Here is a 72,089-nt window from a genome sequence, read left to right as displayed (position 1 = left end):
CTTCCATTTTTCGAGATATCTACCACTTGAAATTTCTGCTATAAAAGAGAACAAACAAAGATAAATACACCAAAACACAGTACATTTCACCATGAGTCAAGAGTGATGAAGCCATTTATCATTAAATAGTTTCACATCTGCTTCATATTTATCAAGAGCAAAAGAGAAATAGAGATATGTCGTTGTAATCAACGAGTTAACTGATTCAAATCCATGAAACCATTATGTCACCAAGATCAACATGAGGGAATTTTAGGTTTTATCGGATTATGAGTTAGCAGATGAAAACAAGACTTATTGCATCAACAGTTGCTCTTTGCATGCATAACAGTTAGTGGATGAGAAAACTGGTTTTCACAAGAATAAGAGTAGATGATTCCACTCCTTTTCGCAACACCAAGAGCATTGAGATCTTTCAAGAAAGCTCTAGTCCTTACAAATTCTAAAGCAATAAGATGCAGATAAATCTTAGATAGGATTGTAAATACTAAATGTAAGATTTTGCATTTATAGTAAATAAAGCACTTGTTTTTGAGTTTTTCATAAGACATAATACTATTAGAAAACCATTAAGACATTGAAAGCATGCCAAGATTTGCATTTAATTTGTTCAAAATCTTTTAGTCTAATGCCTTGGTGAAGATGTCAGCCAACTAATCAGTGGGTGGAATAGAACAATTCCACTTTTTCCTTTAAAACTATGTCCCTAATGAAATGATGACAGTTGTCGATGTGCTTGGTCTTGGAATGTTGCACTGAATTTTGTATCATCTGAATGGAACTGGTGTTTTCACAACAGATGGGTGTATTTGAGAAGTTTAGACCATAATCCAAGAGCTGATTTTAAATCCATAGAATCTAAGCACAACACCTTCCAAAGGCAACATATTCAGCCTCAACGGTAGAACAGTCCACTGATGTCTGCTTTTTACTGGACCAACTTACCAAGCTATTTCCAAGCATTTAAGCTCCTCTTGAAGTGCTTTTATGATCAATGCCACACCCACCATGACCGGAATCAGTGTATCTCACCAACTTGAACTCAAAGTCACGAGGATATCACAACCCAAGATTAGGTGTATGTTTTAAGTATCGGGAAATCCTTTTCACTACTAGAAAACAACCCTTTAATGACATGCGAACAATGACACACACTAATTTATGATACACTATTTTTGCGACTCCTAAAAACAATGTCATTTTTTCACAATTTGAAAGATAGAGGACACACATTTATGTGTGCCCTAAAATTAGAGTCCAACAAAAAAGAAATTACAAACACGGAAGGCATCAAAATTAAATGAGTGTCATGTAGAGACATCATTTTATAAATTTAATAAGGCACGCATGTCCCCCTATTTGATACAAAAAGGGAGAAACCAAACCTATAACATCTCGTTTATTAAATAAATAAAAGGATAAAGATTAATAAATGAATAGTAGCCCTAAATCCGTAATAAGTTACTAGTGTTAGTCATAAGGAGCTAAATGACATAATTTCTAGAAATTCGGGTCCTTATTGTAAATAAAGTTTTGGAAGCAAGGGTTAAAGAGTAAAATAGGGATTTAAATTGTAATGTTTAGAGAAGGAAGGGCTGAATATGTCATAAGTTAGATTTTTGGGGGCTAAGTGTAATTTACGGATTAATTTGTAAAGATTTTAGAAGTCAAGGAGTTTTTGTTAAATATTGGACTAAAATTTAAGCGATTTTGGAATGTTGAGGGATGAATAGTGATATATGGACTTAAGTTGAAACTATTTTGTAGAGGATGGGCTATTTAAGTAAATCTAGACTTAAATTGGAAGGAAAAGAGAGGGAGGGGATGAAAGTGTTAATATGGTCACAAGTTTGAGTTGGACGGATGCATATAACCCGTCCTCGTCCCATAACACTAACCCTAGTAGTATTCATCAGCCGCCAACCTTATGACCCCCACCACCGGCCACCGCCTCCTTGCCTGTTGAAGCCAGAAACCACCAAAGCCAACCCGCTGGAGAAGCTGCGGGCAGCAACGAAGGGCACCACATACACACCAGCAGTGGGCCACCACTATCATTCTCTGGTGAACGTGCGATCGTCTCTCCCGTCGTCTCCTTGCACCATCGAGATCCACTCTTGCTGTCACGTTACCGTTGAAGACGAAGGCTGCAATTGGGGCGTCGTGGCAGTAGGTAATCGGAAGAGCAGTCCGGGGGTGTTGTGTTGCTGTTTTCGGCGGGAGTCGCCCACCCTCTTCGCTTATTCTTCTTCTGTTGCATCGCCACCACCGCTTCAACGGCTGTTCCGCCGCTATCGTCCGCCGTCGCTAAAGTTGTTGTTGCCACCATTCTGAGTCGATGTTGTCGCCGTACGTCACCAGGTCGGTGGTTGTGTTCATTTTTCTGAGACAAAGATGTGTGCGTGTGTGCTTCTGCTACTAGAGTGCATGTCATATGTGTGGTTGCTTGGCCGTACTTCACAAGAAAAGCCACCGCCACCACCATGAGGTGGTGGCTATCAACTCTAACCACCGCCTGCTGCCACAAGAGCGGCTGTATGGGGGTGTGTGTGTGTGATATTGTGTGTTTATTTTAGATAAATGATTTACAATGTAATGTTTGGCTGGATTGTTCAAGGAAACAATCCGTCACCACCACCTTGAGGTTGTGATTGCCACCTTACGCCGCCATTTTGCCGCCAACTTGGTGGATGTGTGCATTTGTGTATGATTGTTATTTGGGATGCTTGGACATATTTAGTCTAAAATCATAACCACCACTACAAGGTGGTGGCCGCCGCTGTGAGCCGCCGTTGACCACCGCTACCCGAGGTGACTGTGAGTAGTGCCTGACTTAATTAACATTAATTAATCTAAAAATTTAACCATTTGTCTAATTGGCATGCGATTGGGTTGGAAACCCTAATCAGGGTTTAGAAAACCCTAATTTTGGAAATGTGAGTAGTGGAATTATCGGGACCTGCGTGTGGATCATTGGATTTGGAATTTTTAATTATGCCCGACCACATTGTATGTTTGGTCTAGTGGAGTGATGGACTTAATGGATTAAGTCCTTAATGGATTAATTAAGAACACTTAACCCTAATTGTCATTTTATGTGAAAAACACTAATTAGGTTTAGGTTCTTGTTGGGACATTTCTTCGAATAAGTTGTTGTGGGCCTTCGTGGGCCTAATGGGGAACATGTTTATGGACTAAGTAAATCATTGGGCGTTAGGATAAGGGCCAATGGAATGTCTTGGGACAAATTTGGAAAATAGGGCCAATGGGCTATAATTGGGCCTTGATGATTATGAGATATTGGACCATCGGAATGCCAAGTGTTGGACTAGAATAAATGGTTGGGACTTAAGGTAAAACCATGTGAAGGTTTGGGCCCAATTTGGAAAATTGGGCCATATGTTGGGCCTTGGATCATTGTTTGAATTTTGGGCCTTCAGAATGTATGCTTGGGCCTTGGGATTGAATCAAGCTAGGTTGGGGTAAAGTAGTCTTTTAGCCCAAGCATGGACTTATGGTTATTTATTGGAACCCAATTATTAATTGGGTGTTGTTTTAATGTTGACAGTTCGGGAATCTGTCACCCAACAACTAGAGTTTTATTCGTGGGACTTTAGCAGTGTGAGGTGGGTTACCTTCCCGGTATAAGTGGGTCGAAGGCACCAATGTCAGCCCACTAGTAGTTGTTTACAGTAGAGATGATTGTCTTTGTGATAATTGTCTGGATTGCCACTATTTGTTGAGATTTATCTGCCTGTATGCTATCTATTACGTGGTAGTGGTAGGGGGTGAAGTAGACCCCGTAATTGGTCGAAAGAGACCGAAGGGGTAGGCCAACACCTAGACAAGCTAGGTAGTATGTGATTTATGTGCTTATATCCTAGGATATTATATGGTAGTGATAGGGGTGAAATAGACCCCCTAACCGGTTGAAAGAGACCGAAGGGGTTGGCCAACACACATATATGCCAGGCAATTGTCGGTTGAAAGAGACCGAAGGAATAGGCCAACACCTTGATATGCCAGGCGGTGATCAGTTGAAAGAGACCGAAGGGGGTAGGCCAGCACCCTGATATGCTAGGCAGTACCGGCTGAAAGAGACCGAAGGGGTAGGCCAACACCTGGATATTCTAGGAAGTATGTTTATTGTATGGTATGTGGTATGATGGAGGAACTCACTAAGCTTCGTGGTTACGGTTTTCAGTTTTGGTTTCAGGTGCTTCTTCTTCAAAAGGAAAGGATCTGACATGATCGCAGCACATCACACTATGATTTCTGCATTATGAGATCATTGGGAGTTGTACTCTGATATTACTTTTCTATGACATGTTTTGGGTTATTTGAAATACTGGTTTTTGATTATGAAATGAGTTAACACTATTGATGTTTCATACTACTGGTTTTATAGTTACTTATTAACAAATGAAAATTTTGGCTCTAAATTTTGGGATGTTACAAAATCCCCCAAGGGTGCTTCTTGGAGACCTACTATGGTGGCGAATACGCTTCACGCGGCGACAATTTTGTTCAGAGAAGATGGCAATTGGGACTGGTTAATAAATCTCAATGCCTCTGATTATCCCTTCGTCACTCAAAATGGTGAATTTCTCTCTTTCTTTTTCTATTCAGTTAATGCAACATACTTCTTTTGCCAAAATTGGCTCTAAAGATTTTCGATTTTGTTTCAGATCTGCTTCATACATTCTCTTCGCTACCAAGAGATCTTAATTTTATTGATCATACAAGCATTATTGGATGGAAAGAATAAGAACTTTTTTAAATCTTAGATTTGAATTGTAAGATCCTTTCAACTTTATCAATTTAAAGGAACCTATGTTTTCTAGATTTTAAAGAGCAAAACCATTTTAGTTCATCTCTTTGCTTGGTAAATACATATTTGCATCTTTGTTTTTTTTTTTATATCTGTTAGTATTGATCATCCATTTTTGTTGCGTTTCTTGTTTGAATTGGTTATAAGTTTTCCTGTTTGAATACATATAGATGCAAGTAAGATATCCTAATCTAGATGCCATCCAGGTGTTTGTTGAAAGTCCCTAGTGAAAATTTTGGTTATTTTAGACATCCTATATTAGCTAAGTTCAATGGAAAATCTCTTTTATGGGGTAAGCTTGATGAATTTGTTGATGAAAGGTTTAGAGTTTGTTGATGTCATACCTAGACTAATTATGCTCCCTTACTCTTCGACTTTATGAGTTTATTTTTGGTTTCTTCTTTTCCTAGATCTTGACACCCAAAAGTGGATGACATTTGTAGTTTCTTTAAGGTTGTGGAAGCATTACTAGGATAGATTGTGTGAAGTTTCCCGAAACAATGAAGTTCAATGGGATTGCCATGACCACGACCACCACTAATGTTCTGCCTTCTCTGTTTTCTCCATTCACCTCTGAAGTATCCCTTATATCTGAAATTCAATTGTGATTTGTATTTGGGGAAGATTCTATAACTGTCATTTCCTGCCAAAGTTTTGCATTTTGATTCTTTTATTAAGGTTTTCTTCATGTGATTTTTGATTTAGGTTAAGAATAAAGTTACCATGCTTTACAAAATTTAAATATTTTGGTAAATAAATAGAAACAAATATTATCTCTTGGGCATTTGATAATCGGTGTTTATTGGGAAGCATAACATGTTTTTGATAAAATGCTTTGACAGATGAGCGCTTTTGAATTTCATCGTAAATATTTCCTCCTAAACAGTAAAAGGTCTTTCTAATTTATAACAAGTTCTGCAAAAAATAATTTAAGTTAATTTCTGCATAGTTTACTCCCAAGGGTTGATTTATAAAATGGAACATGTTTTCATATCCATGTTATATAAAATAAGGTAACTCAGTATTCTGTAGACTTTTAGTCTAAAGTTATATAAAATAAGGTAACTCAGTATTCTGTAGACTTTTTATGCCTTAAAGTACTGTTTCGTGCTAATGGGTTACTGTTTCACGGGCCTGTTTACTTTTTTGTGGCCCATTAGCCCAAAGTATATAAAAAAAAATTCAGATTAGGTCATTTTTCCTATTGTTTTCTTTGGTTTGGCTACTTTTTTCTCTCAATTGAGCATCAGAAGAACAACCAGGTTTGTCTATTTTTCATCAAAATTTTACCGTGTTTGTGATTAGGAGTAGATTTTGTATACGTGGTTAATTTTTTTTTTTGAAAAAAATCGAAAAAAAAATATATAAAACCGTAGGTTTCATACGAAACCTACGATGTACAAGTGCCCAAATGCACAGATTGTGCAGTGTCGACTTGTACACCTACGGTTTCGCATGAACCGTACGAATTTTTTTTTTTTCGTTTTTTTTTTAAATGGATTCAACTGCGTCAGAACTTTATTTATTTTGTAGTCGTATAATTTTTTTTTTAAAAAAAAAAAGGAAAAAAAAAAGGAAACCGTAGGTTTCCCAAAAAATACAGTTTGTTTTTTTTTTAATAAAAAAAATTTATAACGAATAAACATTTGTATCCCCTTGTATGTATTTATGTATTTTATGATTTTTTGTTGGGAAAAAAAATCGTAGGTTTCCAAAAAAAACCTATGGTTTTATAGATATTTTGTTCATTTTTCTTCAAAAAAAATATTTTTAAACGTATTTCTAAGGATTGTCCCTTTGTATGTATGTTATGATTCAATGTTTGCATGTTGTTAAAAATGATGTTATTTTCTATGTCTAAATTATAGCATACAATAGCAATGTACTATCGATTTGAAAATGTTTTTATGTTTATAATGTGTAGATACTTTGAAGTATACTATATTGATAAAATAACATAGTGTTTTGGTACTTTCAGGTTTGTTATAAAATATGTTATATTGTGTTTTGGTATACGAATAGTATAGAAAATACAAAAAAATGTAGTCAATTAATTTCATTTATTATTTTATACAAAGTAAATAGAGTATATGAAATGATTAAGTCTTATATTGTGTGCTTTCTCTAATTGTTTATCAGTTTTTTTCTTTTATAAAAATTTATTTAACCTTAATGTTTATTTAATTTTGTAGCTTCCAGACAAAACGATGATGGGTCACTTATCTGTCAAAGCTTCATGCCATAAATTGCATGAAGTTTTGGGTCGCTTGAACGGTCCCGTGCTTGATCTTTTTTCAACAACTACCTTCGGTTACTTGTTGGACCTATCAGCTCAGTCCGGAAACAGACTTCTTATTCATAGGCTGTTATTGCATATGTTGCGTCCTACTGCTGAAACGGACGCCGCTGAACATCTATATTTTTGGTTTTCTAGACGTACACTATCATTTAGGCCGGAGGAGTTTTGTCTTGTGACCGGACTTTACATGAGCCGGTGTCCTACATCAAGGATCGAATTTTCAGCCATGTACAAACACGGATATGGTGTAAATACATTTCGGTCCAGAGTCTTCCCATATCGCACGAACACTTCTTTTGTTGTAAAAGATTTAGAGCTCCTTATCTTGAATCAACGGTTCAATGACATATCGGCTCACGACGGTGTCCGTGCCATTTTGTTTTATATCCTTAATCAAGGTTTTTTGGGAAAGGAATTTAATGATAAAGTCACCAAGGAATTTTTGTGGGTGGTGGAGAATTTGGATCAATGGAATAGGTATTTGTCAATTTAATATTTATAATAAAATACTAATTTTTATACGTTTAACTAATACTTTTTTCTTATAATCTCAGTTCTCGTGGCGGAGTTATCTATGGACTAAAACATACCCTAGATTGCCGGGTATGTTTAAGAAATTTGAGGATCATATGTCCAACCATCCAACAAAAGCGATTGTATACACACTATCGGGTTTTGTTATTCCTTTGAAGATATATTTAAGTAATTAAAAAAATATATTTAATAATATATCGTTTTTTTTTTAAATTTTAGTTAGTGCTAACACTTATAAATTAACGTAAATTTATTACAAGATTTAGATATGAGAGATGTTCTCAATAATTCGGGGAAATGTTGCGATACGACGCAATTATTTATATCCTCGTATATTGCGTTGGTTTCATATTAGGAGGTGAACTTGGGCGAAAGTTTGCGATATTTTTGATGTTGATCAGGACGAGGCGCATCAACCAAAAAAAAAAGATGATTGCCTCAGATGTCGAGTACTCTACTTCACATTATTTGTCATATATTACTAGTCTGAATTGTGAATCGTCTGCCCTTCTTCTGTACGCTACAACTTTAGAAATGATGTAAGTAAATTTGTAAAAGCTGAATCTAGTATAATAAAAATTTTCAACTAGTATTAATATATGAAATAATTTATGTAGGGGGCATCTTCGTATCATACATCCTGTGGGAAACAGTCAATCTTCCAAGTCCACCGAGGGAACTCATACGGTGGGAATTAACAAAAAACCGCGCGAGAAATAATGGCAAGATTTGAATCTTTGGAGGAAGAAATCTGAGGATTGAAAAATAAATGTGGAACTCGAAACGGTGATGATTTGGAAGACTTTTTTAACGAAGCTTTTGAGGCATTACTATCAATTTAAATATATATGATGTATTATTTAATTTTTTAACGAAGCTTTTTATTAATTATTTTTTCTTTAAATGTGGGGAATGAGAATGTGGGTGGTAGTCTACAGAAATCAAATCGAGTAAATGAGGATGAAGATGTTGATAATCCACTATTGTTTGATTCTAGAAAACAAATAGAAATTGTGAAGGAGGTTATAATTTTTTGTTGTATATTAATCTTTTTATTTTATTATAGTATATTAAAAAAATTTGTAGAAGAAGAAGAAAAAGAAGGTTGTTACTAGCGATATTGTGGATGCGGAAAATCATATACCCAAGCCTCCAGTTGTGAAACAAAGTCGTCCGGTTAGGCAATTGAAACCTTCTCAATATCTTAGCTCTCCATACATTTCGGTAAGTCTGTTAAAAATCATATTTACTATAATTTTATTACTATATGGATAGTTATTGACTACGTATATAATGTAGGTTCAAAATTCCCCCCGATATCGTACATATAGGGTAATACACAACGAACCATCACCCCCCGTATTTGTCCGCGATCCCCCAAAACTTTTATTGGAGCCGTACGTCAATACGGGTTGTAACGCCCTTCTCTATACATGGGAAACAAACCAGCTGTTTTTTTGAAACATCGGTTATACAATGAAAAAATGGAAGCAAAGTTTTGGGATTTGCTTTTTTATGCAAGTGAGTTGGGATTTTTAGAAGAAGCGGTATGAAGACATTCATTTATATTTAAAATTTAAATAATTTATAAGCTACTTATGTTTAAATTAAATTTAAATGCAACATGTTGACGTATGAGGAAGGCTTTTGAATTAGCGGAGACCGAACAATGCTCGATGGACAATCATGCCATCGTCATTTTTTGGCGCATTTAAGATGTTCCAAAGGACAGGAAGTGCAATGGGAAATCCGTTTGACCTATTGGATGGATGTAAATATTGGCTAGAAGTTGACTGTGTAAGTAAAGAAATAATATATATATATATATATATATATATATATATATATATATATATATATATATATATATATATATATATATATATATATATATTATCAGTCACATTAATTGTCATACTACACTAATTAAACGATGTAACTAATTGCAACGGTTGTGTGTTAAAACAAGTTTATTTTCCAATATGCATCAACCCACATCATTAGGTACTTGGCGAGTTATGGATGGACACGTTGTCGTTGAATTTGTACGACAGCTTCCGATCATTTGACACCGTGAAGATTATTGATTTTGTGCGGTGTGAAGAGCTTATAGACCGTATTCTGCTGGAAATTGGCTATTGGAACCACATGGGTTTGCCTGTTCAGAAAGCATCCATCACTGTTACGGATGTTACGGACGTGCCCCAACAAGAAGGGATGTTTGGAGAGTGCGGTGTATTTATGCTGATGCTCATGGAGCAGCTTGTTTCAGGTCGACCGATTGGTATATCGATGGCACCTGTTGTTGCTGCTACTCAGTTTCGCTATAGGATGGCCATGATATATTATGGATCTTCTACACAGGCGATTTTTAGTTAGTCCGAGTTGTATGTTTTTAGTGACATTCAATGTGTACTGTTTCATGATGATTGGTTAGCAAAATGTCCCTTAATTATTAAACAAAAACAAACTAGCAAGAGAATAGTACATATTATATAGATTATTCATAATAAACAAGAAAATATAAAACTTATTACATATATAAACTCATAAATAATGCATAAACTTATTACTTGATTAATCAATAATTATTAAATTCAAACATCTGGAAAATCATCATTTGGAAATTTTGCTTTTTCTTGAATCACCCAGTCATAAATTTTTTGTATGTTTTTGAGATTCTTTTTCATTTTAACCTCTTCTTTGTTGGCATAGTTTATTGCATCTCGTACCCAAATCCTTGCAGTTTTTATGTCGCGTTCATTGTCTTGAACCGACCTCATTTTAGACCAAATATCGGTTTGTAAGTTATCCAACCGTTTCCTATCTTCTTCAACGCCTTTAATCTCGTTCTTGATCTCTTCTTCTTTTATTAACATTTGCAATCGCTTCTCTTGTGGCATCAACCACCATTTTTCTTGAGAGGTGGACATGATTATATGTGTATGAGGGTTATAGATTAACCACTAATATATGATTTGTAAATCTCAGACGCATACATTTATATCTCTATATATAATTAACAAAATAACTACTTTTTATAGGCTTTGACTACTATCAAATAACTTTTGACTACTATATTATGTGTTGTCATATCGTACCAAGACATTATTCTAATTTGACTACATTCTTATAGGATTTGACTACTGTCTACTAGTCATTGCCTACTACCTCATGTGTAGTCTTATCCTACAGTGAACATTCGACACATGATTGTTATTTGACTACTTTTTTATAGGTTTTGACTACTGTCTATTAGTGTTAGACTACTATTTTATTCGATTGACTATTTTTATAGGTTTTGACTACTATCTTATAGTCGTTGACTATTATCTAATGTCATATTTAATGTAAATTTGTTATCAATTTAGAAATCAAAGAAACAATAAAAAAAAAAATTGTAGTGTGAAAATGACAGAAAGATCAGAGGATATGAAAAGGATCCTAGCAAAATTTAATTGGCCATCTACGTCCAACAATAAGCCACTGTTGGAGTCAAATTCCAATAACGTTTCAACCAATCCCCCTCCCCACGTCGATCTTCCTATATTAGGGCAGAAGATGGATGAGGAAGTGAAAAAAGTGTTGTTACAAAGAGAAGCTAATGTGGATAAGGCTTTTGAAGATTATCGTTTCGAACGAAACCTTCTAGACAACTATTGGGATGATATTGACCGTAAAAGGAATTGGATTATATGTACTAGGCAAGAAATCCAATCTGCCGAGAGTTCGATCTGCTCTAGTGAAGAAATTTTTTGAAAGCTAAAGAGTGAATTAGAACTTCGTGAGTACTATTTGGAGGAAAAAAAGGAAGTCCTTGCTATGAAAAAAGAGTATCCTTACGAGTTTCCTATGTGGGAAGAAGAGGAGTAGTATTTTAATAATTTGCTTGTTTGTTGAATTAATTTAAAGGCAGAATATATGTCTATGTATGTCTTTTATTTGTAATTTTTAGGTAATATATCTGTATGTTTGCTTTTTATTAGTGGTTGGTTAGGAAAAAAATCTGTAAGAGTATTTAGTTTACCTATGTTTAGTAATCTAATTATGTTAATGTCAAATAATTGTATTTGAAAGAGTACTGTATTGTAAATTAGATACTTATGATGTGTTTAATGTCAACTAATTGTTACAAGTCAAACGAAATTAGAAAAAAAAATATTACAACTTGTAAACAACATGTGTTCTACAGTTAAACGAAATCAGAAAAAAATATATTACAACTTGTAAACAACATGTGTTCTACAGTTAAACGAAATCAGAAAAAAAATAAAATATATTACAACTTGTAAACAACATGTGTTCTACAGTTAAACGAAATCACAAAAAAAATATATTACAACTTGTAAACAACATGTGTTCTACAGTTAAACAAAATCAGAAAAAAAAAAAATATATATATATATATATATATATATATATATATATATATATATATATATATATATATATATATATATATATATTACAACTTCAAAAAAACAATATGAAAAGGATAGCACAAGAAGTTACCATAGATGGAAACATAAACCATTACAAACAATAACATATACATTACATTTTACATTTTACAACTTGTAGACAACAACACAAAAAAAATCCAACTACAAAGTAACGCTATCTTCAAGTGCAGTATTTTACTTTGAAGCTTCTTCTTCGATCGAGCTAAGTTAGAAATTATCAATGAATTATTGTCTTTTGCACCATCCACCCAACAAATAAACCCAGACTGTGGTGGCTGATAAATAAGTATCAAAAAAAATTATGTATATTGTGTAAATATTCACTAAAAGTTATAATATAAATAATTATAGGACAACCCAAAAACCTCTTTAGGACAAACGTAAAATAACCGTCCAGAGTTGTTGGTAGTTCTTGAGGCCCTTATAATACCTTGAGCCCCACAATTGCAAATTGTCATTTCTTTGGTTTATGAAAAGTAAATTTTTTTAGTGTTGACAGGTAAATATATCTTCAACTATATACTGCCATTAGACTACTATGTAATAGGTATTGACTATTGTCTACTAGAATTTGACTACTAGTTTATGTGTTGTCTTATCGTACAGTGAATTTCAGACACATGATTGTAATTTGAGTACTGTGTTATAGGTATTGACTACTGTCTACTAGCATTTGACTACTAGTTTATGTGTTGTCTTATCATATAGTGAATTTCAGACACATGATTGTAATTTGATTACTGTGTTATAGGTATTGACTACTGTTTACTAGCATTCGACTACTAGTTTATGTGTTGTCTTATCGTACAGTGAATTTCAAACACATGATTGTAATTTGACTACTATTTTATAAGTATTGACTAATGTCTACTAGCATTTGACTACTAGTTTATGTGTTGTCTTATCGTACAATGAATTTCAGACATATGATTGTAATTACCATTTATGCATTCCATTTGAAATGAAGTCCATTTATAGTGGACACCTTATTCATTGAACATATGAATAGGCAAAATGAGTGGATTCAATGAGGTATACAAAAATAAAATTTCGAACCTACCAATATTCTTTCATAATCTTGAAAGAACAAATCGTAACTCTTTCACAATCATTAAGAAAGATATGAGAGACCGGTTTCAATTTTGTTTTGTCGCATTAGGATGCGTAGTATTTCCTTCTCTATACTAAGTTATTATTTATTTCAAGTTCATATTTGCCTAATGTTGGTATCGTTTCTTACAGATTACTACCTTTCTCACATCCATGATACCAACAATATTTGTTGGTTATGTACCCCTTATTGGGGCCAACATAACGACAATGTATGTTGCTCTTGCTTTGGATGGTAATCATGAACCCCTGATCATAGCATTCACTTTGGGAAGCATAGACTGTGACGAGGCTTGGATTTAGTTCATGACAAGGTTAAAAGAATACTTAGGTGACACTATCGAAGTTGGTTTCATAAGCCATATGTTTGATTCCATAGACTACTCCATTCAGCGGGTATAACCAGATTCATAGCATGGGCATTGTTGTAAAAATATAGTCGATAAAGTTAAGGCTTCCACAGGAAGTACCATTGTGGAACAGTTGTTCTGGAAGACATGCAAAACTTATAATGTGTCTGAATTTTATGTTTGTTTGAACAAATTAGCAAATGATGTTAATAGGAATGATCTTCATTGGCTTGAAAATATTGCAATTGCAAAATGAGCTCGAGCCTTTTTTTCCTAATGTTCGTTTTAATGTTAAATATATCAACATTTTGATTGGATTGAATTGGCTAACAACAAACACGCATGATTTACCAATAACATCAATCATTGAAGTGGTCCATTAGTCGATACAAACAGTGTACGACTATCGAGCTGCATTTGGAGGTAATAAATATTTGTTATTGAACTTTTACCTTATTATACCCCTATTTGATTGTAACTCAAATAATTTCACAGAGGGAATGCATGGTCATCTTACCCCTTATGCACAACACGTGCTTGAAAGAAGAATGAACCAGTCTAATGGTTATGAGGTTACACATATTTGTAGTGACAAATTTGAAGTGAGTTTAAATTTAACCATAGAAACGGTGCAAGTTAAACGTGGTATTTGTACTTGCGTAAAATCGCAAAAATGCAGCATACCTTGTGAACATGGTATAGCATCGCTAAGAAGTCTTAAAATTGAAGAAACATAGAAATTGGTAAATTATAAGTTGACTTCTGCGGTGTATCGAAATGCATTCCAAGCTGAGGTGGTTAATCCTATTCTAATTCTTCTGCATTGGGAAATACCAGTTGAAAATATGGTCGTCTTACCACCATTTGCACGTTAGTAATATGTTAAGCTATCTTTATTATTAATGTTACGTTTATTTGTAATTCTGATTTCGTTTCAGTTTTTATGTTATCTTTATTATTAATGTTATGTTTATTTGTAACTCAAATATCCATTCAGTTTTATGTTATGTTTATTAGTAATGTTATGTTCACTTGTAATTCTAATTTCCTTTAAGTTTTATGTTATGTTTATTAGTAACATTATGTTTATTTGTAATTCTAATTTCTTTTCAAATCTGGATATTTTCTGATGAACAACTACGTACAAAGAATGTAACCAACATATAAAACATGAAAATCAGACTTAAAAACATACTTTTAGGGTAAGCTAAAAACGGCAACTTATGTTATTTAATGTCGTTTTTAACAGCACAAAGCATTCTTTGGAGGGTAAAACCAATGATGTACCGATATCGGATTTGAAATCCGAATATTTTCCGACGAACAACTATGTAAAAGCAACGAAACCAACATATAATACATGAAAATCACACTAAAAACATACTTTTATTATAAGCTAAAAATGGCATCTTATGTTATTTTATGTCGTTTTTAATAGCACGAACAAATTAATTAGGTTATGAAGGTAAACAGGCTAGTTGTAAAAGCTTTCTTCATGCTCACTATCAGAGAAACTCATTTTGAATAAGTTACAAGAGACAGTTACCAATTACTTAGTGTGCCTAAGGTTGTAGAGGTAAGGGGCTTACGACATGATTATAATTTGACTAATGTGTTACAGGCATTGACTACTGTCTACTAGCATTTGACTACTAGTTTATGTGTTGTCTTATCGTACAGTGAATTTCAGACATATGATTGTAATTTGAGTATTGTGTTATAGGTATGGACTACTGTCTACTAGCATTTGACTACTAGTTTATGTGTTGTCTTATCATACAGTGAATTTCGGACACATGATTGTAATTTGACTAATTTGTTACAATCATTGACTACTGTCTACTAGCATTTGAGTACCACTACTGTGTTATACCCGTTCACTACAGTTTACTAGCATTTTACTACTACTTTATTCCTTTTAATAGCTTTTGAAGTGAATTACAGAAAGACTTATCACTAAATTATTGTTTAAATCGTCAACATTAAAGATGAGTTTCTCATACAATGACCATGAAGAAAGCTTTACCAGCTCGCCTGTTTACCTCCACAACATTCAGCGTACAAATCCCCATAGTTACACTTTCATCAAAACCGATGTTTTGGATCGGTTTGAACTATGTTTTTTTGCTATTCAATGTGTGGTAATGTACTTTCGATTTGTTTATTTTTTGTGCTAAAAAGATTTAAATTAGTTTAAAAACTAATAATTGTGTTGTAATAACTATGAAATAGATCAACGCATTCTTAAGATGCATGCTTTCAGTCATCTTCATAGGCAGTGTTCGTATTCGAGGAGAGTATGTTAATTCAATGTTCGTAGCAGTTTCTATGGATGGAAACAACAACACTACGCCAATAGAATTTGGTATCGAAGTGGCAAATAATGTTAACTCCTACACTTGGTTCCTTATGAGGTTGAAGGATGCTATCGGAGAGGGTAGGGAAGTTGTGTTCATAACCAATATGGTGTTGGAATAGTGTCTAAGGCTGCAACTATATTAGGCAAGTATTTGACCCGGTTGTGCATGGTCCTTTTGGGTTGCCTTCACCATAGCAACTTGATAGGATGATTTATTAAGAGAGAATAAATATTATTAATATATTATGAGAATAATATAAAGAATAATAATATTGTTATTTGATTAATATAAGTCATAAATTAATTAGTATTAATTTGGTGACTTAAAGAGATTAATTAAATAAAAGGGTATAAACTGTCAATCGTTTGATAGTTAAACTTTAGACTGTAAATCCATATTGGATAGGGGTTGGACGAATTCTAGAAGCTAGGGATAGCTTAAAATCGTCCAAGGCTATCTAAGGAATGGATTTGGATTGCTTTAAGAGAAGATTATCCAACTAGGGTTTAAGTTGTAACCCTTAAGGAGTCTACAAGTATAAATAGACCCTATGGCAAAGGGAAATCGGCACTTCATCTAAAGTAGAGAACCCCTGGCCGAATTCCCTCCCCTCTCCTCTCTCCCAAATCATCCTCCTTGCTATTTGGTGTTTGTAAGCCATTAGAGGAGTGACAATTGTGACTCTAGAGCTCCAAGACAACAAGATCAAACAAGAGATTCAAAGGTATGATTCTAGATCTGATTTAGTATTGTTCATATTCCTAATTAGTCATTAGAAGTCTTGGATTCAAAGCATGTTTAATTAGAAAGCCTAGATCCAAGCATTAGGGTTTTGCATGCGCACATAGGAAAGTTCTTATGGCTAAAACCCATCAGTGGTATCAGAGCCTAGCTTGGTTTCTATTTAATTGTTGCTTGTTTGTTTGAAATTTAACTGCAAAATTCGATTTTTGTGTTTCTGAGTCATGGACTCGGCGAGTTCCATAGTGGACTCGGCGAGTTGGCTTGACTCGGCGAGTCCCTTGGTGCACTCGGCGAGTCCAAGCGTCAGGAATGGTCAGATTCGGGATTTCTTCATGATTATCTTATGGAAACTTACCTTAATCATATTAGATCAACCATAATCCGATTTTTTGATATATATGACTATAATCTTGATCTAATTACAGATATTTATCAACTAATAAAATATTTAATTTCCTTATATGATAATTAATTAATTATTTTGATTAATTTGGTAATTATCTTGCATGAAATCTTGAATAAATCAAATATAGATAATTAGGGAATTAATTGTTAATTAAAATTATTTGTTATTTGATCCTCCGTGTTTTAAATGTTTAAAACTTGTCCTCAAGTTTTGAAATTTATATTTTGTGATTAAAAGTTTTAATTTAGACAATTTAAATTTCAAACCCTAGATTTTAAAAGGTTTAAAATACAACCCTATACTAATATAATATTACAAGAATAATATATATGTATGACTAAATATGCCGATCTATAAGGTGGGTATAAGGTTGCGGCCTATAAAATGGCGCTTAATGGGTGTACACTCACACCCACCGCTTGCTTGATCAGTGGAGGGTCGTTAGCCGAACGGGTAGGATAAGGCAACCTCATTCTCTTATTAAAAGTATAATATGTAAAGTAACTGCACATTTTTAAAATTTCCCAGTCTTAGTTACTTTAGGAAAAGTGAATTGATGCAATCCCATGAAATTACACTTAGCACCCTTGCTAAGAAGTTAGTGGAGCGTGTGTGGTTTACCGGCACACTAATTGGTTCTAAGAAAAGGTGGCAAAGGGTGATTCATTGTTTATCATAGTTCGATGGAGCGTGTGTGGTTTACTGGCACATCGAATAGGTGATCGTTACAATGAAGGCACCATGTGAATTTGCATGGTAATTCACACCCGCTTTGTGATCCTCGGTATCCCAGTCACAAACAAGAGGGGCATATCGAGATTTAAACATGCCATTGAACAGTTTCAATGAATCTCATCCGAACCTAGGAATTCTCAATACATTTAGGACTTATAGTTAGTTTTTTGTGGTGGTGAATTAGTGAATCGTCATTCACTTACCTTCAATTTATTTGCATGTTGGATTACGACATCCCTTTTCTAATAAGTAAATATTGTTGTTAGATCCTAGCCCTAATTTTCTTATTGGGTGATAATTAGGGATTCATATTCTAATCTATCTTTGTCCTTTCTAATTGTAGATGTCGAACGCAAACAACGCTGCTGCTAGTTCCTTCACATTGATGAGCCTTTGCCAAAAGGTCACCTTCGATGGAACGAACTTTAGCGAATGGATAAGATACATTCGCACCATTGCTCGCTATGAGGATAAGGAGTATGTCCTCGATGAGAAGCTCGAGAAAATCAACCCTGAAATCGCTACTTCGGCGGAAATAACCGCTTTTGAAACTCATGAGCGCGATGCAACGAAGGTACATTGCATCATGATAGCCACCATGAACTCCGAATTCCAAAAGTCCTATGAGGACATGTACCCGTACGAAATGCATCAACACTTATTGGAGAGATACCACCAGAACGCGAGACAAGAGCGTTATGAGATTTTCACTAACATGATTTCCGCTAAGATGGGTCATGGAGAATCTCTTACCGTGCACCTGAAGAAGATGCAAAGGTATGTCGACCGCCTTCGCAAGTTAAATGTTGACTTCGGGGAAGACTTGGCGATCGACATGGTGCTTCACTCTTTGCCTCCGATGTACAATCAATTTAGGATGACCTACCACATGAACAAAGAGGAGGTCACTCTAAGCAAACTCCAAGGTCTATTGAGGGTCGCTGAGAGCAACTTCAAAGACAAGTCTGTTGCACCAACTCCCAATCCACCCGCTGCTCCTGTCTGGGCTATTGGTCAAGGAAAGGGAAAAAAGAGGAAGGCTTCGTCTAAGAACTATCGCAAGGTTAAAGCCCGAGATGGTGCCTCTTCTAGTGGGACCAAAGTTGATCCTGCTAAGCCCAGCCCTAAGGAGGCAGAGTGTCACCACTGCCATAAGATAGGACATTGGAAGAGAAGCTGCCCAGAGTACCTGCAAGCCATCAAGGAAGGAAAGATCAAGCTGTCTTTCGCAGGTATATACACAATTAAATCTAACGATTCTAATCATGCTATTTCTTGGGTTCTTGACACCGGTTGTGGTTATCACATTTGTTCTAATGTGCAGGGACTAAGAAGAAGTAGGGATGTGGAGCAAGGAAGGATCAATCTAATCATGGGGAACAGAAGATCATCGCCTGTGACCAAGATTGGAGTGTATTCTTTAGTGCTTAGGAATAATTTATGTTTAGATTTGAACAATTGTTGCTATTCGCCAGAAATGGCTAGAAACATCATTTCATTTCATGGTTTATATAGACAAGGTTTTAGATTTTCTTTTAATAATGAGAATGGTTCTCTTTTTGGGGGTATGCCTTAGAGACTGCCGCCCATATCCTTAACCGAGTCCCTACTAAGAAGGTTGCCAAAACACCTCACGAAATGTGGACAAGGAAAGCTCCCTCGTTGGCACATATCAAGGTTTGGGGTTGCGAGGCTTTCGTAAGACGAGATACTCATGACAAGCTCGAACCTCGAAGTGAGCGATGTATTTTCATCGGCTACCCGCAAAAATCCTTTGGATATCTCTTCTATAGACCGAAGGACAATGTTGTCTTTGTTGCGAGGAGAGGAGTTTTCCGAGAGCGAGAACTCATAGGCCAAGGAGACAGTGGGAGGCAAATCGAGCTTGAACAGATTCAAGAGTCGATAGATGAAGGAACCTCTACCGCTGGCACTCAACCCGAGGAGGAAACTCCGGTTAAACCGATTGACGAGTCCTTACCTCTTAGACGTTCCGATAGAGTTAGAGTTCAACCCCAGTTTTATGGTTTTCATATTACTACCGAAGGGGACAAGTATATTAGTGGTGGTACACTAATAAACCTTGATGAACCTAATAGCTATAAGGAAGCCATGGCAGGCCCGGAGTTTGCAAAATGGAAAGAGGCAATGGATAGCGAGATCCAATCCATGTACGATAACCAAGTTTGGAATTTGGTTGATAATGTGCCCGGACGTAAGACCGTTGGGTGCAAATGGATCTTCAAGAAGAAGACCGACGTGGATGGAAACGTACACACATATAAAGCGCGATTAGTTGCGAAGGGCTTTACTTAAACTCCTGGAGTTGACTATGATGAGACCTTCTCACCGGTTGCGAAGATAAAATCTATTAGAGTGATGCTAGCGATTGCTGCATTTCATGATTATGAGATTCGGCAAATGGATGTCAAGACCGCTTTCCTTAACGGAAAGTTGGCTGAGGATGTTTACATGGCTCAGCCAGAGGGGTTTGTGGATCCGAAGCATCCGAATAGAGTGTGTAAGCTTGAGAAGTCCATTTATGGACTTAAGCAAGCGTCTCGCAGATGGAATCTTTGCTTCGATGAGAAAGTCAAAGAGTTTGGATTTGTACGAAGCGAAGATGAATCATGTGTATATGTCAAAGCCAGTGGGAGTATAGTTAGCTTCCTCGTTCTATATGTAGATGACATATTACTCATAGGAAACGACATTCCAACTCTGCAGGAAGTTAAGTCCTGGCTCGGGAAGTGCTTCGCTATGAAGGACCTTGGAGAGGCTTCTTATATTTTGGGAATAAGGATAGTAAGAGAAAGAAGTAAGAGACTAATAGGACTTAGTCAGAACACTTACTTAGAGAAGGTACTAAAACGTTTTAATATGGAAAACTCAAAGAAGGGAGAATTACCGATACAAAGTAATGCCAAGTTGAGTAAGACTCAAAGTCCGAGTACCGATGCTGAAATAGCAGAAATGAGCCGAGTACCATACGCTTCCGCAGTTGGCTCAATCATGTACGCTATGACTTGTACTCTCCCTGATGTAGCCTTCGCTTTGAGCATGGTTAGCAGATATCAAGGGAATCCTGGCAGAGCCCATTGGATTGCGGTGAAGAATATCCTTAAGTACCTTCGGAGGACGAAGGAATGGTTCTTAGTCCTCGGAGGGAGTAATGACTTGAAGGTGTGAGGGTATAGTGACGCCAGCTTTCAGACCGACAGGGACAACTACCGTTCGCAGTCGGGCTGGGTCTTTACCCTGAATGGAGGAGCAGTGACATGGAAGAGTTCCAAGCAAGAAACCGTAGCTGATTCAACGTGCGAATCATAGTACATTGCAGCGAGCGAAGCGTCGAAGGAGGCAATATGGATGAAGAACTTCATCAGTGATCTTGGAGTCATACCTGCCATAAAGGAGCCCATGGAGATTTTCTATGATAATGAAGGAACGGTTGCCTTGACCAAGGAACCGAGGGATCATGGTAGATCACGACATATCGATAGAAAATATCATTTCATTAGACATCGTGTAGAAGAAGGACAACTCGTACTGAAGAGGATATCATCAGAAGATAACCCTGCAGATCCGCTTACGAAAAGACTGAGTAGGGTTAAGCACTTGCAGCATGCTAGGAGTATTGGGTTGAACGATGATATTAGCATAGATTAGATAGTATTAGAAACGTGTAATAGATAAATATAATTAACATTTGATGATTAAATAAAGGAGTTTTATTTATGAGTAATGTTACTATCTTATGTTAATTGTTTAACTATTGCTTCATTTTGCATGTTTTGACTTCCAGAATAATTGAGTTAATTAAGAATAATCGAATTATTCAAATTGTCCACGATCGTTCATATGTTGGAAGTAGATATGAATGAAGATTGTCATGAATTTGTGTGTAGATTGCCTAAATGGTGTTAGACATAGCAAAAGATTGCTGCAACATTCATGCGTGCTTATAAATAGTTTTGAGCATTGGAACAAACCCGTGCTTGCTGGAATCACCTTATGGAATATGATATAAAATGGTGATCGCAAGACGATAATATCATATAGTCTTAAAACCTAGATATATGGTTTGTTATTTATTAATTGATTGTACATTGATAATGCAAAAACGCATCAGTAACTCGGTGTTATAAAACACATTGTTGTGTAAAGTTGGTTAATGAATAAGTAAATGCATATGAGTCAAAGTTTATCTGTAACTTTTATCCTAAGAAGGTAAAAGCGATATCTCGGCCGCTCGATGATTTGATTTGACTTATGTGCCGGGCTCGGTCAGAAATGAATTGATGTGTTCGATTAAGTTCTATGTCGAATAAATCAGAGATCGAGAAACCTAAATGCTAGACTAATCATTCCATAGAATTGTCAGCATGATATCTAACAGAGGACTATACAATCCCTTATCTAAAGGACAAGATTGATTAGATCAGAGTTTGACAGCGTCTTTGAGAGCTACGATTACAAATCGAATTGTACTTGTGCATATAGTTACTAGACTTATCCAAGTGGGAGACTGTTGGAATAGTGTCTAAGGCTGCAACTATATTAGGCAAGCATTTGACCCGGTTGTGCATGGTCCTTTTGGGTTGCCTTCACCATAGCAACTTGATAGGATGATTTATTAAGAGAGAATAAATATTATTAATATATTATGAGAATAATATAAAGAATAATAATATTGTTATTTGATTAATATAAGTCATAAATTAATTAGTATTAATTTGGTGACTTAAAGAGATTAATTAAATAAAAGGGTATAAACTGTCAATTATTTGATAGTTAAACTTTAGACTATAAATCCATATTGGATAAGGGTTGGATGAATTCTAGAAGCTAGGGATAGCTTAAAATCGTCCAAGGCTATCTAAGGAATGGATTTGGATTGCTTTAAGAGAAGATTATCCAACTAGGGTTTAAGTTGTAACCCTTAAGGAGTCTACAAGTATAAATAGACCCTATGGTAAAGGGAAATCGGCACTTCATCTAAAGTAGAGAACCCCTGGCCGAATTCCTTCTCCTCACCTCTCTCCCAAATCATCCTCCTTGCTATTTGGTGTTTGTAAGCCATTAGAGGAGTGACAATTGTGACTCTAGAGCTCCAAGACAACAAGATCAAACAAGAGATTCAAAGGTATGATTCTAGATCTGATTTAGTATTGTTCATATTCCTAATTAGTCATTAGAAGTCTTGGATTCAAAGCATGTTTAATTAGAAAGCCTAGATCCAAGCATTAGGGTTTTGCATGCGCACATAGGAAAGTTCTTATGGCTAAAACCCATCATATGGACGATACCATTTCTTCTTTTGTGGGTCAGGTATTCCCTGAGGCTTATCATGGTTATTCGTCTATGAGTGTTGTGATTTACTGTCACTTAAGAATTGGTCAAAGCACAAATTTAGACTACTTATTCTTCCTTGCATGCAAAGCATATACCACGCAAGATTTTGAAAAATCATTTTCAAAGTTAAGTCATGCAGCACATGAGGTTCTTGCCAACATCGGCAAAACGAAATGGACACGGGCCTATTTCCCTAATATACGTTGGAATGTACTAAACATTAATATTCTAGAATTCCTATTGGTATTATCGGTTACTCAACACAATGTACCGATAATAACGCTAATTGATGTAATTGTCTAGTACATCCAACAGACGTTTGCAGAACGCAGTGTCGTGGGAGGTAATTTAGAAAATTTTATAAACCATTAAATTATCAATAATTGACTATCATTTTACTTTTCATGGATGTTGAACATCGTATTCACTCCTTACGCAGAGATGGTCCTTCACAGGAGGATGCAAAAGTGTCTACGATGGAAAGCAACAAAAATTCCACCTGAGATCCCATCTCCGTTCCCCTCTGATATTTTCCAAGTTTTTGATCTAAAAAGAAGGTGTGTTTTAGATCTTAATCAACACACATGTTCTTGTGGGAAATGGCGCAGTCTGGGTATAGCATGTGGTCATGCTATTGTTGCAGCACGTTATACAAAAAACACGGAATTAACCGATATGGTTCAAATATATTATCTTGTTGATGTGTTTGGAACTACATACCAGACTAGAAATGTGAAAGTTGTTCCCCCTGCATCTGAATGGGAAATACCAGAGCCGTTGATGGTCATTTTAATCCCTATGTAGTCCTATTTTGCTTTTAATTGCTTATAGTTTTCTGTTTAAATCGATGTGGAGTAACCTGAGATTGTGGTTTTAATAAATGATGCAAGCGTATAATATTCGATGTGGAGTAACCTGAGATAATGGTAATGAACATTTCCATTTTACAAAACCATATTGTTTATGTTACATTGATCTTTTAGAGCCAACTCTTGTGCGTAAATATTTATGGACGCTCGTACAAGTGTAACCATGATAAGAATCAGTGAAAACATTATCTACTCAAGAGCCAACGACATCGTACATATTGGATATGAACGCTACTTCCTTAACCTCTCCGAGACATTCTTTTAACCTCATTAGGAACCACGTAGAAGATACCACATTATTTTTAACTGCCATACCAGATGCTATAGGGATAGTCAGATTGTTCCCATCTTTAGCAAGCGCTACAAACATTGTTTTTAGGTAGTCCCTCTAAGACAGACACTACCTATGTAGAGGACAAGCAAGAAACAATTTACGAATGCATAGACCTGTATTTTTTAAGAGTGCAAACCAATTAGTTTAAATGTACAAATATTAACAAATATAAAGAAACAAAAGAAATTTGGAAAAGAAATATACCATCCATCCAATAGGTAGAAAACAAGATTGGAAACGATCCATTAAATCCGTTTTGATGTGAGTGTGAGTATGCGGGTTGGTTCGCCTTAGGTTATAAAGGTAAACAGGCAAGTTGTTAAAACTTTCTTCATGGACACTGTCAAGGAAACTCATTTTGAATCACTTGTAAGAGATAAATACCAATTACTTAGTGTGCCTAAGGTTGTGGAGGTAAGGGCCTTACCACACGCGGACACATATGTATGTAGGAGCTGTAAAGGCAAGGTCCATAATGTATTGTCTTTTCGAACAATATATTTATCGTTTCAAATAGTATCTCTGTGTAAGGTATCTGACCATTGGATACTCTTTGACATTATTTGAATACGGTTTCATAGACTTTGACTACTACTTCGTAGCCTGCATAATGTATTGTCTTTTCGAACAGTATATTTGACGTTTCAAACAGTATCTCCATGTAAGGTATCTGACAATTAGACTACTCTTTGACAATTATTTGACTACGATTTTAGAGACTTTGACTACTACTTTGTAGCTTGCATAATGTAGTTTCAAACAGTACTCATGGGAATCCACCTAGTTGTTTATCAGTCTTGTTTCTTATTTAAGTGCTCCTATAAAATTAAAACACACTAACAAACAAATTTAAAATATGGCCTCCAATCAAACAACTTCTTCATATGCAGCTGCTCCGTCCAATAATCCACATCCATGGACGATAAGAGAAGTAATGGTGGTAACACGATGTTGGATGAACGTTTACGAGGATGTAACAACCATGGTTAACCCTGACTGCTTTGAAGGTGAGGAATGGACCCGCATAACAACTATGTTTAACCTCTCATTAAGAGAAGGAAAACACAGAACATAAGAAGCTATTGTTGGTAAGTGGATGGATTTAAAGGAAAAAATCATATGGTTCAATCGATGATATCATCATCTTAAAAATAGGTATCGTTAAATAAAAAACGACGAAGATCTTTTAGAATTGGTTAAAGACTGTTACATCTTGGAGCACGAGGGAAGTGACTTCGAGTATGAGGATGCATGGATTCTAGTTAAAAATTACAAATATTTCATGTAGAAGACTCTTATATGTGAAATGTCTTATGTAATGTTTGCTACTGATGTATCTCGTTTTCTATAATGTTTTATGTTTGTGTTTTATTTTTCATGGAATAAAGTAAAGAATAAGTGGGGTCTAGATTTAATTAATAATGTCAGAAGTGCAGTTTAATACAAACAATACAGATTACAAATACGGGAATTCATTGCTTTCGTACATTAATCTAAGGACAATTTAAATCAAATGTGTTGTTCAAATCAAAAGTAAGGTACACGCTTTCATTCAGTGACCTGTTTCTGGATGCGATTTCATCAGTCATTATGCCCTTTGGTGTCAATTTTTTCTTCCCCCTAGATCCGCTCCCTGATCCCCTACCCGTACAATCATTCATCGTGTGTCCAAAATGACCACATGTAGAACATTCTTGTCATATGGGACGCTCACCTTGCGATGGAATACGGCCAGTGTTTCTTGGTCTACTTGGTTGATGTCTCTCCATTATGGGTGGCTTCACAATCATCAAATCATCGGGAATCTCCCATTCAGATGGACTTGGTAAAGGGTTCAGAGACTCCTCAGAAGTTTTCCTCAATGTCTCTGTAAAGTAAAATTTTAAAGCAAATTCTGAACAATCTTCGTAACGGTTCATTGTGAGCACTTTTATGACATGGCCACAAGGTAAGCCATCTATTTGCCATCGCCTACATGTACAGGTTCTTTGTTGGAAATCAACAATGAAATTTTTGTGAGTAGAGCTTTTCACTTCAAATCTACTATTTGAGATAGGATACACCATCCAATTATTACAAGCATTCTTATTTCCTTCAATAATCGTTTCAACCCATGGGGTGAGTGTTGTTTTTGCTTCAGCTAAAAAAATATACATAATTTCATAAGATCATATAAGTAGTAAAAAAACATTTCAAGTACTATTATATATAAAATGTTAGTACCTGAAACATTACGTTTATGAAAACTCCATTGTTGCATTGTTGCACGGAAATACTCAATCAACATCAATATTGGCATCTTTCTTGCAAATCTTGACAATGAATTTATCGACTCTGCACTATTTGATGTCATAAGAAAATAACGATTCCCAGCAAAATGTGCCCTAGCCCAGCTTTCTGGATTGATATTTTGTAGGTATTCCCATACACGAGCATTTACCTTTTTAATTTTTTTTCATCCCATTATCGATTTTTTTAATAGTATAGGCCTTGCATGTCTCCCAAAATAATGTGTGTATTGTATCGTTGCTTCCAAATTTTGCTGAAATGTTGAAATACAAATGGATACCACATATTCCATGATGGGCGTGAGGAAATATATTTGCAATTGACGTCGCTATGGATGGAGCCCTATCAGATATGAATGTAAGATCTTCCACGTTGCCTATACATTCACGTAGTTTTCAAAGGAACCAGGACCATGTCTCCATACATTCACTTTTGCATATGGCATAAGCAACAGGCATGATTTGGTTTTGACCGTCCATTGTCACTGCAAGCAACATCGTGCCCTTGAATTCACCCTTTAGGTGACCACCATCAATTATTAGGGTCGGCCTACAATATTTGATGAACGCTTGTACCTACAATTATTTTTTATGGCATTAACAAATACCAATTAGGATTCATATGTTATATTTGTTATAAAAAATTATCACTGCTTACCGAGCAACCCAACGCGATATACACGAACTCAAACCGATCATCATCATTTGTTCTTATCTGAGTAACATTTCCTGAATTATGCTTGACCAAGTTGTGCAGATACGCTGGTAGTTTGGTGAATGAATCCTCTTTGATACCTCTTAACATCAACAATGCATATTGTTTTGCCCGCCATGCCTGTTGGTATGAAATATTGATTGTAAATTTCGAATTGATGTCCCTCACAATTTCATTACCCCGATAAACTTTATTATAATCTCCGGCCAATACTTCAGCGATAAAGTGGCCCAGTACCTTTTTCTTTGATTGTCGATGATTAGACTCCAAGTTTGTTGCCCAACAAGTGTGTTGGTCAACAACTTTTGTGACTTGGAAAGTAGTAGTCGATTTGATTCCCCTTGCCCTAACCATCCAAGAACAATTTTCTACCAAACAAACCACCTCGAACTTCTTTTTGCTCGATCTGGTAGTCTTATACTGCTTACCTTGTTCCATGCATTCTCTTCCAATTGCAAGCTTGAGTAACTCTTTGTCATTAAAAATCTCTAGAACCTTAATCTCTTCATTTATATCCACCCTCTGACATGGAATGTTCACATCATCGTTTACAGGACACGAAGGCAATGGGGGCATACCATGAAACATGGTATCTGAATAAATAAGTTTAGGTTCATCATCAAATTCTTCTCTGTTAGAATCACTCTCTAGGTCGGATATATCCAACTTGTCACAATCCGCAAACTCGCCATATCCTTTTAGTTCACCATCATGCAAAAATGGAACTTCTTGTTTTCCAGATTCATTACCAACCTTATCCACCATGTCTAGTGCTTTTTTTGGTTAAATTAATGATTTACACCAACATCATTAACATATGTACCAACATCATTAACACCGATATACTTATAATTCTCCGGTGTAACATACATAATCAGTTCTGGGACTACAGGCACTACATTTACATTTTCAGCGACACTATGATATTGACTTTTACTTGGATTTTCAAAATTACCTTATTGGGTTGTTGCTCCCTTTCCCACTTGATAAATTAGCTACAGATGCCTTTCCTCTATCATCTACTTCGTTACACGATACACCTTCTTCAACCACCACATAGACAGACACATATTTATCTCCAACGGTGTTTATTACCTTGATCAGCTTTCTAATATCACGATCATCAACAATACCACAATAATAGAGTTGTTCTGGATATTGATAAGACAGACTGACTTTTGATTCTTCAGGAAGACCCATCTTGCACTTCACCAAATAAACAAATTCGATGTACGTGGTGGTTTGGTAAAATTCAACACAGAAATAAAACATTCTCGGATTGTATTCGGGTGGCCAAACATATGATAATTGAGAATTAACAAACTCCCATCTTCCATCCGTAATGAACAATACAAAATAATCGTTACAACACATTATGTTAATATTGAGAATAAAAAAGCTAGAGAGAAGTGCAGTTTTCAAAATACGAAATAATTTCAAAAATATGAAATACTTAATATATATATATATGGTAGGTTCAAAATAGCAGTTCACTTTGACAAAAAAGTAGTCAAGTTTAGCAAAACAGTAGTCCACTTTGATAAAAAAGTAGTCAAGTTTCACAAACTAGTTTTTATATTTTACAAAAAATATTTTTTAACAAAATAATTGTCAAAAAACAACTCTACATTTTATAAACAATATAATTGTTAAAATAATTATACATCTTATAAACAATCTTTTCAATACTCTATATCACAAAAAGAATACAATTTTTTTTAAAGGCTAATGTTTTGAATTCTCAAAAAAATTTAACAAAATAATTGTTAAAATAATTCTACATCTTATAAAAAAATTAAAAAAAAATTAAAACCGTAGGTTTTTTTTTTACAAAACAGTAGACGAAACACCAAAAACAGTAGATTAAAAAAAACGTATTTTTCCCCAAAACTGTAGGCTATGGTTTGGGATACCGTACCTTAATTGAGAGGAAACCGTAGGATTCCCAAAACCTACGGTTTTGTAGCTTACAAATGAAAAAAAAAATTATACAAAACACGAAATAGTAGATGATATGGCGAAACAATAGACGATTTTAGAAACTTACGGTTTCGTGGGCTATATTTGGACATTTATAAATTTTTGGCTAAAAATTGATAACCATTTACTTAATTTGGCTAGATTAGTAATTACCCCAAACATAAATGTTTATTGAACATCTTTTCTTATTTAAATCTCTGAAAAAGAAAACTTAAACATGTTGAAATTTCTTTAAAATGATTATATTGGAAGTACATAAGTGAAAGAACATGATTGAGCTAATAGAGAAAAACGATGTCATTGAGGGCAATGGTCACCAAAAGTTTTTGTAATTGTGAGTTGTGAGATTATGAAAATATGAGGTACTAAAGATGATGAATTTTTTTAAATCATTGAGATGAAAGTTATGTTAGAAATATGGTTTAGTGGCACTTGGAAATCTGAGAATCGTGATAATCACTTTCAAATCGAAGTATTTGGGTGGTACTCCCAAATCCTCAATTGGATAAGACTCAGATAAAATCAAAGAGAAAGAAAGAGAGAATGAGATGGTGTAATTTTCGTGAGTACCTGAAAACTGACTAAAAAATTGGTTATATACATTCCTTGTCTGAAAAACTGTCAAAACTGTCATATAACAGTTTTTCTCAACAATCAAAACTGTTATAAATCCGGGTTTGGTATAAGGATTAATGCAAAGTCAAAACCGGGTCAAATATTCAAAATTTGGATTTTCTGATGCATTTTTAATACAGCAATATAACCCAAAGAAAAAAAATTCGCGCTGACCTGGAGCAGCTAGTTCTTGTTCTGCATACAGAATCTAATCGCGAAATGTTATCCTTTCAGCTTTTGCAGCAGGTGAAAGTCACTCTTAAAATAAGGCTATAAATATAAATTATCAAAGACATGGTAATGAATAATAACCAATATCATACTCATAATGCTAGCTACTTACATCACCCACTTCTTTCCGCAAACAATCACTAAGATGAATAATAACCAACATATTCAAGTATTTACTAGATTCAAGATGAATAAGAACCAATGAGTTAACTTTTTTGAATAAAATGATAATCATATAAATCTTAAAATCCTACCCACCAAAACACTCATAGCACCGACTTTCTAATGATATTGATGCTTGGAACTTTTCACTCTTGATGCATATCACATGGATATGGTTATTTGGATTCCTTTCTCTGTTCTATGATATAATCTACAACAATTACCAAATAATATCAATGAAATATATAACTTTTTATATAAACCTAAAGCTTGTGACATACATATAGATTAATATTTCCAACTAAGATTTTAGTCTTGAAACCAAGCTAATTCTCTAATTTTACATCTCATGTGCAGTAAGATTAAAAAACTCATTTTAGCCTCAAAATAATCTTTAATTCCTTCCATAAAACTTCTACCTTGAATTCCAAACTTGTCATGATGTGAGGTTAAAATGTTTACTAGAAATATGAAACATAAAAGAACTGAAGATGATTTTTTACCTTCTCGGGTGCTATTTCTTTATTTGATTCTTTTGGGGTGTAGGAAGAACTTGACCCAACATCACAATACCTTTCTCTTTGATAATTTCTTTGAAGATGACTATTGTTTAGGGCTATTAGCAACACCGTTGTCTCTGCTACCACTCTGTAATAAACAAAGGATCGTTGAAGGCCCTTCATTATCTTGCATTGCCCTTACTTCCCCCAGTGACAATTTCAAACTCGAAGAGGAGAGGCAATGAGTCGCCAAATAGAAACCCTAAACCACATATCTTTACAGTTGTACGCGAGTGATGGACCTATGTATACATGAAGACACTGGTGAAGGATGTAGAAGTTGGCAGGTAGGAAATTGGGGATTTTTGGAGAGACGTTTTCAATCGCATCCTAGGAGTCGTCTATAGAGTCGAAATTATGTTTCACCCTGTTGGTTTGACTTTTTCTTTGTAAGATCCCACCTCGTAAATGAAACCCAACCATCGCTGCCATCTTCCTTCCTTAAAGCCACCATCGTGGCGTTTTCCTTCTTTGGAGCCATTGTCTCCGCCCTCTTCCTTCCCTTAAGTCACCATTTGGAACCTTTGAGATAGAGCAATTTAGAAATGGAGATAGATGTGTAAAAAGCCCTAGTCTTGATTTTGTGTTCAAGGATTTATGTATGCACGTTTTGTTAAAAAAAAATATAAAACGACATGTGTACATGACACGGGTATTATGATGGGTGTCCTCCGTGTTTATAACTTTTTTGGACACTAGTTTTAGGGTAAGAACAAATATGTGTCCTCTATCCTTCAAATTTTAGAAAGCTGACATTATTTTCAGGACACATAAAATGTGTATCGTAAATCAGTGTGTGTTATTACTCGTGTGTCATTAAAGGGTTGTTTTCTAGTAGTGAGGGTTTCCAGAAGCCTCCTGGTTGCATAAAAGGAAAATGTTTTATAGTAAGTCATTCTTAAAAGAATCTTCATTCTATAAGAATACAATGTCATTCATGAAAGAGTCTCCATTCTTATTCATGTTCACTGTTTTAGTAGCTTGTACAGTATGGTGGATCTCAATTGTCATGAAATTGTCTATAAATTTCCACCCACCATTGTAGTTCTAAGAAACTTTGCTACATTTTGAGTGGGCCTAAAACATAACACATATGGTAATAATGAAGTTCAAGAATATAAATACATACAACTCTCAACAAATAAGATTTAGAAATATCAGACCTTCTCTGCACAGATTATATAAGGAAGAACAAAAATAGTCATTTCTTGTTGGTAATACTTGTGGTAACATCAAGATTTATGCAACAAAACTTTTCCCACCACTATGAAATAACATCAATTAGAATGACATAAATATTAGCATGAATTATCAGAAGAATAGTTGATCACTTCTCATAGGGCCAATAGCTAATTTGAATCAACGTTTGACAGTGGTTTTGGAAAACACCTTTTGCTGTTTAATTAAAGGTTTATACTATAACATCCCAAAAACATAGTATGAAAATTTCGTTTAATTTAATAATAAAAACCATAGTCAATAATGTGACATCCCCATTTTCACGGCCAGAAAAGACCGATTTTGTTTATGAAGTATAAAAATCAGAGTACCTCTTTTAATAAAAATGCGTTATCAAGGCATTTCCGAAGAAAAATATTTTTATTCATTTTAAAACATTTGGGATGTCATCGTCAATACAGAAACATAAGCATAAACATAACTTACATTCATTATCACTACTGATTTATATCTCCTTAATCTCTCAGTGTAATGTGACTTCATATTAGCACCTGTGATATAAATAAACTGAGTGGGTCAGGTTGGGAAACCTGGTGAGTACATAAGGTTTTCAACCCACAATAATATAATTATTATGTTTAATCATCAAACATTTAACCCAATTACCCATCCAAATTATCTTTTTTACTCTTAAGGATCTACCCTAAGAATCAACTATTTCTCATTCATTCATTCCTAAGGATTATCCTAAGGAATAGGTACGAAGTCCATCGTTGTCAATGACACATCTGTCAAGCACAGCTACTAGTTCTATCACTTAGGCGCAGCTGCCATAATTGTGACATTCTATGTGAGGCGCGACTGCGAGTATTGTCCTTTGAGCACAGCTGCTAGGGTTATCTCGTTTATTGACAGTATCGTTTTCGAGAGTCCACTCTCAATACATGTCAATGGGGTTTTTAGAGTACACCGGTGAACACATCGTTCACAACACCTATAGGTTGCGAGCCTGCTAGTGTTCCACTGGACTGTTTAGAATAGTCCATGGTTGTCATCCATACTCTGCTAGATGACGGGGCCAGCTTTTAGGAACAAGGCTTCTCACATCGTCCACCTCTCACCCTTACCTCATGGTCTATATCACCTCTCAACTCATCATCCAACTCATATTTCATCTACCCATGTTTTACCCAACATATTAAGTATATATAAATACATATACAGTTTAAATCATATAAAACTTGTATAAAATCGTTTATCCAGCATAGATAGCAAGTATACAGATAATATGCACACGTAGCACGTAGTTTATATAAAACACATCATATCTATGTGTAAGATGAAAGGGACCATGCACTCACTTGAAAATGTGGTGATTCCGAACTCAGACAGCGCTTCGTTTCTTAAAAATAATTTCCTTCGACGAAATTTAGTATTATTACCACTAGAGTTTAGTATATTATTCGTAGAGACTAATTAATATTATAGCTATTATTACTATTATATAAGCGTTAAATAATACTTATATAACCCATAATAATATCCCAAGTACTTATTATAAGTTCCTAATAACGTTACTATAATTAAATAAAAGCTATATTAAAAATAGCGTAGGCGTAGCTCACTTACAGCGGGTTTTATAGAAAACCAGGCTTTGCTTGGAGCAGCGTTCCCGAGCCGAAAAGCTATTCTTCTTGGAGCCGTCGTGCACTCCGGATCTTCCCCCTCGTGCTAGGGAGGTTCCCTAGGCTTTTCGGGGGGTTTCGGGGCTAGAGAGAGGTTCTAGAGAGAGAGTAAAGAAAAGAAAGAATGGGAAAGGTGTGAAGAAAATGAGGGTGGGAGAGGTTCTATTTATAGGGTGAAAATGGCTGAACTTGGTGCCACATGTCACCATCTAGTGGCAAGACTTGGGGAGAAAGCAATGGCCAGGATTGTGCCACATCACCCATTTTCGCACAGCACACTTCCGACTTCTAAAATCCGTAACTTTCACATACGACCTCCGTTTTTGACGTTCTTTATATCCACGCGTAGATAAAAATAAGACCTACAACTTTAATTTTGACTTTGTCAGCTAATTCTCGACCGATCTTAAATTTAACAGTACGAGGATATTATACTGTTAAATGTCCGCGTAAAATTCATAACTTCTACTTACGGACTTTGTTTTCATCTGTCTTTTTACCGTTGATTTCCTATTAATGAGATCTTCAATTCTCATTTAGGTCGCGTAGGCCAAAAACTGCTCGAACTAAAATTCGAGTTTCGAGTCGTGCACTGCTATGCCAAATCTTAGAAAATTCATAACTTCCTCATACGAAGTCAGATTTGGGCGTTCTTTTTTTTTTGTATGTTCTCGGTTTAATGTATACTAAAAATCTTATTTATATCACTAATACTAAAAAGTACTTTATCAAAAATTCACTATTTACGTCTCCCGGTGTCGTGCCGGTTTTGCCGTAAAACTTCGACGGGCCATAACTTCTTCGTTATAACTCGGATTTCGGCGTTTTTTATATGTACGGAACCCATGAAACATATTCTACAACTTGGTTAAGATTATTTATTCTAAATAATCTTTTGTATTATCTCTAAATTGACTAGCCCAGATCTACGGGCGTTATAATTATCTCCTCCTTAGGATGATTGCATCCCGGAATCATCAACGAAACAGGGCTCACATGATGAATCCATAAGTTATCTCTTCATCCTAAGTAATAACCGTAACTTTGATGTTTATTCGAACGAGTATCTAACTCTAAGACTTCCTGATTGCAAGCGGGGCTCGATCTTACACTTGCTCCCTATCTCACGTTAGACTCCAAATTATGACCTTCAAGTCACAATCCTAATCCTTACTGGAGACTGCTTCTTCTTCTTAACAAATTTAAGATAAGTTATTTTATTACTACAATGGACCGATGTGTCATATTCTAATAACTTATCACCGTATGTTCCCACGCATAGACTCAGGTCTCTTAGAGTCTTCCAGAATAGACTATACATTTCTTCATGTTCTAATCACATCTTAAAAGGTAGCATTTCTAGCTACAAGCAACTATCGCGATACCTCTACCGATCGCTTTGATTATCTTTTATTTCAATCTTCCGGCTTAAGTCAGATGTTATATCAAACTTGGTTCGCTGAACCACGTAACGTACTTGTTGTAGTCGGACTCAATTCGATATGACCACTAGAGTCGGAATAACAATCATCTTCTTAGTCATTACCGAAATGATGGTAATGACATATTTGAATAAAACGGAATCAATTATTGGCTTCTTGGTAACCTTGTGACTTTCCCTGATCCAAGTGTGAGTCATGTGCTTCCGGTAGTATAGGTCTCTACTACCTTTCACACCTACTCATACTTGTCCCAAGTATTGTCTCATAGTTTATCCAAGTCACCATGCAAGAAAATCACACAATCATTCAACACATCAGATAACAAAACGAAGGTTTTATATTATTTCTTGAAACGATTACATGGGTGTTCAAGTTCACCCTAGACTATGCCTCTAATAGGCTACCCCTACGATACTATGGCTACTTCATAACCCGATCTTTGGATATCAAGCCTTCACTCCTAAAACCTTGCATTGTCAATAGCTTCGCCAAGGATCCTCTGGAATGCTCTTTCCTTCGGCTTTGGCGGCACATTTGGTGTTGCTGCTTCATTTTTCTTCGGGCAGTCCCTAGACATGTGCCCCTTGTCTCTGCATCTGTAACATACTTTATCCCTATGTGTACAGTCCTTGGAAAAGTGACCGATTCTTCCACACCTGTAAGAAGTCACTTCTTTGTCGCATCCCTCATAGTGCTTCAGCGGTACATCTGGCGTTGTAGCCCTTATCGGACAATCTCTCTTGAAGTGTCCCTTTCCACTACACTTAAGGCAAACTTCCTCCTTGGTTGAGCACTTGGGGGCATAGTGACTAGTATTCTCGCATTTGAAGCAAGTCACTTCCTTATAGCATCCCCCGTTGTGTTTCCTTCCATGCTCGTAACACCATTTTGTTTCACCTCTTCCTCCTCCAGACTGTGAGAACATGTTGTTCTTGTTGGACCTTGAAGTTCCCTCAAATTTCCTCTTCTTGCCAACCTCAACCCAGATGGCTGCCTCAAGAGTAGGTGCCTGGCGTACTGGCACAGTAAGTTCGTTTTTACTTTGTTGAAGTAAACGCCTTGTTTCTTCCATTTGTTAATCCAACATCACCCGCACCATTGCATGTACTCCTGCCATCGTGATTGTCTCAGGAGTGGCTACTACAACAGGTATTTGCTCAATCAATGGGGGTTGATTTCTGTTTCCGTTCGCGTTCCCAACTCCACTTTGGGTTCTTGTCATCTCGTTCTATACACCAAATCGGACGTTCGGGGCGAAACAACGAGAATTAAGATAGGTAAGATTTTATTTACGATCGACATGTAAATCTCCCTATTACTTTGAAAAGTTACATGCCAGTTCTAATACCGTAATTAAACGTTTAGAAATCTGAACACATAAAATTTCCAGATCTGGTCGGTAACAGACCATAGATCCAATCAAACGACAACATAAAGCATCACAAATCATTTAGCACATAAAAGCATTTTAGGCATTTTCCCTAATTAAGCTAGTGCTTGTGTCTATTCTAGTGTACTTCCTAAAATATATTAGACACACTCCTCATGATCATCGCTTAACATTCTAAGTTTAAGTCTAGAAATAAATCATTATTCCTAGTTCGCTTAAACTAATGCTCTGATACCAACTGTGACATCCCCATTTTCATGCCCAGAAAAAGACCGATTTTGTTTATGATTTATAAAAATCAGAGTACCTCTTTTAATAAAAATGTTGCGGAATTTCTTCCCAGTAAAACATGATAAATACGTTATCAAGGCATTTTCAAAGAAAAGTATTTTTATTCATTTTAAAACATTTGGGATGTCATCGTCAATACAGAAACATAAGCATAAACAGAACTTACATTCATTATCACTACTGATTTATATCTCCTTAATCTCTCAGTGTAATGTGATTTCTGTTGGATTAATGTCTAAGTCCATAACTATAATTGGTAAGACTTGACCCGACCCGGCATGGTCCATTTGGGTTGCATGGCATCATGCACTTGGATAGACTATAATGAGAGAAATAAGACACTTATGGTTATTAATATATTATAAGTTCTAGTATATTAATAATAAGAATAATGAGATTATTTAATTAGTATTGATCAAGAATTAATCTAGGATTAATTAAGTGATCAAAAGAAGACTAATTAAATATATGGGTTGATTGTGTAAATCATCCATACTTGTATAGTGGGCTAATGCTCCATGGATAATCAAGTTGGGCTAAAACCCATAGGATGGTCCATGGATGCTCCATGGTGTATTTGAACCCATGGATCCAATGAAATGGAAATTCATGACAATTAGGGTTTACCCTAATTGTAACACTATATAAAGATCTTATTCTTGACAAAATTGGCCACTAGAGAGAGTAAGAAAGGGCTAGCCGATTTTCATGAAGTGTAGAATTCTCTCAAGTTAATCCATTTGTATTTGGTGTTGTGTGAACCATTTGAGGTGTCACACTTGGGGCACTAGGCACTCAAGCTTCATGAAGACTTTCTACATCAAAGAGGTATGTATTCTATCTTGTTACATTCATTGTTTTGTATGCTAGATTAGGATAATACCTTGGATGTTCTTATTTGCATGTATAATAGAGAAAACATAGATCCAAGGTATTTAGGGTTGCATGTACACTTAGGAGTGTTAGAATGCTCAAAACCCAACAGTGGTATCAGAGCCTAGGCTTGTTTTCTTGTTATACCTGCAATAGAAGCTGAAAAAACGAATTTGTTGCTGTCTGATCATCAGACTCGGCGAGTCCATCAGGAGACTCGAAGAGTCCATGACTAAAATGTGGTCAATTCGATCCAACTCGCCGAGTTGGTTCATGCACTCGACGAGTTGGACCCCCAGACAGCATATTTTCGAGTTTTTTTGGCTAGAAATGGACTAGGAACATTACCCTAAGTTGTTTTGAACTTATAAACTAGTTTTTTGATGTGGTAATGTTCATGCTAATCCATTTTCAAAGATAATTGTCAATAGATTCATGTTTTGTATTAGTTTAAGGTTTAGACTAATTACATGAAAAAGTTTGATTTGAATTATCTTGTACTTATGAGTTGCTTAGATTAACAGAAAAGTTAATTGAAATAGTTGTTTTCAATCCATTTTAATCTAAGAGTTGAGTATAAAATGTGTTTGTGTAACTTGTCCTCAAGTTACATGAAGAGTCACATTAAAGACTCATAAAATTCATAAAAGTTGGCAATAGTTACAAAATGAAGAGTCTTGTGTCATTGAATAATTTTTTTATGGCTCAATAACTTGTCCTCAAGTTATGGAAGTTCAAGAGTCACTTCATTAAAAGAAAAATATGTAACCATAATTAAATCCATAAGTTATAAAATAAAGAAAAAGTTAGTTCTTTTATTAGTTTAAAGTCTTCCATAACTTGTCCTCAAGTTATGGAACTTGAAGAGTTTTTGGATTAAAACTACTTTAAACACATAAGTTATGGAATTAATTAGTTTTGAATAGTTTCAAAACTTGCCCTCAAGTTTTGGAATTTGAAAAGTTTTCCTTATGAATACTTTAATTCCAAGTTAGCCCTTAGAATTTTAAAAGTTAAAATTCAACCCTTATACTTTATAATATATATGTATAAGAGTAAAGTCAGTCTTACCGCTAGTACGCCTCATTCACGAAGCCGGTCTATAAGGTGGGTATAAGGTTGTTTCCTATAAAATGGCAACTTAATGGGTGTCCACTCTCACCCACCGCTTGCTTGACTGGTGGAGGGTCGTTAGCCGAACGGGTTTGACAGGACTAGAATTCTCCCTTCATTAAAAGTATTAATGATAATACTAAGTAACTAAACTCTTAATAATACCCAATCTTAATTACATAGGAAAAATGTGAATAAGGTGCTAATCCATGAAATTACACTTTGCACTTTGTTTAAGTCGGTTAGTGGAGCGTGTGTGGTTAACCGGCACACTAACGCGTATTTAACAAGGTAGAAAATGGGTAACTTAATGTTTATCATAGTATCGATGGAGCGTGTGTGGTTAACCGGCACATCGATTAAGGGGTAAACACTTAAGGGTACCAAGTAATTTGCATGGTTACTTCACACCTTGTTTTGTGATCCTCAGCATCCCAGTCATAAAACCTGAAGGGCACACTCGAGATTGAAACATGCCTTTGAACAGTTCAATGAATCTCAAAGATCTAGGAGTTTCAAAACCAATTAAAACCTAATAATACATTTCGTTTATCTTGGTGGAAATTGGTGAATCGTCATTCACCTACCTTCAAATATTTTATAGCTTGGATTACGGCATACCTCTTCTAAGTTATAAAATAGTTTGTTGGGTCCTAGCCTTAATATTTCATATTGGGTGTCATATTAAGGACTTAAAATCAACTATCTTGAATATCTCCCAAAAGATGTCTGGTTTAGACACCTATGATCTTCCCAAATCTCTTGAAACAAGGTTTCCTAATGAAGATGATGTCCCATGGAAATCATACTTCATTCACCTCCAATTATTCTCCCCAACCCATAAGTTCTTGAAAAGTTTAAGGTCACTCAAGCCCTATTGGCAAGGCAAGGTCTAGGTGTGATCACATCTTGGAGATGCAGTCACATATTGACAAGCCAGGAGAGTTGGGTGTCAAAGTCTTGAGAAAGTTGGTGGTTCAATCACTTTCTAAGTCACATAGTGAGTTCTTTTGGAACACCTATGAAACAGACTATGACAAGACCCTTAATGATCTTATCTATTTGTTAAGATCAACTTCCTAAAACTTTATGGACATTGACAATGATGACATTGGATATCTAGTAAAGCTCTCTCTTCCCGGTGGAAAGGGATCGGCCATAGTCAACTCGGTTGACCAAATGGTAAAGAGAAAAGCTAAGTCTGTGATAGTCCTGTGTATCTTTATCAAAGGGTCCATATGTTTATATTGCCAAAGAAAGGGGCATTGGTTGCGAAGCTGCCAAATTTACCTAAGGATGTTAAAGTCAATAAGTTTGACTATACTTCAGGTAAATTCCACTATCTAACTCTGTAACGACCCAAAAATCACGACTAAAAATTTCTTTTAAAACATTACTAAAACTGGATTTATAAAACGTATCATAAGTCAAACATAACTTTCGAGTATTAAATTCAAAACATAATATCATTATCAGAGTCAAACATTCCCAGGCTAACTGACTATGGTGTGTGCTCTGCAATCTTCCCGAGCTCCTCCTCTGAAAACCGAGTACCTGAAACCAAAACTGAAAACCGTAAGCACGAAGCTTAGTGAGCTCCCCCAATCTACCACATACCACACAAAAACATAACATACATACTGTCAGGCTATTCTGGGGTGCCTGACTACCCGGTACGGCCATTCTGGGGTGCCGACCTACCCATACGGCCATTCTGGGGTGCCGTCTTACCCGTGTCAAGCCATTCTGGGGTGCTGACTACCCATCGGTCCTAACAACCGATCCTCGGGGACTATTTCACCCCTACTACTACGATCACATATAACATAACAAGCCAGCATGCATACATATCGTCACATACTGTCAGACGTATCTGGGGTGTCTGACTACCCTTCGGTCCGAACAACCAAACTCTACTACTATCACATACAGCATATCATGCTAGCATATAACATGTCAGGTACTAGCGAACTTAGATGATATCACAAAGACAATCATCTATCATACAACTCCTACTGGTGGGTCGGCATTGTGGCCTTAGACCCACCGCTACTGGAAGGTAACTCACCTGAACTGCTGAGCCCTGCTGATAAACCTCTGGCTGCTACTCGACAATCCCCTAAACCGCTGCTCCTCTAGCTCTCCGAGCTATCAAAAGCCAAAATAACACTTAGTCCAACTGACCTCCAAAGGTCACTAGGTCAACTCTGGTCAAAGTCAACCTTCCAGGTCAACCCTACTCACCGAGTCTTCCTAAAGACTCGCCGAGTTCACAAGCTTAGGGACTTTCTTATTCGCGACCCGACTCGCCGAGTCAGTCCATGACTCGCCGAGTCCAACTAGTTCCAAGTCCTGTCCTGCCCAACTCGCTGAGTCATCACCCGACTCACTGATTCGAGTCTCAACTCAAAAGGGTTTAGGGTTTCGCGACCTGACTCGCCGAGTCCAAGAACAGACTCGCCGAGTCCAAGACAATCTTCAGCCAACTCGTCGAGTTGTTCATCCAACTCGCCGAGTCCATGCCTAACTTCAACCGACTCGACGAGCTGTTCATCCTACTCGTCGAGTTCCTCCTCATCTTCAAGCTACTCGCCGAGTCCACTCGAAGGACTCGCCGAGTCTATCCAGTCCTCAATCCATGCAGTGGCTTTTCGAGACAAACAGAACTTCCAACTCATAGATCCAAACTTCTAGGGCCTATTCCCCACGTAAAGTGGCAAACTTTACGTGTAGATTGAGAGATCTATGCTCAAAACACACAAAACTAGGGTTTATGGCAAACATGCTTCCTCAACATACCAAGGGCTGATACTTTAGGGGATTCAAGACCAAAACCAACATGGATCTGAGGTAGCAACCCCAGATCTGAACCTCCAACCCGAATTGGTTACAAAACATACCAATAATGACCAAAACTCACACATAAGGATAGATCTATATGCAAAGGGAGTCCAATCAACAGCTTATTACCTCCAAATGATCTGAAATGTCTTCTCACTCTCGGATCTACAGTCCCTTCTTGCTCTTCCAAGGCTTTTCTTCCTTCTCCACGCTTATAGTGCTCTCTTTGATGCGAGATCTAGCTCAAAAACGGATATGGCGGCTAGGGTTGATGTTCTGGGGGGTAAAGAGGCACTAAAAGAACCCTAAGAAAGAGAATGAGACGCTTAAATAGGCTCCAAGTCCCAGATTTAGGGTTTTCCTCGTTCAGACCCAACTCGTCGAGTCTCCTTGGCCGACTCGCCGAGTTGGTCGCTAACACCTCAACCCGGATCCCGCTCGGACTCGTCGAGTCCCTCCTTGGACTCGCCGAGTCTCTCCTTAAAATTGAGGTCTTCTTTCTTTTCTTGACTTTCCAAACTTTGGGGTGTTACAAACTCTGCTAAGTTTCTATTCTGAGATTCTTGATACATGATGTGACTGGGTCACATGGTGATGTTTTAAGAATCAAAGAAAAGTGAAGAAACTTAAAGAAAGAATATGCTGAATCTGATCGCGTAGATGGATTTCTAACGCATAGTTTGAAGATCGTATTCTTGAGCTACTTCTTAGGAGTTATGATATATTGCTTAGGAATAGATAGCAACAAGTTTTCATATGGATTGTAAGGATAAGTTATTCCGCAAAGTTTTAAAATAAAAAGAAATTTTTGATTTTATTTATTTTAAAATATCTTTCAATGGCATTTGAGGAAAAATTGTTGCTTATATGATTCCATTAATAGCAAGAGTGGAAATATGAAATTGATTCTTTCATTTGTGGTAGTGTCTAGATTTGCCAAAGAAGGAAAGATTCTCGTCACCCAAGTTTCAATTGGACCGGAACTAGGAATCATGCAAGTTGTATAGCATGATGAATGAGAACTTTCAAATATTGGAAAAATTAAGACTAATTACTCGTTCACATGGATGTGTGAGTCAAGTGAAGGACTAAGGGATCGAGTACACATTCTTGTGCACTGGTCAAGTCCACCACAAAAGATTGATAAAACTATTCGTCATAGTTTACAAAAGCTCAGTAAATATGATTATACTTACAAGCTTAAGTGTAACTCTGAGACATTGGAAAAAGGTTCCAATGTATGACAGAGCGAATAATCAAATTAGGCAGAAGGATAAAAGTTTCTCAAATCTGAAAAGATGGGAGAGTACTTTAGTATCAGTTTCGTGATCATCTTAATGATTAAGAAACCATATCAAAATTAGTTCTCTAAGGAAATCTTAGTGCATTCTTATGACTAAGAAGAAGGATCTTGAATTGTTGAAATGGTTAAATCAAGAAGATGAGTCATACTTCGTTCCAATACAAGGCTTAGAGTCATACTCCAAGATTGTAACTTGAGTGACATGTCTTAAAGAAGGTTTAAAACACTTGTCAAATGTAAGAGTAAAAGTTTCCTACTCTTGTACATTTGAAATTGGTAAGTTGTGATGTTTTGGATAAAACAAAGACCAACTTAGGCCAATTGTGTGAAGTGTTTGTCTTGATTAGAATCCACACTATCTCTTGGATATTTGACAAGGGAGTCTTATAGGTCAAGAGGACAGTGGGAGTCTTAAAGGTCTTGAAAGTCTCAAGAACTAATCAAGAATAAAACCTGAAGTTCCTTACTAGCACACGACTTGAGGTTTATAACCTATCATGTTGACATATTCTGTGCCCATTCCAGTAAAGTTGGCTTTGCATATGAGTTCTTAGAGTTCTCAATTTGTTGCACAACAACTTGGAAGCAATGGTAGGCCCTTGAGCTGCCAGGTGGCAAGAAATTAAGATTGAGTTCAGTCCATATGAGTTTGGATTTGTCATTATCCTTGTCTTGTGACTATGATTTTGACAATTCACATGGATAAGAACACATACACCAGTAAATCTAAGTGTCATAAGGTTTCTCTCCGATTCATGAAAATGATGGTGAGGAAACACTTTCACTAAGTAGATTTTAGCTAGATAGCAACTGTGACATTTGCATTCTCAAAGTCGTTAGTGGAGCGTGTGTGGTTTACCGGCACACTAACCTGGACTTGTGAGAAGTGGCAAAAAGGTCTAAACATTATGATTACGACATCTCTCTTCATAATTGTTTAGACACACAAGTGTGCTATCTAAGGGAAGGTGTATGATTTTGATAAAGTCTTATCAAAACAATCTAGTATCAGAAATCTGAACTTTGGTAAGAAAGTCAATGAAGTATTGATTTCTAGAAGTCCAGCTGATTTCTGGGTACATGTCAAAGCTAGTGGGAGCATAAGTGTTATTCTAATAATCATCATGTTAGTGGGAGCATGATAATTATGATAAGTATTGCAAGTTAGCAATGTTAATTATAGAAAACAAAAGTTTCAATTGGGAAAAAGTTGTTTTGCTATAATTAAGGGAGAGGAAATTATACTTCATCTCAAATCTAAAAGCTTAGATTGAGGTTTTAATCATTTAGTCAAGGATATATACGAATTTCATGTTGGAATGGCTCAACATAAGGAAATTATGTATATGGGTCCATTATTTGCGTTCTTAAATTCGATTATGATTACGGGATCCCTTTTCATAATCTGAATTATGAGAACTTGGCAAATTGAAATGGAAATGTTATAGCAAAAGACTGGTTTAGTCTTTATGTGAGACATCATGAATCGATTCCCATATGCTTCGTATATAGGATCGATTACATGTGCTATATTCATCCTTTCTAAAATTTTCCAAATGCCTGGGCATTAAGAAGGGAAAAGGTTTAGAACTGGATATGACTAAAAGGATTAAACAATTGTCGAGGACAATCTAAGGTTTTCCAAAGATTGGTTGCTCAAGGACAGTTGGAAGTACAGTGATAATTCTGGAAGGACCATATTGACATAATCTGTAAGGAGGCAACTCTTGTTCAGAAGTGATAGTCAAAATGGAATCTGGAAATGTTTCAAAGTTAGAATTTTCAATCTGTGTAAGATTAAGGAAACTTAATGCAAGAAGGATGTTTCCAAGGAGTTGATCTCCTTTGGAATGCTCTGTAATGTTTGTTGTCAAGTCTTTATGACTTTGTGTATAATCATTACAAGAGGATCAATGCATATAAGTTTAGAATCTAACAGATTTCAGTAAATGGCATGAATTTGGAATTCTTGCATTTGCAGTAAGGATTTGGGACTGTGAAAAGAGAATCATTGAATTTATGTTCAATTGATCTAGTTCACAAAGTAAAGATCATAGACAAACATAGTATGCATACTTGGTGTATGGCATGACTAGTGTTTAAGAAAACATAGTGTACATGCTTGGAGCATGGGACAACTATTGTTTTAAATTCAAGAATAAAGTTGATAGCTGAAACAGTATACAATGAATAATGTGTAATCATATGGTGATAAATAAAAGGTGTTTTATTTATGTTCATAGGTTTTGATACCATATTGGATTCCATTATTATTGTGTTTCACTTTGCATGTTTTGACTTCCCGAATAAACTAGGTTATTCTTCCGGAATGACTAAGTTATTCAAACCATCCACAGTCGGTCATATGTTGGAAGTAGATATGAATTAAGACTGTCGTGGGTTGGCTTGTAGAGGTCTAAGGTGTTGGACAAAGGGCTACAACACTCATGAGTGCTCATAAGTTATGAGTATTGGATTCAACCCACGCTCATTGGAATCACTTCATGGATTTTATCACGAGTGATCATGAGACGATAATATCTTATATTCTTCAAACCTAGAGATTTGAGTTGTTACTATGAGTTGATAGTACATTGATTGCACGAAAACGCATTTGGTAACTCGGTGCTATAAAACGTGCCTTTGTGTATGATTCAACAAGTAGTAGAACAAGCCATATGAGTCGAAGTTTATCCATTCCTTTTACCTTCGGGATAAAAGCGATATTTGTGGGCCCCTCGATGATTTGATGATGACAAATGGAAGTGCTCGGCCGGGCCAGGACTGATTTGATTTGTTCAATTAGTCAGTCGTCATAAATCGGAAATCGGGAAACAACAAATGGACAGAGAGAATGATTATAATCCATGTCTCAGTCCATATGATATCTAGAATGGAGGAATATATGATCCCTTATCTAATGGACAAGTCATTGACAAAGGTCAGAGTTCATCGACAAGGTCAGAGTTCGACATAAGCTTTTGAGAGCTACGATTGCCAGTTGGTTCCTGAAGTCATACGCAATAATAGTTTTAGACTTATCCAAGTGGGAGACTGTTGGATTAATGTCTAAGTCCATAACTATAATTGGTAAGACTTGACCCGACCCGGCATGGTCCATTTGGGTTGCATGGCATCATGCACTTGGATAGACTATAATGAGAGAAATAAGACACTTATGGTTATTAATATATTATAAGTTCTAGTATATTAATAATAAGAATAATGAGATTATTTAATTAGTATTGATCAAGAATTAATCTAGGATTAATTAAGTGATCAAAAGAAGACTAATTAAATATATGGGTTGATTGTGTAAATCATCCATACTTGTATAGTGGGCTAATGCTCCATGGATAATCAAGTTGGGCTAAAACCCATAGGATGGTCCATGGATGCTCCATGGTGTATTTGAACCCATGGATCCAATGAAATGGAAAGTCATGACAATTAGGGTTTACCCTAATTGTAACACTATATAAAGATCTTATTCTTGACAAAATTGGCCACTAGAGAGAGTAAGAAAGGGCTAGCCGATTTTCATGAAGTGTAGAATTCTCTCAAGTTAATCCATTTGTATTTGGTGTTGTGTGAACCATTTGAGGTGTCACACTTGGGGCACTAGGCACTCAAGCTTCATGAAGACTTTCTACATCAAAGAGGTATGTATTCTATCTTGTTACATTCATTGTTTTGTATGCTAGATTAGGATAATACCTTGGATGTTCTTATTTGCATGTATAATAGAGAAAACATAGATCCAAGGTATTTAGGGTTGCATGTACACTTAGGAGTGTTAGAATGCTCAAAACCCAACAATTTCATATCAGCACCTGTGATATAAATAAACTGAGTGGGTCAGGTTGGGAAACCTGGTGAGTACATAGGGTTTTCAACCCACAATAATATAATTATTATGTTTAGTCATCAAACAGTTAACCCAATTACCCATCCCCATTATCTTCTTTACTCTTAAGGATCTACCCTAAGAATCAACTATTTCTCATTTATTCATTCCTAAGGATTATCCTAAGGAATAGGTACGAAGTCCATCGTTGTCAATGACACAGCTGTCAAGCACAGCTGCTAGTTCTATCACTTAGGCGCAGCTGCCATAATTGTGACATTCTATGTGAGGCGCGACTGCGAGTATTGTCCTTTGAGCACAGCTGCTAGGGTTATCTCGTTTATTGACAGTATCGTTTTCGAGAGTCCACTCTCAATACATGTCAACGAGGTTTTTAGAGTACACCGGTGAACACATCGTTCACAACACCTATAGGTTGCGAGCCTGCTAGTGTTCCACTGGACTGTTTAGAATAGTCTTTGGTTGTCATCCATACTCTGCTAGATGACGGGGCTAGCTTTTAGGAACAAGGCTTCTCACATCGTCCACCTCTCACCCTTACCTCATGGTCTATATCACCTCTCAACTCATCATCCAACTCATATTTCATCTACCCATGTTTTACCCAACATATTAAGTATATATAAATACATATACAATTTAAATCATATAAAACTTGTATAAAATCGTTTATCCAGCATAGATAGCAAGTATACATATAATATGCACATGTAGCACGTAGTTTATATAAAACACATCATATCTATGTGTAAGATGAAAGGGACCATGCACTCACTTGAAAATGTGGTGATTCCGAACTCAGACAGCGCTTCATTTCTTAAAAATAATTTCCTTCGACGAAACTTAGTATTATTACCACTAGAGTTTAGTATATTATTCGTCGAGACTAAGTAATATTCTAGCTATTATTACTATTATATAAGCGTTAAATAATACTTATATAACCCATAATAATATCCCAAGTACTTATTATAAGTTCCTAATAACGTTACTATAATTAAATAAAAGCTATATTAAAAATAGCGTAGGCGTAGCTCATTTACAGCGGGTTTTATAGAAAACCGGGATTTGCTTGGAGCAGCGTTCCTGAGCAAAAAAGCTATTCTTCTCGGAGTCATCGTGCGCTTCGGGGCTTCCCCCTCGTGCTAGGGAGGTTCCCTAGGCTTTTCGAGGGGGGGGGGGTTTCCGGGCTAGAGAGAGAGAGAGTAAAGAAAAGAAAGAATGGGAAAGGTGTGAAGAAAATGAGGGTGGGAGAGGTTCTATTTATAGGGTGAAAATGGCTGAACTTGGTGCCACATGTCACCATCTAGTGGCAAGACTTGGGGAGAAAGCAATGGCCAGGATTGTGCCACATCACCCATTTTCGCACAGCACACTTCCGACTTCTAAAATCCATAACTTTCACATACGACCTCCGTTCTTGACGTTCTTTATATCCACGCGTAGATAAAAATAAGATCTACAACTTTAATTTTGACTCTGTCAGCTAATTTTCGACCGATCTTAAATTTAACAGTACGAGGATATTATACTGTTAAATGTCCGCGTAAAATTCATAACTTCTACTTACGGACTTTGTTTTCATCTGTCCTTTTACCGTTGAGTTCCTATTAATGAGATCTTCAATTCTCATTTAGGTCGCGTAGGCCAAAAGCCGATCGAACTAAAATTCGAGTTTCGGGCCGTGCACTGCTATGCCAGAAAATTCATAACTTCCTCATACGAAGTCAGATTTGGGCGTTCTTTTTTTTCTATGTTCTCGGTTTAATGTATACTACAACTCTTATTTAGATCACTAAGACTAAAAAGTCCTTTATCAAAAATTCACTATTAACGTCTCCCGGTGTCGTGCCGGTTTTGTCGTAAAACTTCGACGGACCATAACTTCTTCGTTATAACTCGGATATCGGCGTTCTTTATATGTACGGAACCCATGAAACATATTCTACAACTTGGTTAAGATTATTTATCTACAGGCGTTACAAATAAACCTCATATAAAATCATAAGCAATGTATCTCAAAATATTATAACAACTGTCAAGTATATCAGAGTATAAACATCCGAGGCTGAACAAATGGTGTGTGCACTGTAATTTTCCCGAGCTCCTCTTTTGAAAACTGAGTACCTGAAAGGCTGAAACCAAAACTGAAACTGCAAGCACGAAGCTTAATGAGCTCCCCGAAACTACCACATACCATACAATAACATATAAAGCACATACTGGGCCTTGCCCACTCCATCGGACCGAAATCCGGAAATTACATCGGACCGAAGTCCGGATACTAAGCAGGGCCTTGCCCTCTGCATCGGACCGAAGTCCGGAAACTGCATTGGACCGAAGTCCGGAACTAACCAGGGCGTTGCCCTTTACATCGGACCGAAATCCGGAAACTGCATTGGACCGAAGTCCGGAAACTAACCAGGGCCTTGCCCTCTGCATCGGACCGAAGTCCGGAAACTGCATCGGACTGAAGTCCGGAAACTGACTGAACATAGCATAACATAATCATATCTACTAACAAAACACATAAACTGCATACTACATCGGACCGAAGTCCGGAACACATAACACAAAGACATGCTTGAATCAAAGAGACATCAATCACACTGAACTACTGCATCGGACCGAAGTCCGAAACTACTGCTAAATAAACGGGTCGGCATTGTGGCCGTAGACTCGTTCCTACTGGAAGGAAAACTCACCTCACACTTCTAAAGTCCCGCTAACAAAAACCATAGTTGTTAGATGACAAATTCCCGATCTGTCAATATCAAAATAACATCCAATTAATAATTGGGTTCCAACTCATAACCATAAGTCCATACTTGGGTAAAAGACTACTCTACCCCTAACTTGGCTTGATTCAAGCCCAAAGCCCAATCCAAAGGCCTAAAAGTCCAACTATTGCTTAAAGCCCAACATATGGCCTAATTTTCTAAATTGGGCCCAAACCTCTACATGGACTTCCCTTAGGGCCCAATTGTTCATTTCAGTCCAATATGTCTCATTCTAAGGGCCTAATATCATACAACCATCTAGGCCCAAACAATGGTCCATCTATGGCCCAATTTTCCAAATTGGGCCCAATCCTTCATATGGGCCTTACCCTAAAGCCCAACTAATTTATCTAGTCCATTTGATTAATCTTGGATGACCCATTAATAAACCAATTACTAAAGCCCAATCGAAAAGCCCAACTCAAGGCCCAAGTGAAACTAGGGTTTCACATAAAATGACGATTAGGGTTAAGTGTTTCTTACTTAACCCATTAAGGGCTTAATCCATTAAGGACTTAATCCATTAAGTCCTTTACTCTACTAGATAAATGATATGAACTAAAATGGGCCTCATACATAATTCCATTTCCAATGGCCCAAATGTAGGTCCAAATAAGTCCAAGGCCCAATTACTCAAGATTAGGGTTTTCTAAACCCTAATTAGGGTTTTTCACCCAAACAGGGCCCAATAGGCCCAAAACTAATCCTTAACCCCATTAGGGTTTTGCTAGTGGGGCACCACCCACTACCACCTGGGGTAGTGGTGGTCTACGGCGGCACACGGCGGCGGCCACCACCTTACGATGGCGGTTACTATTATTTTTATTATTAACCAAGCTAATTACAATTACAATGATTCATCCAAACATAATCCACACACACTCATACACACAGCCACACCATGGTGGCCGGCGGCGGTGCTCGGCGGCAGCCACCACCTCACGGTGGTGGTGGCTGTTCTCATTATCCGATTATACAAAACACACCCACTAACTATGGAAATACAGCCCCAAACACATTTTCTTATTTGCACTAAGGACCCAACCACCCACCTGGTGGCTCACGGTGGTCCGACAGCAACAGCAGCACGACAGTGGTCGAGGCTTTTGGCAGCGACTGGATCCCCAAGGCGGCGGCAACAGTGTCACACCTCAACTACTTGGAGTGGCGGAAAAACCGGCGATGCACTTAGACCCAACCAACACGCCATTGATTGATCTTGAACGAAAAATAGAGGTTGCCACGCTCGGTGGCTCAACCCATCGGAAAAACGCACCGCGAATGGGATGCTCGCACCCGGCGGTGGGAGTTGCTTACTCAAACTACAACAGCAGCAGGGGCAATCGAGGTGTCATCGTCGGCAGTGGAGGCAGCTGTGGGCTCTAATGGTCAGAGGCGGTGGCAATGATCCGCCTCCCAACGTTACTGATCAAACAACAGTTCCATGCTAAGGTCTCTGCCTTCGACAGAGACGAGAAAGCACCAAGGTTCACTAGTGATATGTTGATCGGAGAAGCGAGGAGGTAAGGCGGCGATAAAGCAGCGGTAGGAGGGAACGGTGGTGGAGAGGTAGCGTCGACGAGGGAGGCATAAGGGGGAGGCATAAGGGGGAAAAGGAGGTGACGGCTTCCACTCTTGAGTTAGGGTTAGGGTTACAAAACCCTTATATACCCGTGTCCCTTTAAGAAGTTTGCCATAATGGCAATTATTGTAACATCCAAAAAATTTCAACCAATTTAAACTTTTCAAAAACAACCCATGTTCATTAATTTATTACAAAAAGGTTTTCAATTCATTTATTATCAGAGTATTTCCCAGAACCACATCATAAATACATAGAACATGAGGAACGGTACGATCACGCCTTCGCCTTGCCACGATCTCCTGAAGTACCTAAAACAATACACTGAAAACTGTAAGCCCGAAAGCTTAGTGAGTTACCCCCAAAATACCAACCACATATACCATACTCATAACATATCATATCATAAACAGAATAGCCATGCACTTCGGGTCTACTGTGTGACTTGTCCGCCACACCGGGCTTTCAGTCCACTTGGTCCACCCTCCGAGTCTAGCCATATACATAGAGTCTGCAATGTGGTTGGTCCGCCCGCACCGGGCCTTCAACCCACCTGGTCCACTCTCTGAGTCTACAGTATGACTAGTTTGCCTGCACCGGGCCTTTAGTCAGCCTGGTCCACTCTCTGAGCCTCGGCACGTCTGGTTCGCCCTCGTGGGGCCTATAGCCTATCCGGACCGCTCGTTGGGCCTTCGGGATATCCGGCCCGCCCTGGGTATGTTGGCCTACAACACAAAGCAGGACCCGCCTCAACCCAACCCCAATCAACCAACCATGCGCACATAAACATATAATCATATAGCAATTCATCACTAATCCACCGATCTAACAGATCACATACATAACACATTCTAACCAGGATATCGACCTAGCCGGTCACTAACATAGCATCATCCTATATACCAAGATTCCAACCTTAACCAGGTCTCTAACATATACCATCCTAACTACCAAGATGTAAACATATAGCAAAGCAACAACATAACAACTACCCGGATTTCCATCCGATAAAGGGCCGCCCTTGGTGCCTTAGACCCTGTCGATATAGTGAGGATAACTCACCTCGCAAAGCCGATCTGCAGAAATAAGATCACGCTGCTCCAACCTCCGACACGAACTCCACCGCTGATTAAAACCAAGTGACTGAACTCAATAATATCAACAATTACCAAAATACCCCTGGGAGTCAACTGGTCAATTCTTGGTCAAAGTCAAAGTCCTCAGTCAAAGTCAAACTCCGTGACTGACTCTACTCGCCGAGTCAACCTACTGACTCGTCGAGTCCCTATGCTCTGAAAACTCCCATATCCCGGCTCAACTTGCCAAGTCACCCCAAGACTCATCGATTCACGACTCAACCAAAAACGGTGAGGGTTTCATGACCAGACTCGCCGAGTTGTTCTTCCAACTCGTCGAGTTCCTGCCTATCTTCATGTAACTCGTCGAGTACACCCATGTGACTCGCCGAGTTCCTACGCGACTCATGCTTAATCTCTAGTCCGACTCGCCGAGTCATCTCCCAAACTCGCCGAGTCCAACGTGAAGTTCCATAATCTCGAGTCACAGAGCCACTCCCTTACTCCAAACACTAAATCAGGGTCCCTATGGTTCATTAGCAACATAAAGTTGCTACCTTTACGTGCTTCCATGACCCATTCATCAAAAACCAAGTTAAAATGGAACCTAACTCATTAGGGATGGCTTTTGCATACTAATCAAAGGGCTTTCTTCACATAGAATCCATATGGAACTCAGATCTGGAGTTTCAACTCCAGATCTAACTCATGCATCAAGATCTCAACATAAATTCTTCCAAACAAACCCTAAAGCTCCAAAAAGGTGGATCTAGAAGGAATAAGCCAAGATGACGAATCCTTACCTCAAAACAACCTCCAACTGAAGAGTAAACCAAATCTCCTCAAGCCTCCTTGATCCAAGCTCCTTAGTCTTCAAGATTTCCTTCTTAAATCACTTATCTAAGCTCCAAAATGCCCCCAAGGCTCTTCTCTTATGATTTTAGGGCTTTTGGTCCTCAGAGGGGTAATAAAGGGCCGAAATGGGGGCTTAAGGCTCCTTAAATAGGGTGCAAACCCTGGGGATTAGGGTTTCTCATTCCAGCACAGAGTCGTCGAGTCCAGCCACCGACTCGGCGAGTCCGGTCACTTAACATGTGCCCGGCACACGCTTCGACTCGACGAGTTGAAGCTCCTACTCGCCAAGTCCTTCTTTTCCAAACTTACACTTTACCCCCTAAACTCTTGATTCTGACTTGGGATGTTACAATTATAGCCCCTCCCCATAAATCTTCCTTCAAACCTAGCCCATAATTTACTTATTTAACCCTGTCCTCTAAAATTCATTCCAAATGAAGTCCTTAAGTTACCACATGACCCCTCCCTTATCTTTTCCTTTCAAACTAAGTCCCAATAATTACCACGGAGCCCCATGTGTTCATAAATATTTATTAAACTAACCCGAAACTTACATTTTAACCCCCAACTTCTATAACTATTCATTTTAGGCTTTTTATTTGTTTAGTTATTTATTTTATAAACGGGGCGTTACATATACTTTCAGTTGTAGTTACAGACTTATCCAAGTGGGAGACTGTTAGATTAAGGTGTCTAATTCAAGTTCTTTTTTGGTTTCCCTCATAACTAAAACATTATTAGAATGACATTTATAGAGAGAAGATGATTTATCAGATTATTATATCATTAATAAACTAACTGAAAATTACGAGGAAATAATTTGTTAATATATTATATGATTATTATGTTAATTGGAAATAGATAGTTGGTTTATTACTTTATTATTTGATTAATAAATTAATTTGATATAAATTAGAATTGATAAATTAATATGATATAAATTAGAATTGATTAATTATTAATCGGAATTTATCTAGAATTAATTCGGGATTAATTGAAATTAATTGAAGGTGTAAGGCGTGATTTTGTAATTGTTCAATAGTTGAACAAAAGTGGAAATTCTAGAAGCATCCATATCGTGAATGGTTTTTTAGAGTTTCTTAGGGTTTCCGGAAGCCTCCTGATTTCATAAAAGGAAAAGATTTGAATTTGGATTCAATTTATTATTTAATTAATTCAAATCTTCATTTGCATGCAACTTACCTAAACTATAAATAGAACCCATTGACTTGCAATTTTCATTCACATTAGCTAAAGGCATAGGAACGAAATTTCCTTCATATCTCCTTTCTCATCCTCGTTGTAGGGTTTCTGGTTTTGGGTGTGAGCCATTAGAGACATCATCCTTTTGGTGCTTGCTTTCCAAGAAACTTCAAGAGGATTTGATTATTTGTTATAATAATCAAAAGGTATGTAAACCCTAATCTTTATGTTAATTTTGATTTTCATAGCCTCTCTTTAGTGTTTCTTGATGTTCATGGTTTATTGATATCAATAGAGAAAACATATATCTTTTCTAAGTTGCATGTAAACTTAAGGGTTTAAATGTGTTTCCTCTCATATGTATTTTTTATAACCTAGAAAATCCATCAGAGGTATCAGAGTCTTATTTTTCTAATTGATTGTGCATAATTGTGAATTGATCAAAAATAGGGTTTATGGAAATTAAATCCTCATGGTCTTAAATTTTCGAAAAAGGCTTAGGGTTCTTGAAAACATAGCCTCCATCCTACTAATTTTAAATGCCTTAAAATTTGAACAATTAAAATCTAGTAACCCTAATACCTTTATTTTCGAAAATTGGAAGGGTTATTGGATTAGGATTAAATTTAAATTATTTTATTAATTGTTTAATTAAAGACAATTAGTTAATCCCTAATGATTTAAATTTGAATTATTTTATTAATTGTTTAATTAAAGATAATTATTTAAATCCTTATTGATTTAAGTTAAATGATAATTGGTAAATCATTAATTGGTTAAAATTAATTAATTATTAAAAGTTCAATTTGAAAATTAATTTTTAACCTAGTATTTTGAAAAGTTTTAAAATACATCTTATACTATATATGATATGTGTAAGACAATTTAGTCAAATCACTAGTATGCCTCATTCACGAAACTACACTATAAGGGGGTATAAGGAACTGACCTATAAAATGATCGTTGAATGGGTGTCCACTCTCACCCACTGCTCCTTTGTGTTGATGGATGGTCGTTAGCCGAAGAAATTTAATAGGACATAACCTCTTAAAAGTATAGTGATATTAAAGTAGTAGAACCTTTTATATAAATCTCAACTCTAGTTACTTTAGGAAAAATTTGAAGTGTATGCTAATCCATGAAAACGCACATTGTTTCTTTATGAGTCGTTAGTGGAGCATATGTGGTTAACCGCATACTAATTTGGGACTATAAAGATGAAATGATGAAACAACTTGTGTTAATAATTCTTAATGGAGTGTGTGTAGTTAATCGACACATCAATGGGAGAATAAATCGACCAAGGGTGGTTGGGCGGGTTTGCATGGATATTCACATCTTAATTATGATCCTCGACATCCCATCCACAATTGGTAAGATCATAATCGATATTAAACATGTCATTGATATGATTCAATGAAACTCAAAATATTTAGGAGTTTCATGTAATTGAAGTTGGTGAAATGTTCTACCTACCTAAAATAGATTTGAATTTGATTACGACATCCCTCTTTAAAGTTCGAATCGAAAATATGGATCCTAACCTTAATTTAAATTTTGGGTTAATAATTAAGGATTAAAATCAGCTAACATGAATTCTCTCTTCTCCCAATTTTAGATGTTAAATCAAGAAAATGATGGTGTTCCTCATTCTTATGGAAATAGTTTTCCTCAATCTTTTGAAGAGTGTCTTCAACATTCATATAAAGGTGAAAACGTCTTATCCTCTTCGAGTAATGGTGGAACTGGACATCATGCTTCTTCAACTCTTCCATTTCCTCCTCATGTGACTCTCCCAATGTCACGAGTTGAAAGATATGAAACAACTCAAGCCTTTTTGGCATGTAAATATGAAGATGGAAATTTTGTGTGTGTGCACATTCTAAAAAATGAATTTGTACATTGACAAATTGGATAGGATGGGTGTCGTGTTTCCGAGAGAGCAAGCCATTAATTTGGTTCTTCTTTTGCTTGCAATGTCATATGATCGGTTCATTAAGAACTTTATTTGAGGAACCTCGACGTGACCCGAATTGATCTGACCAAAATGTTGATGGTTGATGAGACAGAAATGTTTAAGAACACATCTGAAGCAGAGATGCTTATAGGGTCTAATTCCAAGATTTCCATGGACATTGTCAATGATGGCATTGGTGGACCAAAAAAATATGTAAGCTTTTGCTTTTTATATTTTATTTTCAATGTAACGAGACTCAATTAAAAAGCATGCAAATGTTATATAAATAAAAACATGAGAAAAACTTTTTTCTGTAAAGGGTTAAAATTTTAAAATATATGTATAAATAAATGGTAAAAAAATTAAAATAAACTCGTAATTACTATATAAACGGTAGAAAACAGTTAATCAAATAGACATATAATGAACCAAAATAATAAAGTTATTTTGCGTGTTAGATATTTATGTTAAATGTATATTAAAAAAAAGCTTAAACAAAAATAAAATAAAAAAAATAAACTGATTTTTAAAAACAATAAATAGTAAAAAAAAAAAACTAAATAAAAAAAATAAAAAAGCCGATATTTTAAATAAATAGAAAAACAATATGAAATATTGAAAAAAAATTGAAGAAAAACACTATTTTGATAAATATTTTTTAAACTATATGGTAAATATTTTTTTCGTTAACCCCATTTTGGTTAAAAAATTTATTTTAGGGGTTCAGCCAAAAACGAGATAAAAACTAAAATGCACTAAATGAATAGTTAGATTTGATGATATATGGATAAAAAATAAAACCACACATAAACGTTTACAACGAAATTTACCCCAAATAATATAAAAAGTGTTCGCCAATTAAGAACATTAAAATTTGACACACATAAAAATCAAATATCACATTTTATTCTCTGGATAAAATTATTACAATCTATTTTAAAAATAATAAAAAAAAAACATTACAATTTATAACACCTTAAAAATAATAAAATAATATTATTATTCTTTAGAAATTAGAGCGAAAAAAAGAGTAATGAGATTATTATTACTTCACTACAATCAGAAACCCAACGGATCATATCATGGTACCCCCCCGCCACTACCACCAACCTGAATAAATTCAAAATTTCCCTTTAAGCAACAAACAGACAAATCACATTTCCTTTTTTTCCCTAATTTTCTCAAATCCCCCAAATTAATCTACAAACAACCACTACATCTGTTTTTCATCAGATAATTCCTTCTTTCTGCCATTAATCTTTGCATTTCTTTCTCTCTGTTGGACCATAATTCATCATCTTGTAATTCATGCTTTCAAGGCAGTAGAAATTAGTTTAAAAACAAGAAACCCTCGATTTTAACGCAAAACCCAGTTCCGATTTTGCTTATTTCGGACGATTCTTGTTTTTGATGCGCATATAAACATAAATGATGATTGTATGTCGCTTTTACAGCTCATAGTTCCATAATTTGTTTGTTAGGTTTGAAGTTTCTGTTCGCCCCCAAATTGTTTTTCGAGGAAATGTTCAGTTGTTTGGGTTAGGTTTTGTAAAGTTCAGACTGAATTGAATTTTGATTTTCTTCATTTTACGAAATTTGTCCGTTTCTGGAACGCAGGCTTCTATAATCTCTTCATTTTTTTTCTAATCTGAATCGGATTAGGGTTTTAAAGTTCTTTTCGGCATTGTTCGAATCTCGAAGACGATGGTTTTCGTCTATACGTCGATTTAGTCGGCCTTGATTTCAAATCGAGTGGACGTTGTAATTTGGTGAAAATGATAGTTCGGAGTTCTTTGGAGGAAATGCTCGACTCTCTCCAGCGGAAAGAGGAGAGCAAGAAGCCAGCGGACTTGCCGCCGGCGTTACCAGCACGGCCGGCATCAAGGGCACGTCTTCCTAAGCGTCCAGGCCTGGCCATGTTTGGCGTGTCGCCAGAGGTTGGTGACAGCAGGAAGCAAGATGTTGTCAGTAATGGTAGTTTTGGCCGGAAAAATGTGTTGGAAACTCCTTCATGTGGCGAATCACCTTACACCATGGCGGCTGTGCATGAACATAGATTGGCGGAGAACGGTGGTGCCAATCTTGCCACTCCCTCACCACCACCCTCACTGGCTTCTGGATGGGATAATAGCATCGATTATTATATCAAGAAGGTAAGATTTCATGGTTTCACCTTATGATTCACAGATTCCTTTAATCTCAATTCTTATCAAACATAAACTAATTTGGTTTTTCTTTAAAATCCTATTTGTTTGTCCACATCTGAATTTTAAGTATCAAATAGATCACTATTTTAACTTTCATATTGATAAAAGCTACTGAAAAAAGCTATAAAAAAGACTGTAGCTAGAAACTAAAACCAACAGATAGGAGTAGGACCAATAATTACAGACAAAATAATGGTTGCAATTGACAAAATTTCAAATTCTAACATACTGCTTGTTTACATTGACATAAATATAATATCACCTAGCCATTAATGATGTGTGACTGGTGTCTGAATGTGAGTGAGTAAATGACTATTTTACCCTTTCAGCAACTCCGAGTATGGTGTCGTGTCCAAAATGGGTTTTGGGAGTTGGGAAAGATACAATCAGCATTTGGAGGAAAAGCATCTGTTATACTTTTGGATGGAACTGTAAGTCTACTACTATAAATACATCTGCTAATTGTAATTAAATATAAACTAAAATATAAAATTATATTTATTTTTGTAGGTGATGACAGTGTCTACAAGAGATCTCTTCCCTACAAATACAGAAATCCTTGATGGTGTCAACAATCTTGTAGAGCTTGGTTACTTGAATGAGCCATCTGTTCTATGTAATATCCAGTATAGATATCAACGTGATGTAATTTATGTATGCATAAATATATTTTCCATCACTTATTGAATAATGAATTTTACTTACTTACATACTTCCTTCATTCATCATAATCTTTTTATCCTTCATGTGAAACAGACTATGGTGGGGCCCGTTTTATTAGCAATCAATCCCTTCAAAGATGTTTCAGTTGCTGGAAGTGATGTCATCATGGCTTACAAAGAAAAGATTTTGGAAAGTCCTCATGCATATAAAATTGCAGATGCTGCCTACACTCACATGATGAGAGGTGAGTTTTACAGATACTTGAGTATTATAATAAAATAAAGACGAGGGTATTTACGTAATTTGACTCTACTTTTTGTTATGATGCTGATGCTTGCAGATGGTGTAAATCAGTCGATTATTATCAGGTTTGTTAGTTTGTATTGTAACTTGAATGAAGTGAAAAATCATTTTTTTTTTTGAAAAAATGGAATTTTTGTTTATTGTAGTGGGGAAAGTGGAGCTGGAAAGAGTGTAACAGCAAAGTTAGTTATGGAGTATTTGATAGAAGCTGGGAAGAGTGAAATGTCAGTCAAAATAAGTCAAACTTGCTGTATATTGGAAGCTTTTGGGAATGCAAAAACATCAAGGAATAAAAATTCCAGCCGATTTGTGGGTTTTTTTTTTTTTTTTTTTAAAAAAAACTTTTTTTTTTCTTGAAAAGGTACTTAATTTTTTTAAATGTGGTGCAGGGGAAACTAGTTGATATTCATTATAATTCAGAAGGGATAATTTGTGGGGCTTACATTCATACACGTAAGCAATATTTACTTTTTAAAGTTTATTTGATTTACTTAAGTTTTACTAACAGGTTTTAAATGTTCTTTGCTTAAACATCAACAGTTCTTCTTGAAAAGGTACTTATTCTTTTTATTATTTTCAAGATTTTATCGTGTCAATTCAAAAACGAAATTATTGAAGTAATTTTGACTTTTTTGACCAGTCAAGAATATCTCATCTGTGTCGAAGTGAAAGGTCATATCATATCTTTTACCAAATGTGTGCTGGTGCTCCATCTGATATGAGAGGTTTATTTATTTATTTTATCTCAAAGTTAATTTATTATTATTGAGATTGTTTGCTCAAAATTATGTTTTTTTTATTTTTTTATATCTCTTGATAGATAAATTGAATCTAAGAATGGCGAGTGAGTACAAGTTCCTGAATCAAAGTGGATGCTTGAAAATTCATGATGTTGATGATGCTCAAAATTTCAAAAAACTGATGGTAAATTTGATTAATATTATTATTTGGAGAACGAGAAATTAATTAATTTATATTATATATTGGATCAGGAAGCCATGGATGCCCTTCAAATTTCTCATGAAGATCAAGAACGTGTCTTTAAATTGGTGGCTTCAATTTTATGGTTAGGGAATATATCATTTGAAGTAATCGATCATGAAAATCATGTTCAAGTTGTCACTGATGAAGGTATATTCTTGAATATTCATTTAATATTATTTAATAATAATACATTAATTATCTATGAAAATAATTTGTGTTTTATCAGCTAGTCGAAGTGCTGCTAGGTTGATGGGATGCAATGTGAAGGACCTCATGATGACTCTATCTACCAATAAAAACCAGCAGCAGGTATTTATTTATGAATTTAATATTCTAATTTAGTTAAAGATATTTAATTTAATTTGATTTTTGTAATAGGCGATTGATGTGAGAGATGCATTGGTGAAATTTGTTTACACAAGTGTGTTCAGTTGGCTTGTAGAAACAATTAATAAATCACTGAAGGGGGAGAGTGGTAGTAGGTGTATAAGCATTTTGGACATCTATGGCTTTGAGTCATTTCAGGTATATAATTTATTTATTTATTAAACTCATAATAGAAACTTAAAATTATATTTGAATCTTCAGAAAAATAGCTTTGATCAGTTGCTGATAAACTATGCTAATGAGAGGCTGCAGCAGCACTTTGTTCGACATATATTTAAGCTTGAACAAGAGGTGAGAGAATCAAAGGGCTATTTTTTAGAAATTTTATGTAGTTTTTAATAAATGAGTTTTTATTTTTTTTTATTTTTAGGAATATGAATCGGAGGGTATTGAGTGGAAAAAGGTGGAGTTTGTGGACAATCAAGGGTGTTTAGACCTCTTTGAAAAGGTATTGATTCTTTTATGTTCTTTTTTTGAAAAAGGTATGATTTTTTAGGGCAATTTCTTTCATTTTAAAAAAAAAAAAAAATTTATATTTGATGATGGGTTGCAGAAAAACATGGGGCTACTATCTATACTAGATGAAGCTTCAAATACATCAGAAGCCACTGATTTGACCTTTTTCAACAAGATCAAACAGCATTTGAATTTGATTTTGGGGTTTGATGATGAAAAGGGATCTTTTAAGGTCAACCATTATGCTGGGGAGGTCAAATATGAGTCAACCGGGTTCTTGGAAAAGAACAGAGACACACTGCACTCTGATACCCTCCAATTTCTCTCATCATCCTGCAATAATTTTCTGAAAACTGATTTCGATAATCTAACTCTTGGGACAAAGTTTAAGGTAAAAGATTCACGCCCTTTTACCATTTACCTTTTTACCCTTTACAAGTGAGTTTACCTTTTTACCGTTTTTGTGATTTTAATCTTTTACAAGAAGCGAGTTTACAGCTTTTGAGATTTTATTTAGCTTAGTGAGAGATAAACATGAAAATTACCTAACTATCCCTACCTTTTTTTCAGTACCAATTGTTCAAAATGATTCAAATGTTGGAAAAGTCAAACCCACATTTCATCCGATGCATAAGACCAAATGCAAAACAACTTCAGGGAACATTTGATAAAGAAACCGTGTTGCAGCAGCTGAGGTGCAGTGGCATTTTGGAGATTATAAAAATCTCAAAATCACGCTATCCTACACGTATGTCACATCAAGAATTTGCTAACAGGTGAGTAAAAGTAAAAGTAAAACCTTTGTTTTTTACATAAGAATAGTTAATAGCGCAATGTTTTTGATAATTTGTTTTTATATAAATTTAGGTTTGGGTGTCTTCTTCTCTCGAAGAAAAGCTATTGTCAGGATGTGTTGAGTACATCGGTTGCTGTTTTGCAACAATTCCGGGTTCTTCCGGAAGCATACCAACTTGGGTACACCAAAATATATTTCAGACAAGAACAGTTTTTGGTTTTGGAGAAATTAAGAAAACAAGTTATTGAAAATAAGGTGGAGAAGGGGGTTTCTGGAATTGGAATTGCTTGTGATTTCCGTGAACTAATGGCAGGAGTTGTCACATTGCAATCATGTAAGAAAATTTGGTTGTTTATTTTTATTTTTATTTTTATTTTGTCACGTTGCAATCATGTAAGAAATGTGTTTGCAGTTATTCGTGGTGAAAATTCAAGAAGAAAGTGGAATGTTGTTAGAAAGAAGCCAAGAGCAAAATCAGTGGATGAGAATCTGAATGCAATTGTATATATACAGTCAGTTTGTCGTGGGTGGTTGGCTAGAAGGTATTTCACCCATGTCTGCAGCTGGAAGATGTCTACAAAGGTAATTTTATTTTATTTTATTTTAGAAACTAAATATAATTTAACAAAATGGTTGTTTTTTTTTTTTTTGGTGTGTGTATAGGGTATGTTGCAAGATAATCTTCCGATTATGCCCTCGGATGTTATAGAGCTGCAGAAGATGATCATCAAGGGAGACATGTCACTGAGTCAAAAGGAGCAAGAAAATACGGCTTTGAGGGACCAAATTAAGCAATTTGAAACACGCTGGTCTGAACATGAAATCAAAATGAAGTCTGTGGAGGAAGCTTGGCAAAAACAGATTGCTTCTTTACAGGTCAATTTACCATTTTACCCTTTAAGTGATTTTACCTTTTTACCCTTTTACCTACCATGTATTTGTTGTTGAATGGTGCAGAAGAGTCTGGTTGCAGCCAAGAAGAGCCTTGGGGATTCAGGGGGGGATGGCGTTGGCGTTGGCGGCATTTCTTCAGGAACTCAAAATCTTGTGGAATACAATGGTGGTGGTGGTGGTGGTGGTGGGGTGGTGGATCATCTATCGAAGGAGTTGGAGCAAAAAACACATGATTTTGATGATAATGCTAAAGCCATTATTGGACAACAACAACAACAGATGCCTTATCTCAAACAAATGGAAGAGTTTAAGAAGGTCAAAGATAGATTTGAGATATGGAAGAAAGAGTACAAGAATCGATTAAAGGAGACAAGGGCAAAATTGGTAAAAGGTGTAAATGGGGAAGGAGGAGGGACAAAACAGTCATGGTGGGGGAAGTTAAGCAAGAGATACTGACTAGTGTTTATACTTTATATAGGTTTGCTTCTTCATGTTGTTTAGAAAAAAAAAAGAAAAATCTTATATCAAATGGTAAAGTGTTTTTTTTTTTTTTTTTTATTTTATTATTATTATTTTTTTTTTATATTGTTGGGGTATATGGGTTTCAACTGTTATAGTGAATTGTGAAAATATATGAAAAGATAAATTTCTTTGTTTTCTTTCAATTGTCATATAAAATTTATACCATTCAAATTATTTAATACTTGCTGTTGAAATAGTTATGGAATTCTTTTTTTTTTTTTGGATATAACTGAATACACGCTTTTAGCAGTTTCAAATCATTTCATTTTTAGATATACTTTTACTCGTTTTACCTATTGAAAGTAAAATATAAGCTCTAAGTTAGTGCATCAAGTGGTTTTTGAAGAAAAATAATATTTTAGAATCAAGGTTACAACAAATCAATTTAAAAAATAAAATAAAGTAGCGAACCATTTATATAAAAATTTTATAACCAAATACAACAATAAAAATACCATGATCCGGCATTCCATAATAATAAATGTAAAATAAAACGGCGCTATCACAACTTTAGATGTATTACAAACCTTTCAAATATTGAAAGGAGAGTTGCAATGCCAAATCAACCTAATAGTAAGCCCCACCGGTAATATATAGGATTGAATTTTTTTATATTTGTTGAATGAAAAGAAATATTGTTGGTGGGGGATTATTTATTCACTGTAAATTTATAGTATTAAGCCGTCAAAAGAAAAAAATATATATACTAGTTAATTAGTGTGTATGTTCATATTAATTATAATAATTATGATAGATTTATTTGCATATATTTAGATATTTAACATAAACAACTAAGTTTTATTGAAAATGTACGAAATGGTTGTTGATGTGGTAGGGAGACCCATTTTGAAAGAGTATCAAAATGGTTGTTGATGTGGCAATAAGATCCATTTTGAAAGAGTATTGATATTTCATTAATGTGGATGATTATTGCAAAATTGACGTGACAAATTTGAAATATAAGCATCATTACACGAACGGATGATTTTAAATGAACATCAATGATGGACATGGTAAACAAATAAACCGTGTACAAACACACTAATGTAAGCAAAAGTAAAGATGAAAATAATAATAATATTATATAATAATAATAATAATAATAATAATAATAATAATAATAATAATAAATAAGTAAATAAATGTAAGACGCAAAAGACAACACCAAATCATAGACAAAGTATACTACTCTACTATCTTAATAATCAATCTTCAAACCCTTCTATCGGATATCATGTCTTTTATAAGGGCTAATATTTTCAAGTCTAAACTCATTTTATCTTTCCATTTTCTTCTCAACCATCCTCTCCTCGTTGCATGCATTGGTAACAGAGATTGTCTCTATCCTTCTAACAACAACAATCGGTTGTCTCTTTACATGTATGAACTCCTATAAATTTTTATTATCTTTTAATTTCTCGATGTTCGACGTCACTCCAAAGGAAATTCTGAAAGTAGAGTTTGAGATTTTGTCCAACAATGTTCTACTTCAAGCCCATCTTAGCTTTCGTATTTCTGCAACCTCTATTTTCTTTTCATGCTCATTTTTAATTGGTTCCAATCAAAACTAACTTTTTGATACTGTAGAAGACCTGCACAAAAAGATCGGTCTTGGACTGGACCCGAAAAAAGACAGAGACTAAATCGGTCTAAAACAAGACCGGATCGGAAAAAGACTGGTCCCAAAAAGACCGGACCGTTCCGAGACCGAACGAGACCAGTTTGGAAAAAAAGACCGGTAACCAAACTTTATAAATATATCATTTTTTGTTAATTATACAAAGTTTTAATCACAAATTATCTAACTTATTTCATTTTTTTCTTTTATTAAACTTAAATTATCATTTTTAATAAATCTTAATTTATCATTTTGGTGTTAATCACATATTTGTTAATGGAAAACACTCAAAAAAAAAAACAAAAGAATAAAAAAAATACAAAAACCGAACCAAAAAAACCCATAAAACGAACCGAAAAAGACATACGGAAAGACCGCGACCGGACCGAAAAAAGACCGACGGGACCGGTCCGGAAAAAGACCGGATCGTTCCGAGACCCAGACCTAACCGTTTCAAGACCGACCCAAAACTGGTCTGAATGTCCATCAAAGTAGATGACATCCTTCATTTTTTTGTAAGGGTCTTTGTTGACGATATAAAATTATAAATAGTCAGAGGAACATTTGTGCATAAAATAAAACATAGGGACTTGATTGATATTTATCAATATTTTGAGGGCTTGTATTACATTTTATAAAAAAATTCAAAATGGTTCACGACTCAAGATTAACGGCATTGTAGATTGAAGAATCGCTTCAACGGACCTTGAAGGTAATGGAATCGCAGAAGAAATCGAAATTCTCTCAGAACTTGATGCTTGGGTTGTAGAATCAAAAGATGATTACGGAACGCAAGAATATGCGAAAAACGGCATTATCTTCCGTCGATGGCGGTGGAAAAAACATCGGCGCTGGGGTTGAAGCAGTTAAGACCACCGACTCAGTAGATCACTGGGATTTTCTGGTAAAATCGTACTCCTGGTGTCATCAGATTTGTACTTTCATGATTTCAGTTTGATGAAACCACTTTCTAGGATAAGAAATTGGTTTCTAGGTTATTTTCTTAAGTATATCATTCGCCTGATGCTTTTAATCATCGTCTCTCGAGTGTTTGTTCAATTAATTGTTTCCTGCACTTCAAATCAGTGTTCATTTGGTTTAGCTCTGTGAAGGATTTCTGTTCAGCCTGTAGTCCTGGTCCATTGCATTCTCTATAAATATTACATGCGTGCAAAATGTATTTTGATTCTATCTTATGACTGGTATTCCCTCTTTCCATGAAATTGCAACAATTAATCTTGTTACACTGTAGTCTAATGTAAGATTCTCAAAAGAATTTCTATTTAATTGGATAATAGCACCTACAAAATACTTTCCAAATGCATTTGTTGCAATTTCCATGAGAAAATATTTATATCTTAGGTATTCATATCATTGTTTAATCATATCATCCAGGACCAAATTGAAGCACCCATGTGGGCTGATCTCAGTATATGCGATTTGACCAATGATGAGAGGTGAGTATCTCCTTTCATTTTAGTTATATAATAAGCTTGTTTAATGCTAGAGATGATTGTAATGTACTAATGTCCAATGTTATCGTTTCTTTTGTTGCAGTAATGACTCATGGTTCGATATAATCCATCAGTAAGCATCAAAGAACTACCTGCTTTTTGCTTTTTGCTTCTTCTTTCATTTGGATTCTATCACATTCTCAAGTTAACTTTTATAGGTTTCATCAATGTTCTTCAAGCCAGTTACTTTCAACAATCTTCCATCCAAACTCAATAACCATTCAAGAACCACCTTCTCCAAAACTCCCTCCTTCAGTCTCAAAATCAAGAGGCAAAAACTACAAAACAAAAGCATGGGGACAAAGAAACAATCTTACTATCTCCAATAAGCAACATCCTGTCAAAACCTTAACCATGAAGTCTTCTAGAACCACAGGATCAAGTAACAATACAAAACCCAATTCCATTAAAACCCCAAAAGTATCTTCAAGCTGTGAAAGTGGTGTTACTAACAACACCTCTAGACCTAAACTTTCAAAACCAAAACCAAGTTTATGTTCTTTTTCAAGCCAAGAACAAGAAAAAGAAGGCAGTGCAATGAGCAGTGTTACATCTAATCGAAATGAACACCATGAAAAGAAAGGATTAGAGGTGTCAAAGTCAAACCAAAGTAGTGAATTCTTGACATCTTTAAGGAACAATCTTAGAAGAAGTTGTGCCACAAGGCCAGCTGTAAGGGTTGTGAGGTGTTCAGAAGGAGGGCTCAAATCTTCTTCAAGAAAATCAAGTGTAGCTTCTTCTTCCTCTTCTTCTTTGAATCAGTGTAAAGATGCACAAAACAAACCTAGAGTTTTGAATGTGACAAAAGAGGCCCCTGCTCAAAATGTTAGAAATTTAACCAAATCCAACAAACAAGGGAGTATAAGTAATATACTCGCTTCCAAGGTAACAACAAAGTTGAAAACTTTTTTACTTTTTACCTTAAAAAGAATGTTCAAATGTTATTTGGGAATGTGAGATTGTTGATGCTTTTTAATCTTGATTGTTCTTCAAAGTTGCAGGTTCAACAAAATCAAATGATTGGTAAAGAAGCTGAAAAAAGATTTGGTATTAAAAAAGTTGCATCAACAAAGATTGTTACTTGTCAAAAGGGTATTATATCTAGAGATAAAGGAGCTCAATCTACAGGGAATGTACAGAAAAATGGAAGTAAAAAGTTAATTTCCCTAAAGGTACGATATTTTATCTTTTCATGTTTTGTGTTTTACCCGAATTTTAGTTTAGTCATATTGAAAGGGGCAAAAAAGGAAAATGCACCTCTTTTTTTTGGATCAAAAGGAAGTAAATATAGGTTAGAGTCTAAAGTTAAATTACATGTATTTCTGTTAAAGTCTAATCTACATGTTCTTGAAACGAAAATTGAGCTGTTTTTAGGGTCAAAGTATAATGTTTTAATAAAGAAAACATTGACAGTATGTTGTTGTTTCTTGCATTTAACTTTTTTTTTTAATACAATTAACATAGGTGCTAATTTTAGCAATATCTTTATTCTTTTTGTTTGTCTCATTTTGCAAGTTTGTTGACACAGGAAAAAACCAACACCCAAAACAGAGATAAGGATACAAGTCGAAAGGTCTACTTTCGGTAGCAAAATTAAATTCAACATTAATTTTGTAAACTTGTTTTTTGTCTTGAAAAACTTCAACAAAATCCATTTATGATAATGTGTTCTTCTCATTTGTGAAACGAGTTTTGGGATATGTATCCTTAATTTCATATATGGTTTGGTTTGTATGTACATACGAAATATGTTGTCTATTTTGAAAATTTTGGCTGTGAATATTTTGAAGTTGGGGGAATAGATGAATATGGTAATGAATTAGAGGGGCTAAATACAATGTATTTCTATAGAAATGATCGTTTTATGATTTGTAAGATCATTGATCATAATATAATGTTGATTAAGACATTAATGGTGAGTAGATGTGGCAATCGTGTCGTGTCGTGTTGGGTTCTTATCGTGTCGAAACACTAAACGGGTTGAAAGTGCTTGACCCTAACCCGACCCATTTAATTAACGTGTCGTGTCGTGTCAACCCGTTTATTTTCGTGTCGAGTTCGTGTCGGGTTTCGGGTTAGGGCTATACCTTGAAATATGTCTTGTCATGTGAGGTTAAAAGATTGAGCATGTTAAAAGAGTAGGAGTTGGGTAGGCAGAAAGGAAAAACTAATAGTTTGGAGGCAGAATAGATGAAGTCATAGCAAGTTTAGATGACAAAATTAAAAGAGTGGGAGTTGGGGAGGCGGATGAAAAGGTCGCGAGGATGTGAGAGTGGTGAAAGAGACTGGGTAGTTTGGGAGAGAATGGAAAAACTGAAATTAAGTCTTGATCTAGACGGCTAAGTCATTTCAACATTACAAAACGACTCAATTTGAAGGTTTTCTCTTACTTATGGTTTTGGTTTTGTATCTTTCTAGTTTATTTAAATAATTCAAAAAACTTGCATATAAATAAACGGGTCATTTTCGAGTCATATTCGAGTTGAAATTCTCAACTCTAACCTTACCCGTTTAATTTTTGTGTCGTGTTGTGTCAACCAATTTATTTAAACGGGTTAAAATATCTTATCCAAACCCGTTTATTTCGTGTCGGGTTTCGTGTCAATTTTTGCCACCTCTAATGGTGAGATCAATATTAACTTTTTAAGTAATAATCATAATTCTTGTAGAGGCAAATTTCAACAATTAAGAAGGAAAAGAAACAAATATTATTTAACTGTGTATATGTAAAGCCACAAGGATCACAAAGGGATTAACATGTATATATGTAAAGCCATAAGGATCAAAGGGGCCTAAAATGTAAATATCAACAATTAAGACAAATATTATTTAAATGTGTATATGTAAAGCCACAAGGATTAACAAAGCCACAAGGATTAACATGTGACATGTTGATCCCTTTATGATCCTTGTGGCTTTACATATACACAGTTAAATAATATTTGTCTTAATTGTTGATATTTACATTTTAGACTCCTAGATTATGGACGGTCTTACATTTTTTTTACATCCTTTCAACACTTATTTTATGTCACATTCTATCGACTGGTACGAATAATAATTATACAAGACAAATTACAATTTCTTCCACACGGAAAGGATACGTGTCTTCAATAATTATTAACGTAAGCAATGACGAACAAATAAATTATTGAAGACACGTGTCCTTTCCGTGTGAAAGGAATTGTAATTTGTCTTGTATAATTATTATTTGTACTAGTCGGTAGAATGTGACATAAAATAAGTATAAGTAGGATGTAAAATAAAGTGAAAGACCTTCCATAGTCTAGGAGTCTAAAATGTAAATATAGTTTGTCCTATTGCAATCATACGATTGCAATAATAATTGTAACCGGCTCTTTCGAGCCTATAAAAGGGCTTTGCCCAAATGAAATAAAGCAGGAGTTATTTGTGTGTTAAGACTTGAGTTAACTCTCAATGTTCTTCTCTATTGAAATAGATTTCTATTTTATTCCTCTATCCAAAACCATCCATATAATCATCCAAATAATCAAAACAAATCCATTATATAAATCAAGTCTACGCATCGTTCAAGTATAACGTTCCGATCCATCCTAGTTTTTATTAATGTCATCGTATGTGCAAAATTTGAGAACATTGAGAGTTAACTCAAGTCTTAAACACACAAATAACTCCTGATTTATTTCATTTGGGCAAAGCCCTATTTATAGGCTCGAAAGAGTCGGTTACAATTATTATTGCAATCGTATGATTGCAATACGACAAACTATATTTACATTTTAGACCCCTAGACTATGAAGGATCTTACACTTTATTTTACGTCCTACTGACACTTACTTTATGTCACATTCTACATCCTACCGACACTTACTTTATGTCACATTCTCTCGACTAGTAATAATAATTATACGAAATAAATGACAAATAATTACAATTCCTTCCACACGGAAATGACACATGTCTTCAATAATTTCTTTGTTCGTCATTGCTTACGTCAATCCTCCCACCACCGAAAGGACATATATTTGCTTCAATAATGCGTGCTTGTGTCATTGCTGACGTTATTCTTTCATGAAGAGAGTTTCTTCCATGTCTGAGTAGGGATGCTTTTTGTTTTTGCTTCTGATGTTGTTGTTGCTTTATGATGGCTTCCATAATTATACGATCATTCTAATTTCTAATTCTAATGGAGTATCTAAATCACTAAAAGTGCTTTTTAAAATTACTTGAATTGTTGATATATGAATATAAACAATTTTTATCCTATCAAATTCTTTAATATTAGATAACCGATTTCTTATTTGTTGTTTATTTATTATGGGTATAATAATATTTCTTTGAGTTGATTCTATAGGTATAGGTTATTCTCCTATAATTTTTCCATAATATATAATATTTTTTCTAGAATAGAAGTTTTTTAACGTGTGATACTTAAAATTATGTTTTTCTGTTAATGTAAAATTTGTTTTTCGTATAGCATCTTGATTAATAATGTTTTTATTTATTAGAGCATCAAAAGTGTATCCAGATTCATTTTCTTCGTTATTAATAATTATTGGTGAATTTTCTATTTCTTGAGACATAATTAACAAATTAGTTTTGTTATCTTATCTTCAATACTTTTTATTTGTTCTTGTTGCCAATTTATACTAATATCTACTATATATATTGCTTCAATATTAGATATAGTATTGATTAGTGATATTTTAGAATCTACTTTTAAATTGAAAATAAATTTTTTAGACTGTTTTATTGTTTTACGAAAAAAAAAAATTCTTGTTTATTAAAATTAAGACTTGGAAAACTCATAATTATAATTCTATAAGAACAATAATTTAGTTATGTTTTAGATTAAAATTACGATTAAAAATTATAGCTTCAAATTTGATAGTGATAGTGGAGGTTATTATGACTATTATATTTTATGATGATTATGAGAAGTAATATGCATGATAATTCATAACGATGAATATTCATATTCATAATAATATTTATGATGATGCATGATAATTCATAACGATGAGAATTCACAATAAAAACAATACGTTGCTTTGATACCAAATTTTGCACATACGATGACGTTAATAAAAATTAGGATGGATCGGAACGTTATACCTGAACGATGCGTCAAGATGTTTGAAAACAATTATATAATACATATTCTTACTTGGATAATGAAGTTTTGTTGTTTGTAATAATGTGAATAGTGTTTGCTTAGTCATCTAATATGTATCGTGAAATTATAATTGTGATATAAATAGACTAGACTAGCAAAAGTACGTCCATTATAAGAAAGGATGTTTAATAATAAGTCCATGATAGAAAAGTTTATTTGCCTATATAAAGCTTGGTCTAGTTATAAATAACTCAGAGTTATTTTGTGT

At 35.4% G+C, this 72,089-nt stretch overlaps 3 protein-coding genes across 4 annotated transcripts; all 3 read left to right on the top strand.

Moving 5' to 3' along the window:
* Positions 1 to 23,628: 23,628 nt before the first annotated feature.
* Positions 23,629 to 23,991, top strand: LOC111895454 (uncharacterized). The gene has a single exon (XM_023891530.1). The coding sequence runs from the start codon at positions 23,629 to 23,631 to the stop codon at positions 23,989 to 23,991; it is 363 nt and encodes a 120-aa protein (XP_023747298.1).
* Positions 23,992 to 57,460: 33,469 nt separating this feature from the next.
* On the top strand, positions 57,461 to 63,586 carry LOC111895463 (myosin-2). Its single transcript, XM_023891538.3, has 21 exons — positions 57,461 to 58,532; positions 58,916 to 59,017; positions 59,097 to 59,240; positions 59,343 to 59,493; positions 59,590 to 59,617; positions 59,699 to 59,861; positions 59,942 to 60,005; positions 60,093 to 60,106; positions 60,193 to 60,277; positions 60,373 to 60,476; positions 60,545 to 60,683; positions 60,763 to 60,845; positions 60,915 to 61,061; positions 61,125 to 61,214; positions 61,294 to 61,371; positions 61,477 to 61,770; positions 61,950 to 62,155; positions 62,247 to 62,509; positions 62,588 to 62,757; positions 62,839 to 63,051; positions 63,133 to 63,586. The coding sequence occupies exons 1-21, from the start codon at positions 58,155 to 58,157 to the stop codon at positions 63,523 to 63,525; spliced, it is 3,309 nt and encodes a 1,102-aa protein (XP_023747306.1). The 5' UTR covers positions 57,461 to 58,154; the 3' UTR covers positions 63,526 to 63,586.
* Positions 63,587 to 65,872: 2,286 nt separating this feature from the next.
* LOC111895449 (uncharacterized) lies at positions 65,873 to 68,463 on the top strand. 2 transcript variants are annotated; one of them, XM_023891525.3, is made up of 6 exons: positions 65,873 to 66,113; positions 66,605 to 66,666; positions 66,767 to 66,796; positions 66,882 to 67,608; positions 67,725 to 67,895; positions 68,252 to 68,463. In XM_023891525.3, the coding sequence occupies exons 1-6, from the start codon at positions 65,988 to 65,990 to the stop codon at positions 68,309 to 68,311; spliced, it is 1,176 nt and encodes a 391-aa protein (XP_023747293.1). In that variant the 5' UTR covers positions 65,873 to 65,987; the 3' UTR covers positions 68,312 to 68,463. The 2 variants fall into 2 exon arrangements, with proteins under 2 accessions (XP_023747293.1, XP_023747292.1); XM_023891524.3 differs by having other exon boundaries at positions 67,719 to 67,895.
* The last annotated feature ends 3,626 nt before the right edge of the window (positions 68,464 to 72,089 follow it).

The sequence above is a fragment of the Lactuca sativa genome, chromosome 9 (genome assembly GCF_002870075.4).
Source record: "Lactuca sativa cultivar Salinas chromosome 9, Lsat_Salinas_v11, whole genome shotgun sequence".
Classification (NCBI taxonomy): domain Eukaryota; kingdom Viridiplantae; phylum Streptophyta; class Magnoliopsida; order Asterales; family Asteraceae; genus Lactuca; species Lactuca sativa.
Note: the sequence above shows the minus strand (reverse complement) of the source record. Positions and strands in the feature narration are given on the sequence as shown.

Coding starts and splice junctions, on each gene's coding strand:
- LOC111895454 (XM_023891530.1), top strand. CDS start 23,629: ATGGTCCTTCACAGGAGGATGCAAAAGTGTCTACGATGGAAAGCAACA.
- LOC111895463 (XM_023891538.3), top strand. CDS start 58,155: ATGATAGTTCGGAGTTCTTTGGAGGAAATGCTCGACTCTCTCCAGCGG. Junction 59,618..59,698: donor AATCAGTCGATTATTATCAG/GTTTGTTAGTTT, acceptor TGTTTATTGTAG/TGGGGAAAGTGGAGCTGGAA. Junction 61,771..61,949: donor CTCTTGGGACAAAGTTTAAG/GTAAAAGATTCA, acceptor CCTTTTTTTCAG/TACCAATTGTTCAAAATGAT.
- LOC111895449 (XM_023891524.3), top strand. CDS start 65,988: ATGATTACGGAACGCAAGAATATGCGAAAAACGGCATTATCTTCCGTC. Junction 66,797..66,881: donor TGGTTCGATATAATCCATCA/GTAAGCATCAAA, acceptor TAACTTTTATAG/GTTTCATCAATGTTCTTCAA. Junction 67,609..67,718: donor GTAATATACTCGCTTCCAAG/GTAACAACAAAG, acceptor TGTTCTTCAAAG/TTGCAGGTTCAACAAAATCA.